At 37.7% G+C, this 72089-nt stretch overlaps 3 protein-coding genes and 2 long non-coding RNA genes across 7 annotated transcripts; 4 read left to right on the top strand and 1 right to left on the bottom strand.

Annotated features, from left to right (window-relative positions):
- Positions 1-3720: 3720 nt before the first annotated feature.
- LOC104216483 (oleosin H2-like) lies at positions 3721-4409 on the top strand. The gene has a single exon (XM_009766531.2). The coding sequence runs from the start codon at positions 3772-3774 to the stop codon at positions 4222-4224; it is 453 nt and encodes a 150-aa protein (XP_009764833.1). The 5' UTR covers positions 3721-3771; the 3' UTR covers positions 4225-4409.
- A 26992-nt stretch (positions 4410-31401) lies between these two features.
- LOC104220278 (probable apyrase 7) lies at positions 31402-37316 on the bottom strand. 2 transcript variants are annotated; one of them, XR_709462.2, is made up of 3 exons: positions 35796-37316; positions 32499-33275; positions 31402-31682 (listed from the first exon to the last, which is right to left on the bottom strand). XR_709462.2 is itself a non-coding variant. In XM_009771110.2 (2 exons), exons 1-2 carry the CDS (start codon positions 36931-36933, stop codon positions 32749-32751), a joined length of 1665 nt encoding a protein of 554 aa, XP_009769412.1. In that variant the 5' UTR covers positions 36934-37316; the 3' UTR covers positions 32354-32748. The 2 variants fall into 2 exon arrangements, 1 of the variants encoding a protein (XP_009769412.1); XM_009771110.2 differs by lacking the exon at positions 31402-31682 and having other exon boundaries at positions 32354-33275.
- Positions 37317-39110: 1794 nt separating this feature from the next.
- Positions 39111-41985, top strand: LOC104220276 (uncharacterized). Of its 2 annotated transcripts, XR_709460.2 has the most exons (3): positions 39149-39276; positions 40560-40722; positions 41414-41985. It is a non-coding gene; the product is annotated as an uncharacterized lncRNA (long non-coding RNA). The 2 variants fall into 2 exon arrangements; XR_011403104.1 differs by lacking the exon at positions 41414-41985 and having other exon boundaries at positions 39111-39276; positions 40560-40876.
- Positions 41986-43795: 1810 nt separating this feature from the next.
- LOC138879757 (uncharacterized) lies at positions 43796-44506 on the top strand. Its single transcript, XM_070159388.1, has 2 exons — positions 43796-43848; positions 43978-44506. Exons 1-2 carry the CDS (start codon positions 43796-43798, stop codon positions 44504-44506), a joined length of 582 nt encoding a protein of 193 aa, XP_070015489.1.
- A 2138-nt stretch (positions 44507-46644) lies between these two features.
- LOC104220277 (uncharacterized) lies at positions 46645-52102 on the top strand. Its single transcript, XR_709461.2, has 3 exons — positions 46645-46870; positions 50138-50218; positions 51895-52102. It is a non-coding gene; the product is annotated as an uncharacterized lncRNA (long non-coding RNA).
- The last annotated feature ends 19987 nt before the right edge of the window (positions 52103-72089 follow it).

Here is a 72089-nt window from a genome sequence, read left to right as displayed (position 1 = left end):
CTTGGCTTTGTGAATACTTGTTTGACTGAGAGTCGGAATGGGAATGTTCTTTAGTGAGTCATGTGCCATGTGTGACGTGAGTTCTTTGCATAGTCCATGTTATTGCATTTAAGTCTAGAACTTGACCGGAATGTGAATTGAAGCAAAATCCTAGGTGTTGCTCTGTTTGATAAGTGAGGTTAGGATTTCTTTGATCTTTGTGAGTTTTGTTTCTATCACAAATAAAATCATCCCTAGTTACCCTTTTGAGCCTATAAGCCTTTCTTTTGGCACCCGCATTACAAGTCTATCCCCGTTTATTCTTAATTGAATCATTTTGATCCTTAGACCTTTTAAAGCACTTGAATTGTAAAGAGAGCGCTAGAAAGAAATAATGAGAAAACTTAGGGTAACTTTTGAGTGGAACCAATAAAGGAAGAAATGTGCACTTATGCTTTAAATAAAAATTCACTAGCAGCATGTCAAAAATACAAAAGAAAAAAAAAGAGGAAAAAAATAAATAAATAAATAAAGGTTTCTTATTTTTGCTAGTGGATGTGATCTGAAGCAGTGCGTAAAGAAGAGGAAAATATTCTGGGCTGAGTTATCTTGTGATGATTGAAGTGGATCGAAGAAATTTTGCGCTTAAAGTTGAATACGTGATATGTTAAAGTTCTTAGGAGGATTAGCCACTATATCCTAAATATATCATACCCGTCCCTTAGCCCCTATTACATCCATAATAAAGTCCTAGTTGATTTCGGACTGAGTGGGCCTACATTAGTAGAGGTTTACATAATGGGTAAGCCTCTGGTACCTCTTGCGTGTATGTGACTTCTTTGAGAGAGTGAGTGATTTTTCTTCATATGTGTGAATCCTTAAAATATATTCGATCATATGATTTGGATGTGTGGACTGCTTAATCTTTTGTTTTAATGTGAGGGTACATGGTTTTACAAGGATAAGTAACATTATTAGACTTTTCTGTTAGATTAATATTCAAGCCTCATGTACATTGTCATATTGAGTTAGTTTTCGAGGCTAGGAATGTTATAATCATGTCCCTGTGTGAATATTTTGAAATTAGGCATAAGTACGGGAAGTGTATTTTAATCACATATGCTAGAGCTTAATTGTTGCTATCAACTATGGTCATAGGTGTAATGTGTTATGAATGTGTGGCTTGTTGGGTCCTTGAAGAGGAAGTGTTTAGTTGGTTGACTCAAGGGTGAGCAACATTTAATCGTGGAGTGTAGATGGCGTGCTATAATTCCATATATTTTGACGTTATTTACCCTACTTGCTTGTTGTTTGGATGCTAGATCTTAATAGAGTTTATTTTACGTGTAGGAATGCTTGGACATGAAGCAGAGAAAAATTGCACGAAATGGTACCTCAAAGCTACAAAATGATGCAATAAAAGAATTGCTACTTTTATAGCGCGTCCTTAGACAATGCAAGGCTTTGTCAAGGGCATTGTCATTGGCGCCTGTGATAGCGCGTCGCAGGATAATGTTGACGCCTCTTATGGGTGCCTCGGGGAGTAATATTGGTGCCTCTGACAATGCCCTGCACCGACGATGCTTATCCGAGCTACTTTTATTTCCTCATTATGTTTGGACATGTAGACTTTGGCCTCACCATATAAATACCTCTTAAAGTTAGTGTTTGAAGGGTTGGACATTATTGGAAAGGAAAAAGGCTACAGAACACTCTCGATCACGAATCACAAGAGTTTTTCTCTCCGTTCTTCTTTAAACTGTAGTTTAATGCTTTTGAATATGACTATGATTGTTTAAACAATTATGAGTAGCTTAATTATGTAATCCAGGGGTTGATGGAACCTTTTGGAGGATGAATTCTTGTTACGTTTTAATATAATTTTGTCTTTGAATATCCCTACTTGTTCAACTACGTGTTTATTGTTGTTGATTAAATGTCCATCAATTGATTGTGCCTATTTATTGTGTATTGCTTGAGAAAGAAAGCATATTTAGGTTGTTGTCGAACAATGTCGCTCTTAATATATATGAGAGATCAATACGGCAGGTTTAAAAGAGGGGTTAGAGATGACGAAGCTTTAACGTGATCATAGTAGGCGGTGAAAAAGTGTGAGCTAGCGTAATTCAAGAGAATATTTTTAGTAAATTATCGTAATTGATTGAGAGATAATTGCGATAAACAAGAACTCATCAATACATTATTAGATATTTAATCTCAATATATGAGGCATAAATCTAAATAAAACCACAAGAGAAGTTTGCATTTTTGCAAACTTATCCATATGCCAATAAGAGTATTTTCTATTTGTACATTTCTCTTTGCACTTTAACGCTAAAAATAAGATGAAACCAATAGTATCATAATGATAAATATGATGTTTCAAAAAACATTTAATATTAAGCTAATAAATCTAACCGCTAGAATCTAATTAGCTTGAAAATTATCTATAGAAGCAATAAAAGAATTGAAAAAAAAATTATACAAAGATAGCATTATAAAGAAGATTGATTTAAATTGAAATAAATTAGACAAAATAAGCCGGAAGTAATTGGCTGTAACTTTCAAATGTAAATACTTTATCAACAATCAAAATTGCTACAACTTTCAACTGCATGCATTTCCATCGCAAATTGGCAGCAAATAATTAAAAAAAAATTACCTTTTCACTAATAATAATATAATTATTTAAATTGCTATATAATATGGGTAATTTTTTAGGCCTTAATATTGTGGGGGCTTACTATTACTTTACTCACCTTAGGGTAAAGTCGATCATGTGTTTTGAGACAGATGTTTTTGGGACTTTTCGTATATATACAAAATTTTAAATTTATTTATCCGGTTTATCTAAAAAAATTATTTACAAAAAGTAACTATAGTTTTTTATAAAATATATACAAATTTGATCAAAATCTATAATTCAATTTAAATATAACTTTTGTACAGAATTCAGTCGAAAACTACAATGTATATATAACTTGTATATAATTATGTCAGTTGTATATATATTGTATGTACAAAATACAATATACAAAATATATATAATTTGTATATTATATTTTTGTACAAAATATATATAATTTGTTGTATTCTTCTTCGAGTTTCAATTTAAAATTCTAACCAAAACCACCTCGAATCTTTATCAAATTCTTTCAAAATTGAGATATAAATCTCTCAAGAATATCCTCAACATTTGTAACAACATCTAACAAAAGTAAGAAAATGAGAAAAATTGAGGTCTAATACGTTACTTTGTATGTATCAACTGGTAATTAAGTTAAACTTCAATATTAAGTATAAATAAGTATCAAAAGTAATATAGTTATTTTTATCATGAGTTATTACTTCTTATTATTTTGGAGTAATGGTGTTACCGCATATTATCGATCCACAGCAATTTTTACGTTGATATTTTCCACCGCGAAGCTCCATATTTTGAAGAAAAAGAAAGTAGAATTTTGTCCCAAAGATGAAAAATAAAAATAAAATCACCTCATAAACAGAACTAGAAAAGATGGAATTGAAAAAAGAGCCAGTAAATGCCAACCGTAGAATAGAACAAAATAAAGGAAAAGGGCAAACAGATTGATAGTCATCTCTTTATAAGAAGGCACCATCTAATTGTCATGCAAACCTCTACGCTCCGTCTCTGCAACATGTGTCACTTCCACTCCCCACGCGTCCATTCAACTCCTCTTTAAATTCATCAACTCCTCCATTAATCTTTCGTATCACTTCAATTCCTCTCTAGCTAAAAAATCTAACTCTCCACATATATCCATCCAATCCATGGCTGACCCACGCCAGCAGCAGCAGCAACAAATACAACCCACTGAAGCCATGAAAAGCCTCGTCCCTCAAAAGGGTCCATCAAAATCACAAGTTTTAGCAGTAGTTACTCTCTTCCCAGTTGGAGGTGCTCTCCTTTGTCTTGCAGGGTTGACGCTTACAGGAACTCTTATCGGTCTTGTCGTTGCAACTCCTCTGTTCTTGCTGTTCAGCCCCGTTTTGGTGCCTGCAGTTCTAACCATAGCATTGGCTGTCACTGGATTCTTGACATCAGGAGCTTTCGGTATTACGGCGCTGTCTTCGCTGTCTTGGATCATAAACTACTTGAGAGGGCCGGCGAGAGAGCAGTTGGAACATGGAAAAAGGAGAGTGCAGGATACAGCTGGAACCATGGGACAGAGGACAAGGGAAACTGGTCAGAAGGCTCAAGAAGCTGCAGGTGGGAGAACTTGAGCTTGTGTAGACAGACAGTGATGGATCTTAGACTATATAAGCAAATCAATTTGGATTCGCCAGTGTTTGTAGACATGATCTTGGTTGTAGGCGTCATCTTCTTGGAAAATAGCTCAAATGAAATGAATCAAGAGTGTAGTGTGTTTTTACACATTGTGTAGTGTGAAAGTTTTCTTTTCCTAGAGTGCGGCAACATTTGGTTTCTTTGTGTAATAAATCGGATGTTTTTTTATCTTTTACTATAGAGTTTCATCACCTTAAGAAAATAGTGCCATTATCCTTTTTCCTTGTCCTTTTTACTTTTAGTTTTCAATTAATCAGTAATTGACTTCCTATCATAAAGTCTCTCCCTTATAAACAAAAAAAGAAATCTCTTACAAAACGATAAAACAAGAGCATTGCGGACAAAGAGCAAGAGAGGGACCTATTGTCACACCTCCTTTTTCCGCACCTGAGGGTGCAAGGGAGTTTTTTTCAATTAAAGGACAATCGAGACGGGATTGGTTTATTTATTTCAGAGTCGCCACTTGGGAGATTTAGGGTGTCCCAAGTCACCAATTTTAATCCCGAATCGAGGAAAAGAATGACTTCATATTACAGTCTGCGTATCAGAAATCCGGATAAGGAATTCTGTTAACCCGGAGAAGGTGTTAGGCATTCCCGAGTTCCGTGGTTCTAGCACGGTCGCTCAACTGTTATATTCGGCTTGATTATCTGATTTTATACAAATATGAACTTATGTGCAAATTTTATCTTTTAACCGCTTTATTATTATTGTTTTTAAAAGAAATGTGAACATCGCTTAAAACACGTCTTTGGACTGCGTCACATGAAATGCACCCACAATCCGGAACACGTTTTATTTGATGTTTTGGGATTTGGATTCGGGTCGCATGAAATGCACACCCAGGCTTAAGAAAGTAAAATATTAAACACGCGCCTAAAGAGACTATCGCGTTATTATTTTGGGGAAGACCGTGAAATTCGCTAAACGGTCCTTCCGAATTCTAATTAAACCATACATTTTGTGAGGGCCCCGCAATCTATACGTTTTATTTGGCGAGGCTCGTCTCATTTTTATTTTTAAAGGATAAACCTACAATGACTATATTTTCTATTAAGTTCGTCTCTAAAATAAAAGAAAATCTCTTAATTATTTACATGCTGAAAAACGTAACTTATTAGTTATTAGTTTACGGCTAATGCGAATGGAAAATTGCGATCGAGTTTGTACAAAGAAAAACTGCTTTCATTTTATATTCTGTTATTCAATAATACTAGAACATGAGATTGACCATAATATCAAAACAGATTAATTATTCTCCGATTAATTTAAACTAACATTATTAGATGAAGAAAGTATACATATGCAACCTCATTATTCATTAATCATTCAACTACATCTTTATACGAAGAAAGAAAAATTATATTCAACCACAAATCTAAACAGGAGGAATTCAACAGGAACAAAGCCTGATTAATATTTCATTTTTTGCTTCAAGCCGAGATTGTACAAATGTGTACCTGGAAACAGCAGTACAAGAACAAAAGAAGGAGAAGTCAGCAGCAGTAATAACACAGCAACAGCAGATTCAGCAACACCGCAAACCAGTACAGTAGGAATAGCAGAAAACCCAGGAGACTATAAACGACTCCAAGTATAGAGAAGAAGTAAAAGGCAGGAAGGTTCTGACTATTTCAGATCTTAAGCGAGGCAATGAAGCAGTAACTATTCTTTTTCAACTTCAAAACTCTCCAAAATGAATTCTGCCCCTGTATATTCAGTGTATCCAGAATGTATATCGGGTGTATACTTCTCACTCCGCCCCCTCTTTTTTTCTTCTCTCTATCTAGTTTTTCCTCTTTTTTTTCCACCCCTTCTTCCTAAATTTTCTCTTCTATTTATAGCAAAATTTTCGAAATTTTCAGATTTGTTTTTTTATTATTTTATTATTTTTTTAATTAAAAGAAATCCCACTTACAAATTGCTTTTATTTTTTTAGAAAAAGAAATCTCACCTTTATTTACTTTTATTTTTAAAATTCCAACTTTAATTACTTTATCTTATTTAAAATCCCACTTTTTATTTTTTTAAAAGAGAATCTCACTTTATTTAACTTTTCTTTAAAAAACAAACCACTATCTTTTCTTTTTCTTTTAAAAATGCTACTTTCAATTACTTTAAATTTTTTTAAATTTTCAGATACCTTTATATTTATTTTTTAATTCCAACATTATTTTACTTTTAAATTTTTTAAAACTTTTTACTTTTTTTAAATTTTCTACATTCTTTTACTTTTTTTATTTTTTTATTTTTTTATTTTTTAAAAATCATTTCCGAAATTACTATATATATATATTTTTTTAAAATAAAAATAATAAATAAAATAAAATATTTTCGGATTTTTTTTTATATATTTAAAAAAACAAAAAATAAAACTATTAATAGTGATAATTCACTTTTTATTTTTTATTTTTTTGGTTTTGTTTTTGTGTTGGACCAAAATGAAGAAGGGGTGTTGGGTTAATGGAGCGGACCGGATCGACCCGGTTTGAAACGGACCGGGTCATGGGGAAAGTTGGGCAATTATTTGGGCCTGTGGTTTGAAATTGAAGAAGTGGCCCAATCCGATTTTTCTTTGTATTTTTGTTCTCTTTTCTTCTTTTATTTTTCTAAAACTAAATTATAAAAGTACTTAAATTATTATTAAGAACTAAATTAAGTTATAAAAGCGCAAATTAACTTCCAATAACAATTAACGCACAATTAAGTAATAATTAAGCATAAAATTGTTCATTTGGACATTAAATGCTAAAAATGCAAAAGATGCCTATTTTTGTATTTTTTATTAATTTAACAAATAAACATGCATAGACAAACATACAAATAGTTACACAAAATATCACAAAAATTGCACACCAAGAAAAATTATTTTATTTTTTTGAATTTTTTGGGAGTAATTCTCATATAGGGCAAAAATCACGTGCTTACAGCTGCCCCTCTTTGCCCGAAGACACGAAGGGTTTTCGTGCAAAGATAAAACGAGCGATTTTTGCCCATCCGAGTACTCCGTGTGAAGCATTTTTTTGAAAAAGATTTAACCGAACCTTTACTTCAAAGGTTTTCTACATATCCCTGGCTAAACGGGAATCAGGTTAATGTAGTTCGGGAAGTTTTGGTAGTTGGGACTACCGTGGGACTGCGATGTTACTGTTGTTGCATGATGTTATCACTGCTTACCAATCTCCTTGTTACACCGTGTTTAAAAGAAAACAAGAAGCTAGGCTAAACTGAAATTTGTTCTTGTTGCCTTGCTTTCTTGTTGGCTTGTGCTTCCTCCGATGCTTTTCTTCCTTGAACTTGGGAATGATACTGGCCCTTTTCTTTTCTGAATACCAGTTTTCATCATTTTGCTTGGTCCGCTAGGGACATGGCTTTCTTCATCAAGCTTTTCGGCGGTTCCTCTGGTGGGTACGGCTCTCTTCATCAGACTTGTAATGCTGGGCATGATTTAATGTTCACCAGCTGCTTCTTTCAAGACGCGTCCTTTCTTCCTTTTGACTCATGCGCCTGAATTTGTGCTGGGACCTCCTGTTGCAACCTTCTGTTTCCCGGTGCTGGGGATTTTATTGTTTACTGCTGGGGATTCCTGTTGTAACCTTCCGCCTTCTGGTGGGGTTACTGATTCCAAAATCTGTAGTACAAGACTAAAAAGTTGCTTAAATGCAAAATTATGAAATGTATGCCCGCATTATACTGGTGGGCGACCTAGAGCTTGAAAGTATTCCCGCATTTTACTGGTGGGCGACCTAGAACATGAATGTATTCCCGCATTTTACTGGTGGGCGACCTAGAACTGAAAGTATTCCCGCATTTTACTGGTGGGCGACCTAGAACTGAAATGTATTCCCGCATTTTACTGGTGGGCGACCTAGAACAGAAAGTATTCCCGCATTTTACTGGTGGGCGACCTAGAACAGAAAGTATTCCCGCATTTTACTGGTGGGCGACCTAGAACTGAAGGGCGACCTAGAACATAATGTATTCCCGCATTTTACTGGTGGGCGACCTAGAACAGAATGTATTCCCGCATTTTACTGGTGGGCGACCTAGAACTGAAAGTATTCCCGCATTTTACTGGTGGGCGACCTAGAACATAATGTGAAAGGACAGAAATGTATGCCTCTGTTATATGGGCGGGCTCCCAACTTCAATACTAACCTAGGAGGAAATGCCTCTCCTATGGGAAAAACTAAACTTAGGAGGAAATGCATCTCCTATGGGTAAAACAAACTTAGGAGGAAATGCATCTCCTATGGGTGAAACTAAAACAAACTTAGGAGGAAATGCATCTCCTATGGGTAAAATAAACTTTAGGAAAGTATTCCACTCGTTATTCAGGTGGGCGCCTGGTTTCAAAAACAACTTTTAAAATAAACGTCATTCCTCTCTTCAGGCGGGCTCCTGATTTCAACAACTTTGAAAATAAAATGTCATTCCTTTCTTTAGGTTGGCGAGGTTTAAACAACTTTAAAAATAAACGCCACTCCTCTCTTCAGGCGGGCTCCTGATTTCAACAACTTTTAACAGTAAACGTCATTCCTCTCTTCAGGCGGGCTCCTGATTTTAACAACAACTTTTTAAAGTAAACGACATTCCTTTCTTCAGGCGGGCTCCTGATTTTAACAACAACTTTAAAAATAAACGTCATTCCTCTCTTCAGGCGGGCTCCTGATTTTAACTACAACTTTAAAAATAAACGTCATTCCTCTCTTCAGGCGGGCTCCTGATTTTAACAACAACTTAGGATGAAATGCCTCTCCTATGGGTAAAACTAAAACAAACTTAGGAGGAAATGCATCTCCTATGGGTAGAACTCTAAAATTAACTTAGGAGGAAATGCATCTCCTATGGGTAAAAACTAACTTAGGAGGAAATGCGTCTCCTATGGATAAAACTAAACTTAGGAGGAAATGCGTCTCCTATGGGTGAAACTAAACTTTTAGGAGGAAATGCATCTCCTATGGGTAAAACTTAGGAAGTGCGTCTCCTATTGGTAAAACTTGACCTAGGAAGTGCGTCTCCTATTGGTAAAGGCATGGAATGTATCCCCTTGTTATACAGGTGGGCACCTAAAATATGCAATGGACAGACAAGAAAAGTATTCCTCTCGTTATTTAGGTGGGCGCCTGGTTTCAACAACAACTTTGAAAATAAAATCCTATTCGAGGGCGGATGAACCCAAAATATCCTATTCGAGGGCGGATGAACCCAAAATATCCTATTCGAGGGAGGACGAACCCAATTCGAGGGCGGACGAACCCAAAAGATCCTATTCGAGGGCGGACGAACCCAAAAGATCCTATTCGAGGGAGGACGAACCCAAAAGATCCTATTCGATGGCGGACGAACCCAAAAGATCCTATTCGAGGGCGGATGAACCCAAAAGATCCTATTCGAGGGCGGATGAACCCAAAAGATCCTATTCGAGGGCGGATGAACCCAAAAGATCCTATTCGAGGGAGGACGAACCCAAAAGATCCTATTCGAGGGCGGATGAACCCAAAATATCCTATTCGAGGGCGGATGAACCCAAAATATCCTATTCGAGGGCGGACGAACCCAAAAGATCCTATTCGAGGGCGGACGAACCCAAAAGATCCTATTCGAGGGCGGACGAACCCAAAAGATCCTATTCGAGGGCGGACGAACCCAAAAGATCCTATTCGAGGGCGGACGAACCCAAAATATCCTATTCGAGGGCAGATGAACCCAAAATATCCTATTCGAGGGTGGATGAACCCAAAAGATCCTATTTGAGGGCGGATGAACCCAAAATATCCTTAAGACTTGAAAATATCTTATCTCGAATACTTGCTGGGGATTATTTTGCTTGGGATGAATTTTCCCTTTCTACCTTCCCCAAAAAAAAATTTAATTTTTTTTTATTATTATTAGCTTCTTTCTTTGAAGACTAACTCCGTTGAGACTCGTTTGGCCTTTCCCCGAAAGGAACCGCTGAGGATACCGATTTTCACCAAACTCGTGTTGGACTCCTCGAAACTGCTAGGGATAACACTGTTGGGGAATTATTTACTTACCTGTTGGGGGTAAAATGTTATCAGCTGGGGATAACGCTGTCGTGGATAACACTGCTGGGGGATTTTGATTCCTTTGATGGGGAACAACTTCCTCCATTGAAACTTATTATGTTGGGGCAACACTGGTTCTAAGACCACTTCCCTTGAGACTGGTGTTATATTTATTTTTTCCCGCATGGGTACCTGACTTACAGAAAATTTTCTAAATGGAAGGAAAATTTTCTGCCCCAGTTTGGTAATATCCCTTGTGGCATGCATTTCTGGCGTCAATGCCCATTCCTTTACCTGTTTCAAATCAAACAAAATTTGTTAGTTTAAAACATGGTGGTTGGTTGTGATACTCCTACTGGGATGGTTTTCCCTTTCTCCTTCCTTGCTTTGCGCTCCACAACTTGTTGGGGATGATATTATTTGCTGGGGATAATTCCTTTCTGGGGATATCCCTCTTCTTTTGTGGCATAGCTCGGAAACTGGCATTTCCCCGACCTTTTAGTCTAGTATGAATTTCCCAAATCATGCTCATTGCTCTCCTTGATTTGCCCACGGGCTTTGGCCTTGAGGTTTATAACCTTTGATAAAGGCAATGGTATCCCTCTTGACACTTGTCAGTCCTTCTGTCAATTCCCTTCTGTTGGGGATATCTTTTGACACTGGCCTCGCGTTTGTTCCCTGCTGACTATACCACTTGGATGTACTAGTCAGATCTCATTTTGGAAAGCTGATGGCCTATTTTGAAGTCAGTTCACACTTGTTCTGACCAAACAGACTCTATTGGGGATTTTTCTATGAAAGGAAAAAGATAAAAGGGAACAGAATAAAGACAAAAGAAAAGATGACTCTTTAACAAAAGAAACTATAAATGAAAATCTATCAAATGGAGATACCAGCTCTAATGGTCATGACATGCACATGTGGCCTATCCTCTACCGTCAATCATCTTTCAAGATCTTCAATTGGCGATTCCCCATCTGATTCTCAATCTTATTCGACTTGTAGTGCCCGAAGGGTTTTCACTATCAAGTCTCTCTCATTTTTGGTTTTCTCTCAGCTTTCATCGCCTTATGGTGCCTGTGAAGGTTTTCACCGATAAGACTCTCTCATTTGTATCACTTTCCAGCTGGGGATTTGGAGTGTCGCCGGTATGACTCTTTCTGCTGGGGATTAGAGTCCTTTCTGCTGTGGAACAGAATGTTATGCTCACCGGGGAGACTCTCATTTGTCTGACTTGGCATCTTTTGAAGACTGATCAGAAGGTCTTTCTTTGGACCGTAATGTGGGTTTTGGATAGGGCTAGAAAAAAAGGTATTAAAGGCTCAAAAAATGCATTAATTTTGGGTTATTAGTTACAACCTTCGGAATTAGATTTATTTACAACAAACGCAACTTTTGCCCCAGTTTCTTGCTTGGGGATATTTTAATTGATTTTTCTTTATATTTTTTTTTTCAAAACTATGACCGAGCCGTAAAGCGCCTACGTATCCTCTTTGAGGAATCAGGTCAAACGTAGTTCCCAATTCCTCTTTTTCATTTGACTTTCTTTTGTTTTTTTTTGTTTTTTTTGTTATCATTTTTCTTTTTTCTTTTTTTTTTCTTTTCTCCCTTTTTTTTTGTTGTGTTGTTTTCTTTTCTTTCTCCTTTTTTTTCTTTTGTTTACCTGCCGCGCTTGCGTTTTCTATTCATTGCTACTAATTCCGAACGAGGGGTATGAAGGAAAATAAATAAGGCTCAAAAGGGGTAACGAAGGGTAAAGTGTTTAGGTAGCAGAACAAAATGCCTTCGTCATTCCAGTCTTCAAAACATGCCAAGTGCAAACAACACAATAAAGATTTATAGTCTCTTCCGATGATGCTGGACTTGACAATTATATTCACACGTTTGCTTTTTCATTTGCCATTTCTAAAGCACCGTTGGGCGACACTCTCACTTCTCATTATCATGAAGACCCTTATGTCAATTTGGCGAATCTTGCCTTTAACGGTTTTCTTTATGTTTTACTTGCCCCAGTTCCACATGACTCGAGCTCCGAATAATCTCAAACCGTTCTTATTTCCTTTAAATGTTCTGATCATCTTTTCGGGGTTTTATGATTAACTTTAAAGATTAGGCCCAAACTGTGTGCGCATGTCATGTCACTAGAATCGGCGCTGAACAAAATGATAAAAAAACTAAACAAAAAGATGAATGGAAATAATAAAAGACTGGATTTTGTGCTAGACTACCGGTGAAATGGTTTGAATAACAAAACAAACGAAATAAAATCCTAAACAACCTGGACAAAACTTAAACAAACCGCTATGACAAAACGGAAAGATAAGCGGAAAGATATTGACACAAAACAAAATCCGAATTACAATCCTAATAATCCGAACAAACAGAAATGACAACAAAATAAGCCACCAACTGCTTCTTTCTTGTTAACCAAGGAACGGAGCGTCCTCCCACTTAGCGAAACTGGCATCTTAGCCATTTTGCTTTGCAATCAGTATTGCCAGACCGTTGCCAACTTCAATATCATCACCCGTCAACAAGTTCCCAATAGGATTCTTCGCGATGTTCTGGGTGTCATTGTCCGGCTTACCACAAACCAACCACCTTAACTTTGTGATTCAAAACAAAACAGGTTAGAATGGACTCAGTCGGTCCTCATTATTGACAACATCTTTTTTTTTCTTTTCTTTTTTTTTTCTTCAAATTTTTTCATTTTTCTTTTTTTTCTATTTTTCATTTTTCATTTTTTCATTTTTTTTTTCGTTTTTTTTTCATTCTCTTTTTTCTGTCTTTTTTTTCATTTTTTTTTGTTTTGGTCGAATCTTATGGAGATTGCCTACGTATCATGACCCCGCATGAATCAGACCTTGCGTAGTTCGGACAAAATGAAAGGTAAAAGCAATGAAACATTTTTTCTTTATCAATTTTCATAATAAAACAAATTGGGTTTCGAAGGTTTAAAGATGACCTACAAACTTGAAAATCAAACAACCCGCATATTCTAATCAAAAGATTTACAAAAACAACGGCCAGCTTCCTTTCCCAGTTTGTCAAATGCAACCAAACGGTTATTTTTGCAAATGTGGCCCCTGTCAAACTTCACATGAATTTTGAGGCTGGGGAGGATTATTTTGACACTTTACCAACTTGTCCATTCTTTTACGAAAACAACCTTTCGACAACTGAAAGATACTCTAAGGCTATTTCGGCAAGAACGGTTTAAGACGCGGCCGAAGCTGGCTCGGCTTATTATGACAAAATTCAAACGGTATTCACCTGACCGCCGACTCTTTGTTTTTTTTTTCAAATTATAATAAAAGCCTGATGTTGCAAACACGGCCCTTCAGCACCTCGGGGACGAAGATTTTTAAGGCTGTGTGGGTCCATATCTCAAAATGACCCAAAGGTGGCTGTTTATGCCAGGTCAGCCTTCCGGCGTCCCTTTCGGGAACATTCGGCTATTTATGACAAAACAGCATCACCTGACTTATTTATAACTCTTTTTATCGTTTTTCAAATTAGAAAAGTCAATATTGCAAACACGGCCTTTCAACGTCTCGGGGACGAAGATTTTTAGGCTGTGGGGGTCAACTGGACCAAGTCTTAAAAAATGACCCAAAGGTGGTTGTTTATGCAAAGTCAGCCTTCCGGCGTCCCATTCGGGAACATTCAGCTATTTATGACAAAACAACATCACCAAAATTAAAATTTGACATATATTTTTTGTTATTTATTTATTTTTGGCTTTTTTAGCAAAAGGTGGGGTTGGACCCGATGAGGGTTGCCTACGTATCTCACATCCGGTGAGAATCAAACCCGCGTAGTTCGGGCAATCAAGAATAAGTAGATGAACTAACTTCCTTTTTTGAATTTGTGAAAGAACTACTTTAAAAGGAGAAAGGAAATATTTTTGATTGATTTTCTTTTTAAAAGAAAGACTTCTAAGATATATATATTTTTTTTAATTTCCATTTGTTTTTTTTTTCTTATTCTAAAGGAAGAAGAAAATATTTTTCGGAATTTTACCTTTAATAAAAGAAATGCTTCTAAAAAATATTTTTTTTTTGAATTTTGAATTTTCTTTTCAATTTTGAAAGAAGAAAAATATTTTCGGATTTTTTTCTATCTTATTATACATTTTTTTTTTAAAAAAAATAGTTAAAAGACTTTCTAAAGAAGTTAATAATGGAAAATATTTTTGGATTTTTTTTTGTTTTTGAAAATTGGGGGTCTAAAAACCTTTCTAGACTTTTTGGCAAAACAAATATTTTTGCAACAAATAAAGACATATATATATATTTTGGAAATAAAAACTGTTGGATATATATATATATATATATACATGTATATATTTGTGACAAATAATGAAAGACTCTTTTTTATTATTATTATTATTATTATTTTTTGAATTTTCATAAAAACCCCATTTTAAAAAAGTAAGACTCTTTTTAATTTTTATTTTTATGACAAGACAAACTATATATTTTTTTGAAAAACAAAACAGAACAACGATTTTTTTTTCTATTTTTCCTTTGCTTTTAATAAAACAAACTAATAAGACGTTTTTTTTTCTTTCCAAAATTTCGGCAGAGTTTTGACAGTATTTGGGTATTGGGTTTTTTCAAAAATAAACAATCAATTCCCTAACCGCTATTTCCTTTTTTTCAATTTCACAATATTCATAATATTCAAACACCGGTCAGCATGCGGGCACGAGACAAATAAATGCACGGAAAACAAATAGGATGCATCAGGATGGCCTTTTCATATCAGGTTGCTAGTCCTAGACGGACCCAACCCCTGTGTTGAGTCCCCTAAGTCAAATGCAACGTGATGCAAATAAGCGTTCCTACTAGGGATCCGGCATGAAGTCACGTTATTCTATGTTCAAAACCTGGGTCGGTGTTCTAGACAGTGTACCCGAGCGGACCACTCGAGTTGAGGAAGGAGCTCCTGTCCGGGAACCAAAAGGCCAGCCGGCTTAGAAACTTTCCGAGCCTCTTTTATTTAGGGTATGACACTAATAGAATAGGGAGTCTTAACCAGTAAGCACATCCCTGGAGGTAAGAAGAGTAGGTTTCGGCACAGTTTATATACAGTTCAAATAATATCAAAGCGGTAAAGGCAACATTTAGCACATTAGGCTCAAAACATGTAAAAATCAGATAAAGCCAAACATAACAATTTATCTAAGCTCGAATTTCTAACCCAGAACCAGTGGTTCTGGGTCAAAGTATTCCCCAGCAGAGTCGCTAGAGCTGTCACACCTCCTTTTTCCGCACCCGCGATGGTGCAAGGGAGTTTTTTCCAATTAAAGGACAATCGAGATGGGATTGGTTTATTTATTTCAGAGTCGCCACTTGGGAGATTTAGGGTGTCCCAAGTCACCAATTTTAATCCCGAATCGAGGAAAAGAATGACTCCATATTACAGTCTGCGTACCAGAAATCCGGATAAGGAATTCTGTTAACCCGGAAGAAGGTGTTAGGCATTCCCGAGTTCCGTGGTTCTAGCACGGTCGCTCAACTATTATATTCGGCTTGATTATCTGATTTTATACAAATATGAACTTATGTGCAAATTTTATCTTTTAACCGCTTTATTATTATTGTTTTTAAAAGAAATGTGAACATCGCTTAAAACACGTCTTTGGACTGCGTCACATGAAATGCACCCACAATCCGGAACACGTTTTATTTGATGTTTTGGGATTTGGATTCGGGTCGCATGAAATGCACACCCAGGCTTAAGAAAGTAAAATATTAAACACGCGCCTAAAGAGACTATCGCGTTATTATTTTGGGGAAGACCGTGAAATTCGCTAAACGGTCCTTCCGAATTCTAATTAAACCATACATTTTGTGAGGGCCCCGCAATCTATACGTTTTATTTGGCGAGGCTCGTCTCATTTTTATTTTTAAAGGATAAACCTACAATGACTATATTTTCTATTAAGTTCGTCTCTAAAATAAAAGAAAATCTCTTAATTATTTACATGCTGAAAAACGTAACTTATTAGTTATTAGTTTACGGCTAATGCGAATGGAAAATTGCGATCGAGTTTGTACAAAGAAAAACTGCTTTCATTTTATATTCTGTTATTCAATAATACTAGAACATGAGATTGACCATAATATCAAAACAGATTAATTATTCTCCGATTAATTTAAACTAACATTATTAGATGAAGAAAGTATACATATGCAACCTCATTATTCATTAATCATTCAACTACATCTTTATACGAAGAAAGAAAAATTATATTCAACCACAAATCTAAACAGGAGGAATTCAACAGGAACAAAGCCTGATTAATATTTCATTTTTTGCTTCAAGCCGAGATTGTACAAATGTGTACCTGGAAACAGCAGTACAAGAACAAAAGAAGGAGAAGTCAGCAGCAGTAATAACACAGCAACAGCAGATTCAGCAACACCGCAAACCAGTACAGTAGGAATAGCAGAAAACCCAGGAGACTATAAACGACTCCAAGTATAGAGAAGAAGTAAAAGGCAGGAAGGTTCTGACTATTTCAGATCTTAAGCGAGGCAATGAAGCAGTAACTATTCTTTTTCAACTTCAAAACTCTCCAAAATGAATTCTGCCCCTGTATATTCAGTGTATCCAGAATGTATATCGGGTGTATACTTCTCACTCCGCCCCCTCTTTTTTTCTTCTCTCTATCTAGTTTTTCCTCTTTTTTTTCCACCCCTTCTTCCTAAATTTTCTCTTCTATTTATAGCAAAATTTTCGAAATTTTCAGATTTGTTTTTTTATTATTTTATTATTTTTTTAATTAAAAGAAATCCCACTTACAAATTGCTTTTATTTTTTTAGAAAAAGAAATCCCACCTTTATTTACTTTTATTTTTAAAATTCCAACTTTAATTACTTTATCTTATTTAAAATCCCACTTTTTATTTTTTTAAAAGAGAATCTCACTTTATTTAACTTTTCTTTAAAAAACAAACCACTATCTTTTCTTTTTCTTTTAAAAATGCTACTTTCAATTACTTTAAATTTTTTTAAATTTTCAGATACCTTTATATTTATTTTTTAATTCCAACCTTATTTTACTTTTAAATTTTTTAAAACTTTTTACTTTTTTTAAATTTTCTACATTCTTTTACTTTTTTTTATTTTTTTATTTTTTATTTTTTTAAAATCATTTCCGAAATTACTATATATATATATTTTTTAAAATAAAAATAATAAATAAAATAAAATATTTTCGGATTTTTTTTATATATATAAAAAACAAAAAATAAAACTATTAATAGTGATAATTCACTTTTTATTTTTTATTTTTTTGGTTTTGTTTTTGTGTTGGACAAAAATGAAGAAGGGGTGTTGGGTTAATGGAGTGGACCGGATCGACCCGGTTTGAAACGGACCGGGTCATGGGGAAAGTTGGGCAATTATTTGGGCCTGTGGTTTGAAATTGAAGAAGTGGCCCAATCCGATTTTTCTTTGTATTTTTGTTCTCTTTTCTTCTTTTATTTTTCTAAAACTAAATTATAAAAGTACTTAAATTATTATTAAGAACTAAATTAAGTTATAAAAGCGCAAATTAACTTCCAATAACAATTAACGCACAATTAAGTAATAATTAAGCATAAAATTATTCATTTGGACATTAAATGCTAAAAATGCAAAAGATGCCTATTTTTGTATTTTTTATTAATTTAACAAATAAACATGCATAGACAAACATACAAATAGTTACACAAAATATCACAAAAATTGCACACCAAGAAAAATTATTTTATTTTTCTGAATTTTTTGGGAGTAATTCTCATATAGGGCAAAAATCACGTGCTTACACCTATTACAATAGAATAGAATATTTAGCTATAAAGTAACATTTTATTTATAATACTCCTTACATATCTATTTAATAGATAGTAATATGTTTAGTTAAAATTTTAACTAAAATAAAATTTAATGAGAAAAAATTTTAGTGAAGACAAAAGAATACACATATTTAAAAATACACTTTAAAACTATATAAAGAAAAAAGAGTACAATGTGTATTAATTTTTCTCATGCATCATCTTCAAAATATCATTAGTAGAGATTTAATACACAAATTAATCATATTAACTTGAATGAAGATGTTGCACCTTTATATGATCTTCACATTATCACATTAGGGTAAAACTCTTGCTATCATATTATCATGCTTATAGCTATAACAATATATATATATATATATATATATATATATATACAAATTACAAATAGAATGTGATATTTCAAACCAAAAATTTTATATGCTTTAAGCGATTTAAATCCTTCATGAATTGTCATATAAGTCATATAAATAAAATTTAGATGCATATCAAGTTTTCATGTCATGCTAGACATATAAGATAGATAATTACACACTCTGTTAACTTTATACTTTCAAGCATTTGAACTGCAGATCCAAAACTACATGTATTTTATATAAAACCAATTCTATTTAAATTATTTTTCCATACTTCATATCCTCATATATATTTAGTGTATCATAGATGTAGTCGACGAACATTTTATATCAGCTCCAACCTCCATTTTTCATAAACACATAACATAGAGATCTTTTCATTCATATTTTCAGGTACCTGAACTTCTCTGAGATTTTATGATGTGTTATGTCATGTGATCTTCTAGATCACTTACCTCATTATTATGATCATTTTGATCATTTGCTCATCTTATTTATCAAGAATTTTATTTAAAATCGATTTGTCTATACGCGTTAAGTGTACCATAGACGTTGTCCTTCTAGGACTTATTCTAATAGGAGTATTTGCAGTGAGAATATAGTTACTTTCTTTAGGGCATCAAATGCGTCTAGCATGCTTTGCAATATATTGTAGATGAATTATATTTTTATGAACTTCAAGTTCATATTATCTTATTCAAAGATCTAGATGTACAAATGACAATTCATTCTATGTAACTTTTTCTCAATTGTTTATCTTGCCCCCCCCCCCTCATGTTAGAAAAACTAACTTGCTTCCTCAACTTTGGAAACTCATCTTTGTGCATTATGATGTTAATCAATATAAAATGCACATCAATAATAATAAGATGGAATTATTTGGTTCCCGACTCTGAACCACTTGTGAGGGGAGAATGTAATATATTTTCGTATATAACGTGTATCAAACTGATATAGATAATTTTGTTCTCATAAGCAATAGTTTAACTATTAAGTGGAGGTACTCAATAAATCATGTTGCTAAACCAACTGTGATGTAAACCAACTATCAAGATGAAATGTCTTGAATAGAAAATCATAAAATTATGCTCTAAATTAAATTATTGAGTAAGTTACCTCGCAAACACTAGGTTGCAGGTTAAGAATAAACGCACATGTAATCATTTTATAAATGCATCTTATGTGATATACATGACAGGTTAATGAGCTCATATTCACCTTTGATATTTTCAGCAGTCATGGGTTCAATCCCAGTTTTAGTGGTCTATTAATTAATGAGAACAAGCAACATAAGAGAACTCGTAACGAACTTTCTAATTCTTTAATATTTACCCATGTGAATTCTCTTTTATTTTTGCATATCATACTTAAATTAACACGGCTAAACTAATTATGTCAACTGGATAAATTATCAATATTGATAAACTTTCGGTTTATGCCATGGCATGTGCAATTATCAATAAACTCAAAGTTTATTATGAATATGATTGGGGTTTTTATATCAATAAACTTATACTTTATTGTAGAATTTTATTATTTATGTAGTACAAACTGGAGAATAAAGCGATAGTTTTTTACATACATATTATCCCGCTAAATGATATAGTAATAGAAGGTATTAAATATTTCTTTTATTTATAGTCTCAATATAACCAGCCGCTTTCGAAAATACTTTAGAAACTCAATAAGTTTCTTTGAGATTCACTACGACACAATAACTTATTGATATAATTTTATTTCTCCAAAAATAGTATAATTGGCTCCTCCAGAGCTCTCGGTTAATTGTGTACTACCACATATTCATCAGCATCCATATGGTGAACATCTCGTTGAAGGAGAAAGTTATACCATTATGGTCATGGTCAAAATCATTATAGGCAAGATATGTTGCTTCCATTACTTTAGCCCTGTAATAATCACATTACCATAATATTTTGGCATAATCACAATAGGTACATGATCAATGACCATTCATGCCATAAATAAAATTATTTTCTTATTTCATCTCAAACCTCCTTCTAGAGGTGAGTGTGACATATTCATTACCATTAGCGCGATTATATTCATAAATAATTTCCTTGACTTCTAAGAATGAATATGTATTCATAATGATTATCCCATTGTTTCCGTATTCACTTCAAGAATGAAATATAATAATCTATAAGTTCTTTATAATTGACTGCTTTCCCGTATTTGTTTCTGCTATTGTGAGTTGCTGGGAGGATTTTTTTGTGTTTCGGAGCGTTTTGGGACACTTAGTCCATAAATGAGAGATTACGCTTTAGAACTTAGACCGTAGTTGGAGCAGTGTGAAGATGGCCGCGGAATGGAATTTCGTCGATTTCTTAGCTCCGTTGGGTGATTTTGGGCTTAGGGGCGTATTCAGATTGTGTTTTGGAGGTTCGTAGCTTATTTATGCTTGAAATGCCGAAAGTTAAATTTTTAAAGTTTCCGAATCGAAAGTGAAATTTTTATATTGGGGTCGGAATCCGATTCTGAAATTTGGAATAGCTCTACAGTGTTGACTGTGACTTGTATGCAAAATTTGGGATCAATCGAACTTTGTTTGGTTGGTTTCGGCATCGGTTGTAGGATGCTTGAAATTTCAAGTTCTTTAGGCTTGGATTGGAGGGTGATTCGTGGTTTTAGTGTTGTTTGATGTGATTTGAGGGTTGGACTAAGTTCGTATGATATTTCAGGATTGGTTGGCATGTTTAGTTGAGGTCCCGGGGGCCTTGGGTGAGTTTCAGATGCTTAACGGATTGGAATTTGGGCTAAGGCAAAAGTTGAGGCTGCTAAACCTGTCATAACCGCACATGCATGTGTGGGACCGCAGGTGCGCACCGCAGAAATGGTTTGGGAACCGCAGGTGCGGTCTAAGGCTTGAGTAGAGTTGGTCGTAGATGCGGCCCAAGGACCGCAAAAGCGGACCGCATCTGCGAGTAAGTGGGCGCAGGTGCGGGTTTTGGACGTTTAATGAAATATCATAGGTGTGGGTTATTTGCCGCATAAACGGGATAGCAAGCGCGGTCCCATGATCGCAGAAGCGGAAATCGCTGGGCAGAAAAAGAGAAAAATCGAGGGTTTGAGTTTATAAGTTGGAAAATCGATTTGGAGCTCGGTAGAGGGCGATTTCTGGAGGGATTTTGAAGGAGGAAGATCGGGTAATGAATCCTAACTCTAATTTGGTTCTAATACATTAATCTATTGTTAGTTTTATCGTTTAATTTCGGATTTGGATGAAAAATTAGGAAAAATTGAGAAAAGTTCTTAGGCCTAATTTTGGAATTTTGATTGAGGCTTTGGTATTGGATTCGAGTGATTTTGGTATGGTTAGACTTGCGAGTGAGTGGGTGTTCATAATTTGTGATTTTTACCCGATTCCGAGGCGTGGGCACGGGGAGGATTTTTTGGCGTTTTTTCTATTTTCTTATCCTAGCTTAGATTCTCTTAGCTAAATTCGTTGTTTGTAGTTATATTTACATTATGTGATCGATTTGATTAGATTTAGGCCACTTGAAGTTGAATACTCGTGGCAAGAGCGTGATTTCAGATTGAGTTTGAGCTGGTTCGAGGTAAGTGGTTTGCCTAACCTTGTGTGGGGGAACTCCCCTTAGAATTTTGGTACTGATATTATATGAGTGTCGTGTACGTGAGGTGATGAGTGCGTACACATGCTAATTGTTGAAAAACTCCATTTTCATTTAATAAATATATGTGTTTTTCTTGTAATTGAGCAATAATTGTACTTGAAGCCTCTTGTTTAGTTTAAGAAAAGTATGCTTATATGATTTAATTGTCTCACCTACTTAAATGCTTACTTGTACTCTGCGCAGCGTGTTAGGGTAGAATTTCCTGTTTAATTCTAGAATAAAACTATAAGTTCTTTCTGAGATTGTTGTGTGTTTACTTTGGGACTACGAGACGATATCCCGGGAGATCCCCATGCGTGTTTAATTTGGGACTACGGATCGGTATTCCGGGAGATCCCCCTGCATTTTTACATTTGGGACTACGGGACGACACCCGGGAGATTCCCCGGTACTGGATATTTACTTTGTTACTACGGATTGGTATTCCGGGAGCTTCCCCTGCATATTTATGATTTGGACTATGTGACGATATCTCGGGAGATCTCTGTACATTTACGTTTGGGACTACGGGACGATATCCTGGGAGATCCCCTGTTGCTATCTCTGTGTACTGAGTTACATTCTTTCTATGATTTTGTTCTCTTTTAACTGTTAGTGCTGTAATTATAATGTCACATTTCGTACTGTTTTACCTTGTTTTATGCATATAACCAGTAAGGCTCTGACCTTTCTCGTCACTACTCGACCGAGGTTAGGCTTGACACTTACTGAGTACCGCTGTGGTGTACTCATGCCCTTTCCTGCACATGTTTTTCATGCGCAGATTCAGGTTCTTCGACTCAGTCATACTATCAATGAGGCGAGGCGATTCTCAGAGACTTCGATGTATATCTGCCGCGTCCGCAAACCGAGAAGTCCCTCTCTATTCTCTCTCTATGCTATAGACCTTCTGTAATTACTTTGTTTAGACTTCCGGAGTTAGACATTATGTATTTCCTCTAGTTTTTGATTCATGAGATTCCGGGTTTTGAGTGTTAGTATTGATCGAGAGTGATGTTATTGTATATGCCAAGCAACATCTTAAACTTTTCTATTATATTACCCGTAAATTTCTAGTTTCGTATCTTTGTTTCCTTTTTCCGCAAATTGTTAGGCTTACCTAGTTTTAGAGACTAGGTGCCGTCACGACAGTTCACGGAGGGAGAACTTGGGTCATGACAAGTTGGTATAAGAGCTCTAGGTTCATAGGATTCATGAATCACAAGCCAGTTTATTAGAGTCTTGCGGATCGGTATGAAGACGTGTGTACTTATCTACGAGAGGCTATGTAACTGTTAGGAAAATTCCACTTCATTTGATTTCCTTGTCGTGCGAGATTTTTGCTATCGAAACTCTTAAACTTTTGTCTTCTATTCTCTCACAAATAATGAGGACACGTGCTACCGTAGATGACAAGGCACATGCGCCCCCTACTAGAGCTGTCAGAGGTTGGGGCCGGGGTAGAGGCCGAGGACGCGCACGTGGTGCAAACAGAGCACCCGCTCAAGCTGCTACCGAGGAGCCACCAGTAGCTCCAACCGAAGCCCAGGCACCTGATACGCCTACTGCTACTACAATTCCAGCTCTTTAGGAAACCCTTGCACAGTTCGTGAGCATGTACATCACTCTAGCTCAGGCAGGGTTTATTCCCCTTACTACAGCCACATCCCAGTCCAGGGGAGGAGCACAGACTCCCTCCGCCCACACTCCTGAGCAGCGGGTCCAGGTTGATCATATCCCAGAGGTTATACCAGTACCGCCTGTGGTCCCAATTCAGCCCGAGAATAGGGCAGCAGCTTCCGAGTATGAGCAGTGGAGGCTTGAGAGGTTCAAGAAGTACAAGCCTCCTGTATTCAGTGGTCTAGCATCAGATGATGCTCTGAGGTTTTTGGAGGAGTGCTACCATATCCACCACACTATGGGTATATCAGGATCGAGTGAGGTTTCTTTCACTGCATTCCAGCTTCGAGGAGCAGCCTATCAGTGGTAGCGCACTTTTGAGTTGGACAGTCCAGCTGAGGCAGCATCCCTTACTTGGACCCAGTTTTCAGATATGTTTTTGAGTAAGTATGTTCCTCAGAGCCTCAGGGACGCATGGCGCGTGGAGTTTGAGCATTTGCGCCAGGGTACTATGACTGTTTCGGAGTATGATGTCCGTTTAACTGACTTGGCTAGGCATGCACCAGCCTTGGTTTCTACAGTTCGTGAGAGAGTTCGTCGGTTTATTGAGGAGCTCATTCCCAGCATTAGGTCTAGCATTGCTCGGGAGTTGAAGATGGATATTTCTATCAGCAGGTGGTGAGCATTGCTAGGAGTTAAGGGTATGCATGCTCGGGATAGAGATGAGATAGAGGCCAAGAGGTCTCGAGAATTGGGCCATTATTCTGGTGCCCGTGCTCCAGCTAGCCATGGTAGGGGTTATATGAGTCACCCCGTTCATTCAGCTCTTCCAGCAACCAGTGGTATTCTAGCTCCTCCTAGACCTTAGGAACCTTATTATGCACCTCCAGTATCTAGTGCGCCTCCTGCATGGGGTCCTTTCAATGGTCAGTCCAGCAGACCTAGCCCGAGCCAGCCACAGCCGCCACATCCTCCCAGAGCTTGTTTTGAGTATGGTGACACACGCCATATGGTGAGGGATTGCCCCAAACTTAGGAGGGGTGCACCTCCTCAGACTTCTCAGCCACAACGTGCCCCGCAGAGTTCTCAGGCTATGGTTACGGCATCAATGGCTACCCCACCTGCTCAGCCAGCTAGAGGTTGAGTTCGGGGAGGTAGAGGCCGCCCTAGAGGGGGAGGCCAGGCCAGATATTATGCCCTTCCTGCTCGTACTGAGGCTGTCATCTCTGATTCTGCCATCACAGGTATTGTCCTAGTTTGTCATAGAGATGCATCGGTTTTATTCGATCCAAGCTCCACTTATTCTTATGTGTCTTTTTATTTTGCCCCGTATTTGGGTGTATCTCGGGATTCTTTGAGTTTCCCTATTTATGTTTCTACTCCTGTGGGAGATTCTCTTGTCGTGGACTGCATTTACCAGTCGTGTTTGGTTGCTCTTAGTGGTTTTGAGACCAGAGTCGATTTATTATTGCTCAGCATGGTAGATTTCGATGTTATCATGGGCATAGACTGGTTGTTTCCCCATTATGCTATTCTTGATTGTCACTCCAAAACCGTGACGCTGGCTATGCCAGGTGCACCGCGAGTAGAGTGGAGGGGTACTTTAGATCACACTCCCAGTAGAGTTATTTCTTTCCTTAAGGCTCAGCGAATGGTTGAGAAGGGGTGTGACGCGTATCTAGCCTATGTGAGAGATGTCAGTATTGATACCCCTACAGTTGATTCAGTCCCAGTAGCACGGTATTTCCCTGATGTGTTTCCAGCTGATCTTCTGGGTATGCCACCCGATAGAGATTGATTTCGGCATTGACTTGTTGTCGGGCACTCAGCCCATTTATGTTCCTCCGTATCGTATGGCCCCTCTTGATTTGAAGGATTTGAAGGATCAGTTATAGGAATTGCTTGATAAGGGTTTTATTCGGCCCAGTGTATCACCTTGGGGTGCTCCTATCTCATTTGTGAAGAAAAAAGATGGTTCTATGTGTATGTGCATTGATTATTGCCAGTTGAACAAAGTTACGGTGAAGAACTGGTATCCTTTGCCTCGTATTGATGATCTGTTTGACCAGTTACAGGGTGCACGAGTGTTTTCTAGATTGACATGCGTTCAGGTTACCATCAGTTAAATATTCGGGAGCTAGATATCCCGAAGACTGATTTCAGGACTCGGTATGGTCATTACAAGTTCCTTGTTATGTCATTTGGGCTGACCAATGCCCCAATAGCCTTCATACATTTGATGCACAGTATGTTCCGGCCATATCTTGACTCATTCGTCATTGTCTTTATTGATGACATTCTGGTATACTCCCGGAGTCGGGAAGATCATGAGCAACACCTGAGGATAGTGCTACAGACTTTGAGAGAAAAGAAATTATATGCAAAGTTCTCAAAATGTGAGTTTTGGTTGGATTTTGTGGCATTCTTGGGTCACGTGGTATCGAGTGAGGGGATAAAGGTGGATCCGAAGAAAGTGAAAGCAGTGCAGAGTTGGCCCAGACCCTCCTCAGCAACAGAGATCCGTAGTTTTTTTGGCTTGGCAGGTTATTACCGTCGATTTGTTGAGGGATTTTCATCTATTACAGCACCTATGACCAGGCTGACCTAGAAGGGTGCTCCGTTCCAGTAGACGGAAGAGTGTGAGAAGAGCTTCCAGAAGCTCAAGATAGTTTTGACTACAACCTCAGTTTTGATATTGCCTTCAGGTTCAGGGTCTTATATTATCTATTGTAATGCCTCGAGGATTAGCCTTGGAGTGGTATTGATGCAGGACAGTAGGGTGAATGCCTACGCATCCAGACAGTTGAAGGTACATGAGAAGAATTATCTTGTCCATGATCTCAAGTTAGTTACTATTGTTCATGCCTTGAAGATCTGGCGTCATTATTTGTATGGTGTTCCTTGTGAGATCTATACAGATCACCGGAGTTTGCAGCATCTGTTCAAGCAGAAGGACCTTAATTTGCACCAGAGGAGGTGGTTAGAGCTGCTGAAGGACTATGATATCACTATCTTGTATCACTCGGGCAAGGCCAATGTGGTGGCTGATGCTTTGAGTCATCGGGGGAGAGTTTGGGGAGTTTGGCTTATTTACCAGCAGCGGAGAGGCCCATGGCGATGGATGTTCAGGCCTTAGCCAGCCAGTTTGTGAGATTGAATCTTTCATAGCCCAGTCGGGTTCTAGCTTGCGTGATTTCTCGGTCTTCCTTGTTTGATCATATCAGAGAGCATCAATATGATAACCCTCATTTGCTCGTCCTCAAGGACAAGGTTCTGCATGGTGATTCCAGAGATGTGACTATTGGTGATGACGGGGTATTGAAGATGCAAGGTTGAGTATGTGTGCCCAATGTTGGTATTCCATTCATCCGGGTGCCCTGAAGATGTACCAGGATTTGAACAGCACTATTCGTGAAGGCGTATGAAGAAAGATATAGTTGGGTTTGTAGTTCAGTGCCTCAATTGTCAGTAGGTAAAGTATGAGCACCAGAGGCCGGGTGGTCTGCTTCGGCAGATAGAGATGTCGAAGTGAAAGTGGGATCGGATCACCATGGACTTCGTAGTTGGACTCCCACGAACTTTGAGGAAGTTCGACGCCATTTGGGCGATTGTGGATCGGCTGACCAAGTCTGCGCATTTCATTCATGTGTGTACTACCTATTCTTCGGAGCGGTTGGCAAAGATTTATATCTGGGAGATTGTTCGTCTGCATGGTATTCCAGTTTACATCATTTCAGATAGAGGTACACAGTTCATATCACGGTTTCGGAGGGCCGTACAGCATGAGTTGGGTACTCGGGTGGAGTTGAGCACAACATTTCACCCCCAGACGGACGGACAGTCCGAGCACAATATTCAGATTCTTGAGGATATGCTCCGTGCGTGTCTGATGCAGTTTGGAGGTTCTTGGGATCAGTTCTTGCCATTGGCAGAGTTTGCCTACAAAAATAGTTATTAGTCCAGCATTCAAATGGCACCGTATAAGGACTTGTATGGTAGGCGGTGTAGATCCCCAATGGGTTGGTTTGAGCCGGGTGAGGCTAGATTATTGGGCACAGACTTGGTTCAGGACGCCTTGGAGAAGGTTAAGGTGATTCAGGATAGACTTCACACAGCCCAGTCCAGACAGAAGAGTTATGCGGACCGGAAGGTTCGTGATGTTTCCTATATGGTTGGAGAGTAGGTCTTGCTTCGGGTTTCGCCTATGAAGGGAATTATGAGATTTAGGAAGAAGGGGGAAATTGAGTCCGAGGTTTAATGGTCCTTTTAAGGTATTGAGGCGCGTTGGGGAGGTTGCCTATGAGCTTGCCTTACCTCCCAGCTTGGTAGGAGTTCATCCGGTATTTCATGTTTTGATGCTCCGGAAGTATCACGGTGACCCGTCGCATGTGTTGGATTTCAATTCAGTCCAGTTGGACAAAGATCTATCTTATGTTGAGGAGCCAGTGGCGATATTGGACAGGAAGGTTCGAAAGCTAAGGTTAAAGAACATTGCATCAGTGAAAGTTTAATGGCGGGGTCATCCGGTTGAGGAGGCGACCCGGGAGACCGAGCAGGATATGCGCAGTCGTTACCCTTATCTTTTCACTACTTCAAGTATGTCTCTATGCTCGTTCGAGGACGAACGAATATGTTAAGAGGGGGAGGAGTAACGACCCGGCCGATCATTTTAAGAATTTACACCTCGATCCCCTATTAACTGCTTTCCCTGTGTTTGTTTCTACTATTGTGAGTTGCTGGGAGGATTTTTTTTGAGTTTCGGAGCGTTTTAGGACACTTAGTCCCTAAATGGGAGCTTAAGCTTTAGAATTTGGACCGTAGTCGGAGCAGTGTGAAGACAGCCTCGAAATGGAATTCTGTCGATTCCGTTAGCTCCGTTTGATGATTTCGGGCTTAGGGGCGTGTTCGGATTATGTTTTGGAGGTTTGTAGCTTATTTAGGCTTGAAATGCCGAAAGTTGAATTTTTGAAGTTTCCGGATCGATAGTGAAATTTTGATATCGGGGTCGGAATCCGATTCTGAAAGTTGGAATATCTCCGCAGTATTGAATGTGACATGTGTGCAAAATTTGGGGTCAATCGAACTTGGTTTGGTTGGTTTTGGCATCGGTTGTAGTATTCTTGAAATTTCAAGTTCTTTAGGCTTGGATTAGAGGGTGATTCGTGGTTTTAGAGTTGTTTGATGTGATTTGAAGATTGGACTAAGTTCGTATGATGTTTTAGGATTGGTTGGCATGTTTAGTTGAGGTCCCGGGGGCCTCGGGTGAGTTTTGGATGCTTAACGGATTGGAATTTGGACTAAGGCAAAAGCTGAGGTTGTTGAACCTGTCATAACCGCACCTACGTGTGTGGGACCACAGGTGCGGCACCGCGGAATCGATTTGGGAACTGCAGGCGCGGCCTAAGGCTTGGGTAGAGTTGGTCGCAGATGCAGCCCAAGGACTGCAGAAGCGGACCGCATCTGCGAGTAAGTGGGCGCAGGTGCGGGGTTTTGGGCATTTAATAAAATATCGCAGGTGCGGGTTATTTGCCGCAGAAGCGGGACTGCAGGTGCGGTCCCATGATTGCATAAGCGGAAATCGCTGAGCAGAAAAAGAGAAAAATCGAGGGTTTGAGTTCATAAGTTGGAAAATCAATTTGAAGCTCGATAGAGGGCGATTTCCGGAGGGATTTTGAAGGAGGAAGATCGGGTAATGAATCTGAACTCTAATTTGGTTTTAATACATTAATCTATTGTTAGTTTTATCGTTTAATTTCGGAATTTGAATGAAAAATTTGAGAAAAAGTTGAGAAACGTTCTTAGGACTAATTTTGGGATTTTGATCGAGGTTTTGGTATTGGATTCGAGTGATTTTGGTATGGTTAGACTCGTGAGTGAGTGGGTGTTCATAATTTATAATTTTTACCCGATTCCAAGGCATGGGTCCGGGGAGGATTTTTGGGCGTTTTTCTATTTTCTTACCTTAGCTTCGACTCCCTTAGCTAAATTCGTTGTTTATAGTTATATTACATTATGAAATTGATTTGATTAGATTTGGGCCACTCGGAGTTGGATACTCGTGGCAAGAGCGTGATTTCAGATTGAGTTTGAGCTGGTTCGAGGTAAGTGGTTTGCCTAACCTTGTGTGGGGGAACTCCCCTTAAGATTTTGGTATTGATGTTATATGAGTGTCGTGTACGTGAGGTGACGAGTGTGTACACGTCACCCCATTTTCATTTAATAAATATATGTGTTTTTCTTGTAATTGAGCAATAATTGTACTTGAAGCCTCTTGTTTAGTTTAGGAAAAGCATGCTTATGTGATTTAATTATCTCACCTACTTAAATTACTTACTTGTACTCTGTGCAACGTGTTAGGGTAGAATTTCCTATTTAATTCTCGAATAGAACTGTAAATTCTTTCTGAGATTGTTGTGTGTTTACTTTGGGACTACGGGACGATATCCCGGGAGATCCCCCTGCATGTTTAATTTTGGACTACAGATCGGTATTTCGGGAGATCCCCCTGCACTTTTACGTTTGGGACTACGGGACGACACCCGGGAGATTCCCATGTACTGGATATTTACTTGGGACTACGGATTGGTATTCCGGAAGCTTTCCCTGCATATTTATGATTCGGACTGCGGGACGATATCCCGGGAGATCCTCTGTACATTTACGTTTGGGAGTATGGGACGATATCCTGAGAGATCCCTTGTTGCTATCTCTGTATACTGAGTTACTTTCTTTCTATGATTTTGTTCTCTATTAACTGTTAGTGTTTTAATTATACTGTCACCTTTCGTACTGTTTTACTTTGTTTTATGTATATAACTAGTAGGGTCGTGACCTTCCTCGTCACTACTCGACCGAGGTTAGGCTTGGCACGTATTGGGTACCGTTGTGGTGTACTCATACCCTTTCCTGCACATGTTTTTCTTGTGCAGATCCAGGTTCTTCAACTCAATCATACTATTAGTGAGGCGAGGCGATTCTCAGAGATTTCGAGGTATATCTGCCGCGTATGCAGACCGAGGAGTCCCTCTCTATTCTCTCGTTTAGTTATAGACCTTTTGTAATTACTTTGTTTAGACTTCCGGAGTTAGACATTATGTATTTCCTCTAGTTTGTGATTCATGAGATTCCGGATTTTGGGAGTGTTAGTATTGATCGAGAGTGCTGTTATTGTATATGTCAAGCGGCATCTTAAACTTTTCTATTATATTACCCGTAAATTTCTAGTTTCGTATCTTTGTTTCTTTTTTCCGCAAATTGTTAGGCCTGCCTAGCTGTAAAGACTAGGTGCCGTCACGACAGTTCACGGAGGGAGAACTTGGATCGTGACGTTCTCATTACCACAATAATGACGATTATAATTTTGTCAATTTCCATGTCAACATCCATTTATACCTCAACGGTAATTATATTATGTTTTATTTCAGACTTATCACATACTGCTACCACATTTCTTTAAAGGAATTGAGCAAATTCAATGGGACGGATTTTTATTATTGGTGTTCACAATCATATATGAGTTTGCTCATGACAAGACATCAAAATTTTATCACTTCAGGTGGTGATAATTTCTTTCAAAATCTATTAGAGTACAAGCATATCTTTTAATACAAGAAATTTAGTTTATAAAATTATTGTAAAGTAAAATCAATAATCCAATTCGTAGCGACACTACAAAATAGCAACAGGATTTTCTGCATCAAAATCTTTCACATACCTTAAAAAACACCACACTGCTTGAGCTGGGTAATAAGGCAACAAGCAAGAAAATGCAAGTGGACCATTCCCAGCATCACTCTGAAGACATCAAGAAATATTCTCCTTGCGTGCCTACTGAACTTGTTCAGAGTTTAATGATTTTGAGGTTTGTATCAATCGACCATTGTTGTCTTGACAAAATTATCCCCGGCCTGTATCAATTTCATATTCATACTTCTTAATTTTGAAAGAACAAGACCTCAACTACACTTTGATCTTGAGTATTGCAAAGAAAAGTCGAGAGAGAGAATTCCTATTGTTTTTAGGATGAATTACAGTAGAATAGAACTTCTCTATTTATAGAGAAAAAGTGATATATTTACTGTATCCTTGTGTGAAAGAAAGTAAACTTCGACCCTGACTTCAATTCCCAGTTCCACAGTCAGTCGTAGGAATGAATTTTTTTTTTCTTTTTTACCTTTTTTTGGGGGGGAGGCACGAGTGGAAAAAGAGTGAGTTGCACCAGTAATATTTAAGATTACTGCAATGTATGGCCTTACAGGCAAATGCAGTTGAAGCTGTACGGTCAATTCAAGGGAGAAATGTCCAACAAAAAGAAAAAGGAAATGACTGACTAGCACGTTAGAATGCTGAAAATTAAATATTTGCGAGGATTATCAGTCTTTTTGTTGCTAAAAATTGAATAAAGTTATGATTCAATAACTCATTTGGAAGGTAAGTGACAAAGCAATTTTACTGAATTGTGACATGGTCTTCATGAGCACATAAGGTTGGATGTGATTTTGCTTTATCTATTTTTTGTCAACTTGAGGTACTTTATAGAATTAGTGAAAATTATGCAAGAACTAAGATTCCAATCGACTGTAAGCGACATGCTGCCGAGTTAATATTTATTTAAGGAACGGACTGCACAAGATCATTCAACTTAATCACATGAAGAAAGACGAATGAAGCAATTAATATTTTACAGAAAAATGTGGAACAGTATATAGATGCATATTTTATACCTTGAATATGGAGATGTGACACATTTTTTTATGAGCGAGAAATCTGTTTGGAGCCGACCCTTTGGGCCAACCGCAGCCTTTTAAACTCAGAGATGATGGGTCCGCTCCGCTGCTCTACTCTTCTTCACTTAAAAACCAGAGTTATTTCGCTTGGCGCAGGGCTCAAACCTGTGAGCTAAGACATGTATCCCTCAACCTTTGCCAATTGAGCTAACCCTTGGGAGCGAGGATGTGACATAGTCATGCGCGATTAGTTAGGCTGGCGTTTGGAATATATGTAAGAGGGCAAGGATGCCCTTGAAGGAGTTGGCTTCCTTCCTGGCATAGGCAGCTTAATTTGACTCCTATAAACAATCAATAGAAGGCATAAAAGTAGAAGAAATAGAGCAACTGAAGAAGAGAGCATCTTGCTATGTTTTAGGTAGAAAATGCCATATTGGTATTTTGTAGTATCAGACCATAGGTATTGCCCTTCAATTAGAGCAGCTCCTAATGTCCAAGAAACATCTCCAGGACCAAATACGATCTCGTGCTTACCCAGACACAGAGCATCTTGAATCAGTGATATCATGTACAGAACCCGGAAACAATATGCTCCTCCAATACCTTGGTGATCTTCCCATGATTGGGAACATAACTGTTGACCCGCCTCCCACATTCTCGTCAAGTTTGCTCTTGGACTCAAATTTAACGTCTGGTAGACAGCGAAAAATCCAGACAATGCATGATAACGAGTAACTGAGCTTGCATTTAACATCAAATTGAGCAATTCATTGCCTGCAGAAACCAAAAGGCAAAAGGAAGATATATAAAACCTGCATAAGCTCAAACACACTTTTAGTTTGAAGGGTAAAATGCATGGTTACGAAAAAGTTATAGAAGAAAGCTAAATTCTGCATGTAATATCTTGCTTATGAATCTTTCGACTAGATTTTACATGCCAAACAGCCTAAATACACTATTTTAAAGACAAATTACGCGTTGTAGACATCCCCTCTTTTTTAAGGAAACCGGAAATTGCCATGTACTTGTATTGGAAAACAAAGGAAAACACTGCTAGCTTATAAAGAATGTGTGAGGAAAAGCAAGTTATGAAGCTATAAAGGTCTTTATACCAAGATACAAAGGGTCCTGTGCGGAAAAGACAAGGGTCATCCACACTTTTGACCACATGGAAGTATGACCCGAGGGGGGCAAAGCAACCAAAGGGCAATCACAGCTCTTCTCAAAATATAGATCCTAGCTAAGGAGTGTTAATTGAAATTCAAAACATTTTAATCCAGAAAAAGAGAGAAAGATAAGCAATATGCCAAAGTGATAGTCAATTACTATATCTCATCGTAGTTTAATGTACTGACATGGAAGAAGCCAAAAAAGACCAAGATTAAGGTTACAACTGTCGCTATGTGAAAATAGCAATAAAGAAGAGGATGTGGAGGGGAGGGAGGGTGAGAGAGAGAGAGAGAGAGTATCATCTACAAAAATCCAACAGAGGGTCATATTCAAGTTGCGCTTGCAATTAATCAAATATCTGGGAATCACAAAGAGAGGCCAATCTAGTCCAATTCCAGCTGGGAAGAATCAGACAGCCCACTTGCTTCCTTGGGAAATATGCTCAATATATTTGATTCAATAGTTGATGCAGTCCTTGTTGTTTGAAGAAACCCTCCACTGCAATTGGTATTTTTTTCAAAATGCAGGCATAAGATAAGAATTCAGTGTTCTAGAACTTCGAATAGGTCTCAAATTCAAGTTCATCCTATTTCAACTCTTCCTTGAAAAAAGGTACAAACAATTCCGAATCATAGTCCTTGTAGTTCATCCCTATAATATACAAAAAAGAGGCGATACTCCAAGAATCCACTGTAACTCTAGCCAGAGGCTTCTGATATGCTTCCATAAAGCAATACCATTTGGAGAACTAGGAGCAGTAAACTTCCATTAGGAGCCTTAAACTTCTATCAAGAGCCTTCAGACTTTTCAACCCCAAGCGGCCTCTTTTTTTGTCTTTCGATATGATGCACAAATTTACTAATGACTTTTCTTCCTTCCAGAGTTGCCACCCAACAGAAAGTCATTCCTCAACTTGTTTAGCTATTTTTCCATCAATGGTGGCAGAGGAAGCAAGGACATCCAGTATTTAGGGATTCCATCCAAGACACGTTAATCAGTGTCAGTCTCCCATCAAATGACAGGTACTACTTTCCAAAGGGCCAACTTGACACCTTGCCATACTCCAACATCCTTTAGTTCCCCAAAGGCAATCCTAAATAAACTGTTGGGAATTTATCTACCTTGCACCCAAGATCACAGCCGAACCAGAACTACATGATTTACATTCACTAAATATATGCTGTTCTTAGCTAAGTTGATGGGAAAACCTGATATAGCCTCAAAAGTTAAGAGTATTACTTTTAGATGCAGCAGCCGCTCCTTACTGCCACCAAATCTATTATTTGTGTGTAGTAAATATTATTAAAAAGAATATGCACAAAAAATTTGCCACAATTTAGTAAGTTAATATTACTGATGAAAATCCACTGTTTATATAGGTGTCTATCAGGATGATATATCATGGTTAGTACAACAACCATTACCTTACCCACTTAGACTTGCTTTGCTTTCTTACCTTGCCATATTCCATATCATGCACAAAGATTGTATGCTAACTTTGGCACCTTTAACAACTTTCTAATCTAAAGTTCGAATGTTGATTATACACTTTGGATAATTCGGAGATATAATAAGAACCCACTTGTGCATAGTTAACAAAGTTAATTATTTATGACATGATGATAAAAACTTGAGGATTAGAACAATTACCAATTCCGGAAAGCAGACTAGTCCACGGTCTTAATTGGTAAGAGGCCTTCATCTCTACTCTACTTCAGGTAACAACCATATCTTAATCCCAAACTAGTCGGTGTCACCTACATATATCCTCAATCCATTAGGGCCTTTCCATTCCAACACTCATACTTGATAACAGCAAATATCTTTTGGACGGGACACTGGTGCAATTGCAGAATACAAAACCTTTTACAAGAGAAACTAAACACATTATTTTAACTTCTTTGATTCCATTCCTTTCTTTTTTAGTTAATCACTTGTCAAATTTAGTGTACATTATGATTTTTATATGATAAGGAGCAGAAGTACATCCAACACAACAACAACGGCAAAAAAGAGGGAAAGAAAAAAGTGGGAATTTCGACATCCATGTGCCACACTTTCAATGATAAATAACATTTCACAAGTTCAAGCAGACTGTAAAATACATCATAGAAGTTGACTCACCGCCATATGAACGCAAGCCAGTGCAACTTGCGTGATCATGGACTAAAGACCAATCACCTCTACTCGAATTTGTGGCAACTGCCCTTGTAAGTGATTTGCACATCTCCCAGTTAGGTTCTCCAAGTAGAAGTATAGCATTTGCATTGATGTGACTTCCTAAATCTGAACTTATAGGCTCTCTCTGAAAGCAACTAAGGCATGTATAGTTTTGCACAGAACCAGAATTAAGACACGGATGTCTCACTTTAAAGGCGCCGCCAGGACTTTCTTTAAGTGCTTGTGTATGACTAAGCATAACAATCGTCCTGTCAAATGCTTCATTCAAACCGAATGCTGGTAACGAGTATCGTACTATCTGATGCTCAGGTGAACCGATCTTTGAATTAAAGACATGATTATCAATTTTCAATTCATCAACTTCAACCACTAGCTGCAATGAAGAACCCCCTAAATCAAGAAGACCCAATGTGTGTGATCCTAACAAATTACCCAACACCCCCATCTTGTAATTTAGAGCAATCCAACCATAATACGCCTCTTCCTTCCCGCTCAACACCCTAATCCAATCTTTCTTATATAAAAAACCAAAATCCTTTAGAACATCAGCGACGTCTTCCAAAACCACTCTAGCATCCTCAACTGGTAATTTCCTCATTCCAGCAGTAGCCAGAACAAAAATGGGAGTGAATTCCCGTCTTTCCCGTGGCACCAACCGCTCCGCCCAACGAAGCAAAGGATCCAATGATGATCTAACGCCCAAAGCATTTCCAACAAATTTGTCCAAACCCGGCTCAGTTTGCATACAATGGTATTGACAACCATCACTCTTTGTCAAGTTCCCTGGATAAGTATTCAGCAAAATTGGCAAATCTCCATTATTATTCAATCTACCTTGTAATTTCCACTCATAAATATTAACTCTTGTACCAGAGCTTCCACAATCCACTACAACTGTAAAGTATGAACTACTACTTTTCTCAACATTATAAACCAAACTAGGACTAAACACAAAACACCCACCAATCAATACAAAGATAAAAACAATAGACACTGCTATTATGCCAATTTTTTGCATTTTTCGATTGTGATCAGCTCCAGATACATAAGGCTTTGATTTTGATGGCCATCTGGGGTCCATTTAAAAACGAATACATGAAGAAAGTATGGGTTTTAACGTATTACACTTTACCAAGATGAGATTGAAGCATAACAGTTATAGTTCAGTTAAATGCCATAAGGTTGTACTTTTTATATAATCCACAGTAAGATTCGTCTCCTTCCAAAAAGATAGATTGATAAATATAATCCCACATCGAAGAGAGACAAAATTGGGGTGGGATACCCTTGTGGGGTGGGTGGGGTGGGTGGGGGTGCTGGAGAAGCGATGAATCAAGATTCAAGAGCTACAGTGAGGAGCTGAGGATGTGGAAAGAGAGAAGCGGTGAAGACGATGTACTTAAGTTAATTGCATTTTGTGTCTAATGTTTTGCATAAAGTATGATTAGTACCCAAAAGTTCCAATTGTGTTAGTAGCATCTCAAATCTGTTATCACTTGCTTTGAAATAGTCCCTGGCCTTATGGCCTTAACCACGCGATTAATTTTTGGCCCCATAGTCTTTCTTTGGTGGGGAATTTTTTTTTTTTTGGCAGTGAGAGATACATTAAACTAAGGGGTCGTTTGGTGGCGTGTATAAGAATAGTGCGGAATAAGGTGTATTAGTATTGCAGGGATTCGTAATGCATGGGTTAGTAATACAAACATTAATTATGCAAATATTATTTCTTATCTACTGTTTGGTGTGGTGTATTAAAAATTATAATGCATTGCATATTTTTAAGAAAAATAGTTGTTTACAAAAATACCCTCTAAATTCTCTAGCTTTAATGGACTTTAAGGACAATTTTATCTTTAACCATACTAATGCATGCATTAATATCCTTGGTATTACTAATGTCATGGTTTTCTATGCATTACTTATACACAGGATAATACCAAGTATAATGTATAACTAATACAAATATTAAGTACATCAATGAGTTAAAAAGGAAAACAACTTTTTCTCTCCGTACAATTACTAACATTGGCCCTTAACGGTAACATATTTGACGTGTCAACCCTACGCTCTGCCTCATGGCACCGTCGGACGGTGTCCTAAGGGCGCGTACTGACAGCCAAAATGAACCTCCAGTTACGACGACTCCAACTACTGAAGCAATTGCTGGAAAATTAACTTATGCCACCACTGTAACTAACGCAACAGTTACTCCAACGACCACCGTCCAACACCCTCGAGAATCAGTGATTGCTCGACAAACTACTCACAATGGGATATCGGCGGTGATTTTTAAAGCTAAAGACTATTACAAAATCATGGCTGAAGAATGCAAATTAACTATTGTTAGTAGGTTTCTGAAGCCTCGCCCTCAAATCGAAAGGATCAGGTCCAGTTTCAGTGAGTTTTTTTCAATTAAAGGTGATGCCAAGATTGGAGTCTATAATAACTATAATGTTTTAATAGATTTCTCCTATGAAAGATGACTTCAAACTGTATGGTACAGGAGGGTGATCGAAATTGAAAGATTACAAATGTGGCTACAAAAATGGTCACCGAATTTTAAGACGGATGAAGACATTTCAGTTGTCCTGGTATGGGTACTTCTTCCATGTATACCATTAAATATACATACATGGCATTATGTTAAACAAATTGGCAGTACTCTGTTGGCCTTAGATGTTGCTACTTATGGTAGAATAAGGCCTAGTATGGCTAAGATAAGGGTAGAAATAGACTTAATGAAACCCATACCTAGTAGTGGGTGGGCTCCGAAGATGAGAAGACACCTCTGAAAGGGTATACGTAAAAAATTGAATACGAAAATATTCCTAAGTATTGCAAGCATTATAGGAAAATTGGGCATAATATGATGAATTGTAAAGTTCTTGAGAAAATAAGAATCGTAGAAGTCAATGAAGGGGAAACAAATGCTGAAAATATGATTCTACTGCAAACGGAAGAAGAAAGTAGTAAAAAACAGAAGGAGAATAGTGTAGGCAATGGAGGCCAAAAGAAGGATATGACAAAGCAGAATGTTACAAAAGTTGATAAGGGTGTGGCAAAACAGAATGCTAATATTACTATATGTTAGAAATGGGAGTTTGTATGGACGAACACATGATTGTCATGGGCATTTTTGTATTTTTACGCCAATTTCAGCCTTTTCATTCTCTTCAATATCCTGACATGTGTGTGCTCTTTGTAAATTGTTACTATATATAATTGGTACACGGTAGTGTATACTGTACAGTAAAATTGGGCTTATTTCTCACCTGTGAATAAACACGCGGTTTGCAACTGTCATTAACCAAACCACGTGTACCACTACTTAGATAGACAGACTATACAACATCTATCTTTGTAATTTTCTTTCTCCTTCGCTGCTCCTCCTATGCTCTCTGCAATTCTGCAATCTATCTTTTCAGTAAGTTTTTCAACTTTTTCTTGCACTGCTCTTTCTTCTTCGGTTTTTCAGTGCCGGTTCTATATGTTTCAGTGAGTTGCTTCTCTATATTCCACACTCTTTTAAAGTGTGAGTTGTTTCTGTTGATGATCTTTGATTGGGTGAAAATGGTAGTTATCAGATTCTTCACTTCCAATTTTTGCAACGAAAGCTATGCATGTGTTCGTTTTGGTTGGATTTCTTATACTGAGTTTTGCTCACTCTGGGTTTTATGCTAATTTGAGATCTCTTTGTTGAACTTCGTATTCACTTCTTTTACTTATTTAGGAAAGTACGTATACTGGTAGATACGCAAATTGCATAACACTTTACCATTATTTTAATTTTTTTTGGCTGTTTACTTGGGAATTGCATCTGCATTTGAATGGAAGTTAGCTTCGAGGTTGTAGGGAAAAACCCCTTTTACATACAGTGAAGTCAGAACTTTTAGGAAGTCAGGACTTTTAGAAGGTCTGAGAGAGCCCAAACAGAGAACTGAGACTCTGTGTTCCTCTCCTGAACCATTGGGTCGCCTTGAAAAGTATCTAATGTTGTGTTGAAGATAAAGGGTACTACAAAAAGGGAATCTTTAATAGAGACCCAGTGTAGTAATCGTCAGCCAATTGGTTAATGAATTAGACATCGATTATTTTATCAACTTTAATTCTTACATGGTTTTCTATTACTGTTAGGAAAGTTTAATTTCAGAATAATGAAAATAACAAAAAAGTAGGTGATTCGAGGGCGGACTTAATGTTGCCCTTTTAGCTATATGTTTTTCATCTTACTCCTGCTCAACTATGGTTGCACTCATTGCCTGATAGGAGAATAAAAGTAATTGTAAATACCCAATATATGGTCATTCTCGATTTTGTTCATCAATCCTTCTTTCAAATTGTGGAACAATATTCAATCAAGAGCGAATTTTAGAGAGGGTATAGTTAGCATATTCTGTTAGTCATGGATAAACAATCACTAAAGTTTTTACAGAAAGCAGAAAAGAACCATCTTATCTTCTATCTCTGTGATAATGGATAAATTGTACTATCTAAAATCCTTAAGTCTTAAATTTTTCTAATTATGTCGTACACATTTGAATTTATGCAATTAATGAGCTGCAAATGCCCAAAAATGTGTTATCGTGTTTTTCTTTGTCTCTCTTTTTTTTGGGTTTGTGAGGGCGGAGCATAAGGTTCAGTTAAGGGAGATTTAATTTTTTTTTATATTTGATCCTTTTCTTATGGTTATCCCTTTCTTTTCTGCAGTTGAGATGCCATATAATACAGTTGCTTAATGAAGAGCTTGGAAGGAACTATATGGAAATGTTGTCAGTTTATCCAGGGGGCTTGAGATGAACACATGCGTATTCCAACAATATCCTCGAGATATAGCCAATCCCTTAAAAGAAAATAGTGAACTTGGGTGTAGGTACAACTTATTCAAAATACTTTTATTAGCTATTTTTTTTTTTTTTGCAGTCCATCATGTGTGTTTCTTTACAGCTTGTTTGGATGGTTGTTATCCATTGTATCGTATCGTATTGTTACTTTAAATACAATGTTTGTTTTGATTGTTACTTAAATTTTATTGTATCGTATCGTTAAATCCATCGTTACATAACGATGAAATGTGCCACTTCATGTAACGACCGATTTGGTGTGGTCGCGTCGTTACCTTGTCTTTTTCTCTCAATCTCACCCTTTATTTAGAAGACAATGTTTCCTTCATGATTTTTTTAATTTTATTTAATGTTAAAGGTAATATATTAATTTCAGCAGAAAGTGCTTTAAAATTATATACAATCGTAGGCTTACATTATGAATTGTATAATGAGCTCAAGAGTTCAACCATAGCCTTAATGTCATTTGCAATGGCCATGTTGCACCAAATATATATATATATATATATATATATATATATACACACACATCTTATTTAACACTAATTACAGATTGTAGTTTGCTCTAAAAAAAATCTTGCATTTCTTTCTTTCCAAATTATCCACCAAATCACTGAAGGGATTGTGTTCCAGGTTTCCCTTTTGCCTTTTCTAAACCTTAAGATGCCACCTCTGTAATAACTCCTTTGTTTTCATTGGCATTGTCCGGGTGATCCTCAGGTTTTCTTCATGATTGAAGCATACTGCTGCAAGTTCATCACAAAAGATTGACTATTTAGAGATTATGTTGGTATATCTTGTGCCTTTACCACCTTAATTTCTTTCTTCTTGGGCTGTCCATCTTTATCAAAGCTATTTGGACTTGAATTATAGTTTGATTGGTCCTTGTGATTGCTGGTAGTTTAATGTCTGGTGCATCTCTTGAATTCAATGTCTATCTCAACACTAAAATAGAAACTTTGGTGCACTATTTTTGCCCCTCTCCTCCTCCTCTTCCATAAAAAAAGGAGAAGAAAAAGGCTATGCTTATATAGAAAGTACGAGAGAGAGAATGGGAAACATGTGTCTAAAAGTTGAGAAACAAGTGAACAGATTCTTTTTGCCTTTAATGCTGTATAGATTGATCCATGACTCCATATGAGCACAATTTACATTTCACTATGATTATATGATTTGAAAGTGAAAGCCCTACTTTTTCTATCAATGAATGTTATTGTAGGATTTTTTACCTGTATTATATGAATAAAAATGTTTATCAACAATTTTCATAAGTTGAAACATCTCAGTGGTGACATGTTAAATTATCAACTTTTTCATTGAAGGTTGAATGTTGGAGACAGGAAAGAAATACTTCTTTAAGTGCAACAATCGTGTATGCTAATGTATATTTGTCAGGAGAAGAAATAGATTTTGGGAGATGAATCTTCAAAATTAATTGTTGCATCTTATTTGTTGGTAGTCTGGATTCTATACTTCGATTTAGATCTGGAGTTAAGCTTTTTTTTTTTTTTTTTTTTTGCGTTATATCTACTGCCATTGTTATTTCAACATGACCATAATTTCAAACTTATTCCAAAGTCATGTTATTTTTTCACAAGCTCAAACAAGTATCCTGCAGTGTTGGGTCCGTGCTCAGCACGGGCATCCCTGTCTAGTTAATGTTAAGAAACGAGAGGAGCCTACCAACAAAGAAGTTGTTCAATCGTCAAAAAAAAGTTACTGAGGAAAAAAGTGAGGCAACTAGTTCTATGGTAAATGGGAATAAAAATGGTAAAGTTAAAGCCAATAAGAAGCAGGGTCATGGGAACCAACAAAGAGCTGAGATAGCACAAGCTAACACTAACAATGTGACTATATTTTCAGCAAGACCTACAGTTACAGAGAGATTAAGCAAGAGGAAGCAAAAAAAAAAAAAGTGAAGAAAATGCCAAAAAAAAAATAAAAAAATAGCAAAGTAATATTCAAACCAGTTCAACTACATGAAAATAGTAAAAGAAGGTAGCAAAAGCCATCAAGTATATTCAAAGTGAACAGTCCCTATGAGAGATCAAAGAGAGTATCCAAAGTCAGAGTGATCAGGGAAAACAGAGTCACCAACAGCAGGTACAAACAATTATATAAATAATAAACCTACTGCAGATATTGTAGAAGCTCCAAACATTTCTAAAGAAGATACAAGGCATGATAAGGGTAAGTTCAGGGGATATTGACAAAACCACAAGGGTTGATCAAGAACATCAGCTAGAATTTAAGGGTGCTAATATGGTCATTGATAGCTCTAGTTCATCCATTTTACCATCGGATATTATTAATCAACACGGACTGAATTTGTTTGTTGAACTGAATATTCCCAAATTTATCTATCTGACTAAGAATGATGATGAGGTTACTAGTGATCTTCTTAGACAGACAACTTCTAAATACCGCAAAGAAATAAAATCAAATACTCAGGATACTAACAAAAGTCTTCTAAGACAAGATGAACAACAAATATCAAACAGGTACCACCGAGGAAGGAGAAAGAATGCAAACTAGGTAAATGAAAGAAGGCACATGAACAAAGTTGCTCCTTTACAGAAAAGGAAACAACAAGAGGATCTATCCCCAACTAATTCTAATGATTAGTACATTTTTTTTTAACATTAGAGGGATGAGATAAAAAAATCTATTCATAGGCTTAAACACTTGATCAACATAAACAAGACACAATTTGTGGCTATCTTTGAGCCTTTTGTGAATAATGAAAAGCTTGATGGTTACAGAAAGTTTCTTGTATTTCAACGTTGTATCTCCAACTGCAATGGTCAAATTTGGTGCTTCTGGAACATCAACTGTCACTCTGTATTGATAGTTGAGGATGAGCAACATATTACCATAAAGTTTGAAGATGGTATTAACAACCACATTTCTTATATTTCAGCAGTTTATGCAAAATGCACTTCAACTGAAAGAAAAGACCTTTGAGATAGTCTTGAACAAAACAATCTTAACGTTGATGGTCCTTGGTGTATTGGAGGAGACTTCAATGTCATTACCAATTCATATGAAAAGCTAGGAGGAAGGCCTCATAGGGTTCATAGAAGCTTGGATTTTATTAACTACATGGACAATTGTGGAGTGACTGATGTTGGTTTTTCTGGTTCTAAGTTTACATGGTACAATAATAGAAGGCCTAGCAAGAGAATTTGGAAAAGACTTGATAGGATTTTTATTAATGAGATGTAGGCTTAGAAGTTCCAGACCACTATTGTGAGACACTTGGTGAGAACTGGCTCTGATTATAGGTCGTTACTCATAAAGTGCTTTAACACTAACCAAAACAACGTCAGTTACTTCGAGTTTCTTAATTTATGGGTTAATCAAGAGGGATTCCTAGACAATTTTAAAGAAATCTGGGAGTCCAGTATAGTTGGCTATCACATATGGATCTTACAATCTAAATTGAAGCTTCTTAGCAGGAAATTGATCCAGTGGTCTAGAGAAGAGATTAGGGACATCAATGATCTGATTATAAAATGGGAGGGAAAAGTCCAAATATTTGAGGATATGGATGTTGTTACCATCTCTGATAACAATAGGGAAGAATCGAATAAAGCATATGCTGAATATATTAAATGGTTGAGTATGCAAGAGTCTCTCCTTAAACAGAAAACTCAAACTAGATGGTTTGACGAGGGAGATATCAATACCAGGCACTTCCATAGCCTTCTTAGGGAAAGGAGAAGGAAACAACAGTTGAACATGATTAAGAACCATAGAGGGAAATGGATTAAGAAAGAGAAGAAAGATATAACTTCTCTGAATTATGGATAGAGTTAGTCCAGAACTGTATCTCTTGGGTTTGGTACTCTATAATTATTAATGGCTCTAGAAATGGCTTCACTTCTTCTCAACGGTTAAAGCAAGGGGATCCTCTTTTTCCCTCTCTTTTTATTGTTGCGGCTGAATTTTTATCTAGATCCCTAAATAATCTCAATCGGAACAACAACTTCATTCCTTTCTCTATACCTTCTAGAGGTCCTACTATTAATCATCTAGCTTATGCTGATGATGATGTTATCTTTAGCAGTGGAAGTAGCATTTCTATTAAAATGATCATGAAGGTGATAATGGATTATGAGGAGAGCTATGGTCAGCTTGTTAATAGGGATAAGAGCTTCTTCCTAACTATAACGACCCAGCCGGTCGTTTCATGATTCACAACCCCGTTTTCCCCATTTCTAGTTCTTTATGTGTTGTACAACTATATTTTATCGTATCGTATTGGTTGGTTTAGGTTCGGAGTGGTCTTGGAGTGGAATGAGACACTTAGTCTCTAATTTAGGAGCTTAATTAGAAAAGTCAAGTGGATGTTGACTTATGCGTAGAAGGTCTTGGATGTGAATTCTAATGGTTCGGATAGCTCCGTTAGGCGATTTTGGACTTAGGAGCATGTTTGGAATGTAATTTGGAGATCTATGGTAGAATTAGACTTGAATGGGTGAAATTGGAAATTTGGATTTTTCGGTCGGCAGTGAAAATCTTGATATCGGGGTCAGAATGGAATACCAGAAATTGGAGTAGGTCCGTAGTGTCATTTATGATGTGTGTGCAAAATTTCAGGTCATTCAGAGATGATTTGATAGGTTTTGGCGTCGTTTGTGGAATTTGAAAGTTTCTAAATTCTTAGGCTTGAATCCTAAGATGATTTGGTGTTTTGATGTTGTTTGGAGTGATTTGAAGATTCGACTAAGTTTGAATGATATTATTTGGTTGAGGTCCTGCGGGCCTCGGGTGTATTTCGGATGCTCAACGGGTCATTTTTGGACTTGAAAGGTTAGCAGATTTTACTGGTATTTCTGTTGCAGAAGATCCTTCTTTGTGATCGCGTAGAGCATTTTTTGGGAACAGTCAAGTTGTCCATCACGTTCGCGGAGTAAGGGGTGTGATCGCGTAGGTTGGTCATGTGAAGCATCACGAACGCGTGGGTTGAGTCGCGTTCGTGTAGGGTTATGTGGATCAAAGTTGGGGCCACGCATTTGTTCATTGCGAACGCGATCAGTTGTCCGTGATCGCGTAGGAGAGAGAGAGGCAGAGCATCGCGTTCGCGTGGTGATTAACGTGTTCGCATAGAGCTAATTCAGGAGCCAGCAAAGTTGTTCTTCGCGATCACGAGGGTGTTTCCGCGATCGCGATTAAGGAAGCACCTGGGCAGAATGTTTAAGTTCGAAAATGAGGGTTTTGGCCCATAATTTCAAAATTCATTAGAGAGTTCGGAAGAAGGCGATTTTGGAGGGAATTTTCATAGCAGTGATTGGGGTAAGTTTTCTTCACTCAAATTTAGTTAAATTCCATGATTATGTCTTGATTTGTATCATTTAATTTGGGAATTTGGGTTGAAAATTGGGGAAAATAGAAGAAAATTTGGAGAGTTAATTTTGGGATTTGGATGGTGGCCATTTGTTGTCAGATTTTGGTGAATTTGATATGGGTAGACTCATGAGCGAATGGGTTTTCTAGTTTTGTGATTTTTATCGGATTCTGAGACGTGGGACCGGGGGCCAGGTTTGAGCCAAATTTGGGATTTTTGTTCTAAATTGATAATTTTCGTATGAGTTTCATTCCTTTAGCGTATATTGATGATAATATACTATTTTTGGTTAGATTCGGAGCATTTTGAGGCCAAATCGAGAGGCAAGGGCATCGCGGGCTAGAGTTTTGGCTTGGTTTGAGGTAAGTAACGTTTCCAAACTTGGTAGAACTTGTTTGTGTGTTTAGAAGGGGTCTCAGGGGCCTCAGGTGTGATTCGAACGAGTTTCAGATGTTTTGCATAGTTTTGAGCGTGTTTGATTTTTGGTATTTTCGCACCTGCGACCTTGGAGCGTAGGTGCGGCTCCGCTTCTGCGTGCGTCTGATCGCATCTGTGATCTTTGAGGCCCAGAAGCTAGCTCTCTTCTGCGAGTGCTGGAACGCAGGTGCGTAACCGCTTCTGCGGTTGATGCATCGCATCTGCGAAGGAGCCCCGCTTATGCTCTCCTATTATCACTTCTGCGGCGCCGCTGATGCGGCTAATTATCTGCAGATGCGGAAGACCTGGCAGAATCATATAAATCGATGGTTGGCCATTTTCTTCATATTTTGAGTTCTAAACTTCGGATTTGGGAGCTTCTTTTGGGGTTTTTCAAGCAAATCGATTGGGTAAGTATTCTTCACCTAGAATCTAACATATCCCATGAATCTATCTTCATTTTTATCTTTTAATTTGTGTTTTGGGTTAAGGGAAATGTGGGTTTTTGAAGAAATTTCCTAAAATGAAAAATCATGATTTGAGGGACCAAATGGTATCGAAATTTGATAATTTTGTTTGGTTGAACTCATATTGGGATGGATTTTCTGTCACGACCCTAAAATCGACCTGGTCGTGATGGCGCCTATTGTGAAACTAGGCCAGACAACACAACTCCTGAATTAACCATTAATCAATAAAAATCATATTTTTAAGCCTTTAATTAATCAAATATCTCATAATGTAAGTCTAAATAAACAGTGCGGAATAAATATACAAGCCCGACCTCGGGGTGTCACAAGTCACGAGCATCTCCTAAGGTCTGAAAATATACTAAAAACAATCTAAGGAATACAAGAGGGAGACGAGCAGGGCTGCGAACGTCGGGCAACTACCTTGCTAACTCCAATGACTCTGCCACTGAGCAATCAACACCCGCTACCGGGTTCAGAAATACCTGAATCTGCACACAAGGTACAGGGAGTAATGTGAGTACGCCAACTCGGTAAGTAATAAAAGTAAATGAAAGTTGAGCAGTAAGAAAACACGTAAGCCACGTCATAATGCTACAGCAAATGCAGTACATTTCCAAAACAATACAGAAATCATTTACTTCGTAAATCAAGCTCAGTTTCAGTAAAACCTTTTAAAACAACTTTCAATAGTTTTAAACGAGTGATGAAAATAGTGAGTAAAGAATAGAAATGTAAACAGCCCATCGGGCAAAACATGTAACATAAACCGCCCCTCGAGCATAATATCAACAAACCAGCCTATCGGGCTACCTCACAATCACTCGTAATTAGCCCATCGGGCATAACATGAATCAAGAATCGCCCCTCGGGCAAAACATGGATCAAGAACAGCCCCTCAGGCTATATCATATCACTCACACTAGGTACCCGCGCTCACTAGGGGTGTACAGACTCCTGGAGGGGCTTCTACAGCCCAAGCTCTATAACAAGCCATCTCGTGGCATAATCAAACTGGCCCTCGGCCTCAAAACAAGCCACCTCGTGGCGTAACAAATCAGGCCATCGGCCTCAAAATCATGAATCAGTACCACACTGCTGCGGCGCGCAGCCCGATCCCATAATATCCTCACAACACAGGCCCTCGGCCTCACTCAGTCAGAAAAAAAGTAGAATGCAACATGACTGAGTACAAATATGAAGTCAAAACAGTGAGGAATAGTAGTAAAAATCCTCGGAGGGTCCAAAATAGTTGGCACGAGGCCCAAATATGGCATTCAACCCAAAACATGGTAATAATTTCCAAAACACAATGATATCAAACAAGTTTTAATCAAATATGCGACTTAACAGTCATACGGGACGGACTAAGTCACAATTCCCAACGGTGCACGACCCCATGCTTGTCATCTAGCGTGTGCGTCATATCAAAGTAGCACAACGATGTGAAATCTGGGGTTTCATACCCTCAGGACAAACATTTACAATCATTACTTACATCAATCTGGTCCAAACTCTAGCTCGCGATGCCTTTGCCTTACGACTCGGCCTCCGAATGCTCCAAATCTAACCAAAACCAGATTCATACCGTCAAAATATTCTAAGGGAACAAAGCCCACTCGAAAATAATCAATTTACACCAAAAATTCCGAAATTGGCCAAACCCGACCCCCGAGCCTACGTCTCGAAATTTGATAAAAAACACAAAACTAGAATTCTTATTCTCTCACGAGTATACCCATATCAAATTCATCAAAATTCGACCTCAATTGCTCATTCAAATCCCTAAAAGAATTCTCAAACTTTTCTTCCATTTTCCCCTAATTTCCACTCTAATTTCTCAAATTAAAGGATGAAATTCAAGACTAAATCATAGAATTAAACCAAATATGAGTGAAGAATACTTAACCCAATTGTTCCACTGAAAATCTCCTCAAACTTCACCTTCTCCCGAGCTCTCTAATGGTTTTTGTGATATTGGACTTAAACCCTCGATTTCCAAATATATCTACCTGCCCAGATATTTTCTTCATCGCGAATGCGGCAGCACCCTCGCGTTCGCGAAGCACAAAGATTCATTGACCAAAATTCCTTCTACGCGAACACGAGGTCCCTCTCGCGAATGCGATGCATAACTGAATCACCTCTTAGCGAACACGACGCCTACTACGCGAACGCGTAGGACAAATGCCTTGGGGTCCCAGCTATTCCACTTCCTCTATGCTAACGCGATACCAATCACGCGTTCGCGATGCACCAATGTACAGACCTTCGTGATCGCGGATCCTACTTCACGAACGCGAAGCACTAATCCTTTCTTGCCTCCAGTTCCCCTTCGCAAACGCGAAACTCCCCTCGCGAACGCGAAGAAGGGAAACCAGCAACTGAACACCAGATTTTTTTGCAATTCCAACAAGTCCAAAACTAGTCCGTTAACCATCCGAAAATCACCTGAGGCCCTCGGGACCTCAACCAAATATGCCAACATATCTCATAACATCATTCAAACTTGTTCCAACCTCCGGAACACTCAAAACAACATCAAATCATTATAGGATTCAAGCCTATGAATTCCAAAAACTTCCAAATTCCGAATTCGATCAAAAAGTCTATCAAACCTCGTCTGAATGACCCGAAATTTTGCACACACATCAAAAATGACACAACGGATCTACTCCGATTTCCGTAATTTCATTCCGACCCCTATATCAAAATCTCACCTATCAACCGGAAAACGCCAAAATTCCAATTTCGCTAATTCAAGCCTAAATCTACCATGGACCTCCAAAATACATTTTGGATACACTCGCAAGTCCAAAATCACCTAACAGAGCTAATAAAATCATAAAAATCCAAATCCGAGATCAAATACTAAAAAGTCAAAACTTGGTCAAACCTTTCAAATTTTAAGCTTCAAACTGAGAATTATTCTTCCAAATCCATTCCGATTACCCTGAAAACCAAAATCGATGATTTATATAAGTCATAATACATCATACGGGGTTAGTCGTGCTTGAGAATTGGCGAGCAAAGTGCAAAATCTCAAAATGACCGGGCGGGTCGTTACATATTCGGATTTTGTAAAATTTGTCGGGTTATGAGATGCAGGTCCAGGGGTCGACTTTTGGACCGATTTTTGGATTTTGTTAAAATTTGAGATTTTATGATCCGGAATAGTTTCTTATGTACTTTGTTTGTGCTTTGAAGTTAATTTGGTTAGATTTGAGCCGTCCGGAGGTCTTTTCACCCGAGAAGTGCATTTTTGAGTATCGATGTGTCGTCTTTGAGGTAAGTATCTCGCCTAACCTTATGTGGGGGACTTTCCCTTAGGATTTGAGTCTTTTGTGTTGATTGTAGTTCGTGTACACGAGGTGACGAGTGCGTACTCGGACTTATTTGTGGGGAATTGGCCTTTTAGGGTTCTTAGGTTCTTATATTTACTATGTATGGAGTTATTGTTGATATGACAGAGTTCCTGCTTATTAGTTTCGTCTGTACATGCTTAATTAGAATTAATTGCTTCATGATTCACTCTTATTTCCTAATTGTCATTCTATTTGATTAATTGAAAAATTTAGTCTCTCTTATTGTCATGCTACCTTTTCATAACTGCTTGTGTTATTGAGATTTATTATCATCCCTCCTATAATCGCCTAGTCTTAAGTGAAGCTAAGATCACCTTTCCTTAATTGAATTGTCGAATATTCTCGTAACTTCCCAACCATAAAAGGAGTTTAGATAGCCTATATTTTTGTTGACTTGCCTTTATTTGGGACTACTAGACTCGTGTTGATTTTCTTGTTATTGACTTTTATATTGTGGGATCGTTACTACATGTTAGTTTTCCCTTTCGTTGAATTGTTCCTTTTATGCCTTTCATTTTCTTACTGTGGTTATTCTTGTGAACTGGTTATACCGTTTCCTTGTGATTTGAAGTTTTGGAGTGGATTCACTCGCTGTATTTTGTATTACTATCATGGTTGTTGTTGTGGGGTTGCATGAAGTTTCTGTCGTGCTATTGTTATTATTGATATATTGCACATGCGGCGTGACAAGGCGGGATATGTATATATGCTTATATGTGGGTTGCACATGTGGCGAGACAAGGTGGGAACATTATGATGCACGTATGGCAAAACAAGGCGGACACTTATTATGTTATTATTTGCACACGTGGCGAGACAAGGTGGGCCATGTCAGGGATTGATTGTGATGATTTGTGATGGCCTGTGGTCATTCTTGCTGTTTGATATTGTGTTGTGGTACACTTACTTGTATGAGTTTTATCTCGTGGAAGTTGTGAAAAAACTTCTCACGTGCTATCCGTTCTTTTCCTTATGCTTATTAGCTTGTAGGAACTATGTTAGAGAACTTACACAAGCATAAATGTAGTTGAACACTCCCTTTGGATATGAAGTTCCCCTGATATTGCTGAGTATAAATGTACACCCTTGTTTACTTGTCATATATGTGAGAGTAGTTCTAGTTAGCAAGTGGCGAGACCATAAGGTGTGATGGGGGCACAGGATGCCAAGTGTTAGGGTTCAGGTATTGGGACCCGTGAGCTGTAAGTTTGTTCGAGGATCGGTACTTCGTGGAGTTTGTTGGCTAAGACCTGATGTGAACGCTGTCGTAGGTCCTGAGTTATTGCTTACCTTTGCTGCATTTGTGATTTAGGATTTGGGTTTGTGATTTCGCTCGCTCTTCTATGTTATTATTATGGTATTTCTGTTGTTACTTGTTTTCTTCTTCCCTTATTGTGATTGTTGTATTGTTAGCTATATTGTGTAGTCTTTATATATACATCATGTTTCGTTGCTCCTATGCTTATATTTGTACAGTTTATTAGACCGGTAGGTGTCTTGACTATTCCTCGTCACTACTCCACCGAGGTTAGTCTTAATACTTACTAGGCACCGCCGTGGTGTGCTCATGCTACTCTTCTGCACATTTTTGTTGTGAAGATTCCAGGTATCAATCGTTAGTAGCTGTGTGGATCATTGCTGAGGAGACTCAAGGAAAACCTGTTGTTGCGTTCGCAGGCTTCGGAGTCACCTTCTTACTTGTATTCAACCGTTTTCACTCTTTTCCAAACAGTTTATATAGAAGTGGTAGTTAACTCTCTAGATCTTATGATTTGTACTACCGGATTTTGGAAATATGTTCACTGTATAAAGGATTCATTCTAGAAAAAAAATTGATATTATTTATTATTGTTGTTCTTCCGTAAATATTAGGTTTACCTAGTCCTGAAGACTAGGTGCCGTCACGAAACCCAACGGGGTGGTAATTGGGTCATGACACATCTGCTAGACTATTTGGAAAGAAAGATGCTCATATAAATATGGCAACCAAAAAAAGTTTAACTTATTCAAAATGGGCCAACAAGTTTGATGGATAGTTGGAGCAGCTATATTCAAAGCCTTTCCAAACTGCAAACTCTCTCTTCCCTGGAATAATCTCTATGACAATCTATTAAAGCTACATCTTATCCCAAGGATCACCATAGTTCTCTGGAACAAACCTGGAGTAGGCACTTTCAAGCTAAATACTGATGGCAGCTTCCTAAAGTCGAATAACATGGTTGGAATGGGAGGGATTCTAAGGAATGATGATGGTGACATAGTTATGGCTTTCTCATTCCCTACTCAGTGCAGTAGCAACAACTATGTAGAAGCTCAGGCAGCTTGGTTTGGAGTAAATTGGTGTATTGAACATGGTTACACAAATTTTACTCTAGAATTAGACTCCATGATTGTGACTAATATGCTGAAGGAGAAGAGAGCTTATAACTACAAGATGAACAATATTATAGAGTACACTTCTCAGATGTTGGAGCAGGCTAATGTTGATAGTATACATTGCTATAGGGAGGCTTATCAAGTTGCGGATTCCCTTGCTAAACTTGCTGCTACATCAACAGAGGAATTCTATTACTTCTCCTTCCAACAGCTTCCAAAAAATGTCAAAGGACCATATCAATTAAACAAATACCAAATGCCTAGTATCGGAACTAAGTATGATAAGGCAAATTTTTTGGTTAGTTAGGATCTTTATTTTGGACTGGGTAAGAGATGTACAAAATCCCCCTTCCCGGTTTTCTGAAGGATAACTTTTTATCCTTGTTAAACCAGTAAAAGAAGATTAGAAATTGAGGTTCGTTAACGGAGGTTGAAGGTTTTCTAGAAAGTTCTTCATCACAGAAACATATAGGAAAGAGATGATGAAAATAACCGGCCAACTTTTAACAGTTGTGGCCTCCTTGTATTTATAATCTGTCCATACAATGTAAAAATGGCTAATTACTAAATAAATAACCACTATGCTATGTTAATAGAATAAAGGCTAACTAGTACAAAAGGCTACAAAAGGCTAAGTATAAAATAAATATTTGGGCCAACTTAAGTATGCTACTTTGGGCCTGAAGTAGTGCAAGCTGGAGCCCAACACCCCCCTTCAAGTTGGAGAGGGAAACAACCTTCAACTTGCCAAGAAAGGAGTGATGGAGGACACCTGTTAGTGGCTTGGTGAATACATCTGCCAGCTGCTCAGAGGTAGGAACATGTGACAACTGGATGAACCCTTCAGTCAACTTACTCTGGATGAAGTGACAGTCCACTTCAATATGTTTAGTGCGCTCGTGGAAGATAGGATTTTTGGCAATGTGAATGGCTGCCATATTGTCACAAAAAATAGAAATGGGGAAGGAAACATCAATAGTAAGATCATGCAACAACCTGGACAGCCAAACCAATTCAGCAACAGCCTTACTAATAGTCCTATACTCAGCTTCAGCAGAAGAAAGAGAAATCACAGGCTGTTTCTTCGATTTCCAGCCAATAAGGCTATCACCCAAGAAAATACAAAAACCAGAAACAGATTTGCGAATGTCAGGGCAAGCAGCCCAATCACTGTCAGAATAAGCCTTGATAGAGAAATCATTAGAGTTAAAGTAAAAAAGACCAAGGTCAGGAGTACCCTTGAGGTACCTTAGCAAATGAAGAGCAGCAATCATGTGAGGAACCCAGGGAGTCTGCATAAACTGGCTCAGATGTTGGACACTAAAGCAAATATCAGGTCGGGTGCGAGTCAAGAACAATAGCTTCCCCACAAGGCTTCTGTACTTCTCAGGACTAGGAAGGAGATCTCCAACATCAGCCTTAAGCTTCTGGTTCAAATCCAATGGGCTAACAACAGAATAAACATCCATGCAATCATACTCTTTAAGTAAATCAGAAGTGAACTTCCTCTGATTTAATACAACTCCATCAGGTAAGGCATTGACCTCAATACCCAAAACATAATGAAGAGAGCCCAAGTCTTTTATCTTAAACTCAGAATCTAGAAAGTGTTTCAAAGCTGAAATCTCATGTAAATCATCACCAGTAAGGATGATATCATCAACATAACATCTAGGATGACAAGATGACCTGGGGACCCTTTGATAAAAAGAGAGTAATCATTGAGTGAATGATGAAAACCTTTAGAATATAAAGCTTGAGACAATTTGGCATACCATTGCCTCGAAGCTTGTCTAAGACCATAAAGGGACTTTTTCAATTTGCAAGCCAAAGGAGCAGAAGAAGAAGGAGATGAAACAGAAAGGCCAGGAGGTAATTTCATATAGACCTCCTCATCTAACTCACCATGAAGAAATGCATTGTTAACATCAAGCTGAAATAAAGACCAATTCTTCTTAATAGCAACAACAATCAAACACTTGACAATAGACATCTTCACTACAGGAGAGAATGTCTCATTGAAATCCACCCCCTCAACCTGAGTGTCCCCTCTAATAACAAGTCTAGCCTTGTATCTTTGTACTTCATCATTACCTTTGTATTTTAATTTTATAAATCCACTTGCAGCCAATAGGCTTCTTACCTAGGGGTAACTCAACTATATCCCAAGTGTTATTGGTTTCTAGGGATTCAAACTCTTTTCTCATAGCTTTCTGCCAAGCTGGAATAGGGGCTGCCTGAGAATAAATATATGGCTCAAACTCTACAGGATGGACAACAGAACAGGAAAGGGAATTAGGTAGTTTATAAAGATAGTCCTTTAGATAAGAGGGATGGGTATGTGTTCTAGCAGATTTTCTGAGTGGTGCAACAGATGTGGAAGGAGAAGAAGTAGATGGAATAGAGTCAAATAGAGCATCAGTAATGTGAGGAGAAGGTGAAACATCAGAAGATGAAGCATCACAAGGTGAATGGTGGTTGTCAGAAGCATTAGGGAAGGATGGATCATCAGAAGGGAAAGGAACTGAAAGAGGAGTAGAAGAAGTGGTAGCATCAAGAGGCATACCAGATTCAAACCAATAGGTTGGAACTGATAATGAGGTGGTTGACAATGGGGACTTTGACACAACTGGAAGGGAAAAATCTGAAGAGAAAGGGAAGAGTTGTTCATGAAAAATGACATCTCTAGAGACAAAATACTGTTTTGACTAAAGGTTATACAATTTATAACCTTTCTTTGCAAAAGGGTCGACAAGAAAGACACATGGAATGGCTCTAGGTTTCAGTTTGTCTCTTTGAGAAATGGGAACAGTAGCAAAATAGAGGCAACCAAAAGTTCTTAGGCGTGAATAGATGGGTGTCTTGCCCAACAACAATTCATAAGGTGATTTATTTTGTAGTAGTCTAGAGGGGAGTCTATTAATGATATATGTGGTTGTGAGAAGGCAATCTCCCCAAAACCTGATTGGTACTTTGGATTGGAAAAGCAAAGCCCTGGAAGCTTCTAGGAGGGTTCTATGTTTCCTCTCCACTACACCATTTTATTGAGGTTTGTGTGGACAACTAGTTTGATGAATGATTTCATTTTCAGAAAAGAAGGAAACTACAGCATTGCTATTTCCTAATTCTAGAGCATTATCTAATTGAGTTTGAACCATCAATACAAAAGCCTTCAAGAGGGGAAAGGCATTACTTTTTTACCCCATTAGATTAGCCCAAGTGCATCTAGAGAAATCATCAACAATGATAAGGAAATATTTGGAGCCTGAATATGTAGAAGTGTGATATGGTCCCCAAGTGTCAACATGAACAAGTTGAAAGGGCTTAGAACTATGAATAGAACTATCAGGAAATGGCAATCTAGTTTGTCTAGCCATAGGACAAATAGTACATGGAAAAGACTGTGTAGAAGAAATATGAGAAGAAATTTCAGAGATACTTTTCATCTTAATAAAGGGAATATGTGCTAGTCTATTATGCCAAACAATGTCCATCTTATCCATAGCATCTTTATTACAAGAGGCAGAAACAGTATTACAATACAAGGAAGATGGTCAGAAACAGATAAAGATGACAAGCTGCTGTAGGCATTTGACACAGTAACTTGAGGTTGAGAAGTCTTTTCCCACACAAATTTGTACAGTCCACTGTCCAGTTTACCAAGATCTAGAGACTTCTTCAGAGAAGGGCCTTGTATGAGACATGAAAGTCTAGTAAACTGAACTATACAATCAAATTGATCTGTGAGTTTATGTACAGAGATGAGATTGTGCTTAAGGAAGGTAGATGAAGGACATTTTGAAGAATTATAGACTCAGTCAAAACAAAGGAACCTGTGCAAGTAACTTTTACTTTATAACCATTCGGAAGGGACACTAGAAAAGGAATAGGTAAAGGTGTGATATTAATGATATATTCTTTATTAGTAGTTATATGGTCAGAAGCACTAGAGTCAACTATCCAAGTTAAGGAATCAGATTGATTTAGCAAAGTAGAGTTGAAACTACATACTACATTCTTAGGCAATAAAGTACCTGCAAAATTGGCAGAACTCATGATATTGAGTTGAGGACCAGGATCAGAAACATGAGATTGTTGCAATAGAGAGAGCAGTTGAGAGTATTGTTGCTTTGTCAGCCCAGGCACCACAGAAGCATTTTTAGCAACATGCACAATAGAAGTCTGATTGGAAGAGGTGCACTCAGAAGCAGAGAATTCAGAATATGTCACCATATTAGCAACTGCCTTTCTACCCTTAGTAAACTTGAAGTTAGTAGAAAAGCCATGAAGCTTGTAACACTTATTAATTAAGTGTCCAGGCTTCTTGCAATACTTGCAAAAGAGATTAGAGGTCATGGACTGATTATCAAAGTCACTCTTTGAGTAAACTGTCTCTGCTGCCCCTGGAATTGCATATTCAGTTGAGGTTGAGCAGTTTTATTAAGGGAATTCACATTAAAGGAGGTCGCTTCAGTGGTGAATTGAGAAGGCGGGTTGACTTATCTTTGCTTTTCATCTTGAAGAAGAATGTTATAGACATTATCGAGGTATGACAGAGGTTGTATTATCAATAGATTGCTTCTCACACCAACATAAACCTCATTTAATCCCATAAGGAACTGATGGATCTTGTCCTCCCTTTTCTCCTTTTGGAGACCCTCTTTAGCAGCACAATTGCAAGAATTTGCATGACTACTGCACATTATTCCCAATTCATCCCAGATTCTCTTAAGTTTTGTAAAATATGAAGCAATATCAAGGGATCCTTGATAGGTAGAGGCAAGTTCCCTTTTTAGTTCAAAAACTTTAGTCCCATTTACACTACCATACCTATTATTTAATTGTTTCCATATACTTTTGGTTGTCTCAGAGTATTGAACACTTTCAGCTATATCCGATGATAATGAACTTGTTAACCAAGACATCACCATATTATTATAACGGTCCCATTGTTTATAATCAGGGGAAGTTGCAACAGGTTTAGGGCACGAACCATCTATAAATGCTATTTTGTTCCTAACAGACAATGACATTATCATACTACGTTTCTAACCTCCAAATCCACTCCCCGAAAATGGTACAGGAACCAGGGACACACCAGGCACATCAGACGACAGAAGAAATAGAGAGGATGTAGGGTCAGGAGTATACGTAGAAGAGGAAGTAGAACCAGTCATGGTTAGAACAACTAAATCACCAACAAACACTGTAGACTGAAATCAAAATCCAACACATGCAAAAGAGAGATACAAATACCAGCCTTCTTCGCAACTTGAAGAAGTAAGGCCTTGATATAGTAGAACAACTTCAACGAACCAATGAAAATGGAGGAAACCCTAGCTCCGAAAAATCGAGGAAAACCTTAGCTTGAACAAAACTCAGATTCCAGCGGCCACACCATAGAGATTCAGTACGATCTACCGTAAAATGAACTCAAACGCAAAGGAAACAAAGTGTTTTTGCCGGAAAATCAAAAAAATCACGAAGTGCCGACGAAGGCAAATCTCGATGAAAATTGGATAAAAACAGATAGGGATAACACCATTCTACGTAGATAAGAAAGATCCAACGAATTCCTGCTTTGATACCATGTCAAACCAGTAAAAGAAGATCAGAAATTGAGGTTCGTTAATGGAGGTTGAAGGTTTTCTAGAAAGTTCTTCATCGCAGAAACATAGAGGAAAGAGATGATGAAAATAATTGGCCAACCTTTAACAGTTGTGGCCTCCTTGTATTTATAATCTGTCCATACAATGTAAAGAATAGCTAACTACTAAATAAATAACCACTATGCTATGTTAACAAAGAATAAAGGCTAACTAGTACAAAAGGCTACAAAAGGCTAAGTATAAAATAAATATCTTGGCCAACTTAAGTATGCTACTTTGGGCCTGAAGTAGTGCAAGCTGGAGGCCCAACAATCCTTGTGTTGTATTTTGGAGGTCAAGGATATATCCCCCTTTTGTATTCCTTGCTTTATTGAAATACAACTCCCCGGCCGACCTGGAAAATTTTATAAATAAATAAATAAATAATTATATACAGGTTGAAAAAATATACCAAACAAAGTATTAGCAATGCACAGAGCTAATACTTGCATTGTTTTTTCTAATACTTCCTACCAAATAACCTCTAATAAGAGTCATTAGATAGAGAGACTAGCGTGGCGACATAGTGCCTATTTTATCTTGTTCAAAAGTAGAGACAACAAAACTAGGTGGTACATAAAATAACATCAAGCTTCCAAAAATGTTTGAGCTGCTTCCTTGACAGGGCAGACCCACATGCACGGTGTCAAGAGGATTGTTGATTGAAAAATATTGTCCATGTTGATAAATTACATTTAAGCAGATAATATTTATATAGAAAAAAATAAATTGAACCCACTTTGAACAAAGATACTCATTGTCGAGGTGGTCGAGTGGGTTCAAAATGTTTGGGGGATGCCAAGTTCGAATTCCATTTCTTCCATCTTTTGAATTAATTCTTTTAATCTGTATCCTGGGAGGGAGCGTATGCAACCAACAACCAAGATTGTGTTTAAGATTAACTAGAGTCCTTTTAATATTACTCTTATATCCACTCATATATCATTTTACTATGTTACTTTATCTTTCGTTTCTACCAGAACACAATAAAAATTATTCTAGCTTGGTATATAGCTCCAAAAGTTATTACTTGTATTAATTTAGTATTTATAGATTTATTCTCTCTGCTCCTCAGATAACAATCTCTTATTAGTAACAAAGAAAACTCTAGATTTATTTAAATATTTTAAGGTTAACAATTTTTTGTTAAATTGAATTTCTGGAAGTAAAATTTGTTAAATTACTAAATATATTTCTACAAGTAGAGATAATAAATTTGTTTGTACCTATTGAAAAATATTTTCAATTTTGTTAAAACTATAGAGTTCCAACTTTAGAATAACTATGAGATTGTGTTAAGAACAATAAGTAAATAAATAAATAAATAAATGATCAAATCTTGGTTGTCATACCAGACATCTTTTAGACTATTACTTGTGCTCATCTTTGACTGAACCCGCTTATGCAAAATACTAGATCCGCCACTATTCCTTGCTATTTCAGCTTGTCTGCGGCTTCATTTTCCTCCCAAAAGACTGCTTCAGTGGCGGATCCCCCAGATCCTGTGATAACCCGATGCAATCATCAACAAGGTTTTAATAATAATAATCACTGTTAGTCAGCATTTTAACTAAATCTTTGCAGTCGATTTCGATAACCAGTGGGTATAAACCTTTATTCTTTGCAAGTTTTTAATCCATGGAGTAAGGCTAGAGCTTCTATATAAATGTTAGTAGCGTGTGGAAGAGCCATATTAAATCCTAATACCCAGTTACTATTAGTATCCCTGAAGACTCTTCCAATACCACCCCTTCCTGGGTTACCCATGCAGGATCCATCTATGTTGAGTCCTAAGTTATTAGAATCTGGAGGTTCTCATTTAATGTACATAATGGATTTAGCAAGCTTTGGGTGGTGGGTTTCAGTCACGAACTTAAACTCCACTACTTTGTTAATGATGTGGCTAGCTTGAACAGTAGTGTTATTGTTTCTAAAAAGAAAATTATTTCTGGTTAACCAGAGGTGCCAGAGAATAAAGGAAAGGGTTTCCTTCCAGCTGATAAGCTCATTAAACATACTTTTGGAGTTAAGTTATTTTTTCAACCACATAAATGTATCATTATCTTCGTTATGCCTTTGGTGACCGTTGTGGTTGAAATTAATCCCCTCCCAGATTTGTTTTGAGTAAGTGCATCTAAAGAACATATGATTGATATCCTCCCTCTCCTTCCAACAAATGTTACACATATCTGTTTCACTAATATTTCTTCTTGAGAGCATATGGGCAGTGGGTAGTCTATTATGAACTACTAACCATAAGAAGGCTTTAATCTTATTAAGAGTGGAAACTTTCCAAATCCAACTATAGTTTTTTTATATCTACAGGGTTTTGTGGAGAGATGAAATAAGCTCGTAAGCCGGCTTTCGTTAAGAAGGAATTATTATTGATGGTATTTCAATTACATTTATCCTTCGATGATAAACCTTACTTAATACAGGTTCTATGGATTTTGTGCTCTATGCTATTGTTAGATCGAAGAATAAGGAATTCAAGTTAATGGTACCATTACACAAGATTGTGGAAAGGGCTTGGTTTGATTCTTAAGGGTTCTGAGTGATTAATTCATTTATCCTCCCAAATGTTGATGGAATTTCCATCCCCTATTATCCTATGGAGGCTTTTGTCACAGATATTCTTTCCTTCTATAATGTTCTTCCAAATATGCGAGCTTGTTACTCTATTTTGGAGCCTGTTAGAAACTGTTTTCCTAATTCCTTATTTATTATGGAGAATTTGAGCCCATAGAGATTCCCCATCCTTCGAATATCTTCATGCTAAGGCTGCCTTGAAAGAAGAATTTATTCATTGGGATTTTGACAATCCTATCCCTCCCTCTCTTTTTGAGCTGTTGTCTTTATCCCAATTGATAAGGTGGCATTTTTTCCGATCATTAGTGCTTCCCCACAAGAAATTTCTTTGGATGGCATCAATCTTATTAGTAGTGGCTTTTGGTATTCCGTAGATTTGCATCAAATGGCTAGGGATAGCTGCAAGTATGGATTTGATTAAGGTAGACCTTCCAGCTATATTCAAGAAACTAGTTTTCCAACCTTGTAATCTAGTATTAAGCCTATAAAATTAATTGAAAATCTTTCTTGAATCTTCTTCCCACTATAGTGAAAGATCTTTTACTTCACCATAGCAGGAACCTCGCTAACCTTCTCGGCCAGTTAGTCTAACCACAGGGATCCCCTCCTGCTTACCCACCCACCGTAAACTCTTACTAACGGACTTGGAATACGAATGAGATCAATTCTATGGTTGATCATTGGGAAGCCAAGATATTTCCCAATGTTAGTTATTTGTTTCATGGACAGACTTTGGATAATATGTCTTTTGACATCTTGAGGGGTGTCTTCGGAGAACACGATCCAAGATTTGTTAAAATAAATAGTCTGACCAGATATGTTGTAAAACTTGTTCAAGGTGTCTTGTTACGACCCAAAATTTTCTCCACAAGAGTCCTGATTGCACTTAATTTCTAAAACTAGGTAAGTCTAACACTCAATATTTATTTAAAACAGTAAAAACATGATATAACGAAACAGTTTTATATAAATACGAAAATAAGAGTAATACAGGACAAAGCGACAATACCCAACATAACTTCCCAGAACTAGTTACTATGTAGTCACGAGCCCTAACTGAATATACGAGAATATCCCTACATAAAGTACTATCTAAAATATATAAATAGTAGAAATGAAACAATTAGGGTGACTCCAAGGCCTCCGGGCTGATCATACAAGGATACCTTGAAGTTTCCAATATATGATATACTTCACTACCGATCAGTCCAGTCCGAAGTACCTGGATCTGCACAAAAATATGTAGAAGCATAATATGAGTACACCACAATAGGTACCCAATAAGTATCAAAACTAATCTCGGTAAAGTAATGACGAGGTCAAATCATGGGATACTCACCAGTCAAAATAACATATGAAAAGTCAAGACAGACAACAAAAATATAACCGAGAATAATAGCAGCAACCTCATCAGAATAAATGATAATAGCTCAAAACAAGAAGAAGCCCAGTTTCAACAACAAATCATCACAAAACTCACACAAATGGCATCTCGTGCCCACACTATCATCACAACAACAATAGCCACCGTATCACTCCGCCCTGACAATAATACAATAGTCACGTGTATCACTTTGCCCAGACAATATCACAATAGTCACCCGTATCACTCCGCCACGACAATATCACAATAGCCACCTGTATCACTCTGCCCAGACAATATCACAATAGCCACTCGTATCACTCCACTCAGACAATATTGCAATGGCCACCCGTATCACTCCGCCTAGAAAACATGATAGCCACTCATATCACTCCGCACAATCAACAACGAACCACATAATATGCCTACATGTGCCACAACATCCAAAGACAACAATACCAAAGTTTTATCACAGATATGAGATCATAATTTATTAACAAGGGTCACACAGACATGGAAATAGTAAAATACGGATGAGTTTTTAACAAATAAAGTATAACAACGGCTAAAACATGTGTAATGATCTCTTTCACATATCCACAAAGTGATGGAGCATGATCCACATATAATTCATCCCCACGATAAGGCATATTAATAGCCTAAGATCTATTCTGGTCAGCAACGATACATAGCACCCATGTACACGCTCTTAACCTCGAGTACACATTATTTATCACACAACACAAATAAACAATTAAGGTCAAATCCTAATGAGTTTTCCCCACACAAGGTTAGGCAATATACTTACCTAAAAACAATTCAAATCAATACTCTAAAAATTTATTCTTCAGTGAATCAACCTTCGGACGACTCGAATCTAGCCAAAACAACACAATAATATCAATAAAAGTCATAGAAAATAAGCTCAAATAATAAAGCTAAGATCTTGGCTCAATAATGCAAAGATAACCCGAAAAGTTAATCCTGAGTCCGTACCTCGAAACCCTACAAAACTCACAAATTCTGAATACTCATACCAATGTGAGTCCAAATATATGTGTTTTTAATCAAATTTCCACCTCGAATTGACCTTCAAATCATCAAATCTCACTCTCCAAAATTATAGTAAAAATTTTCCAAATCTCACCTTAAATTCATATAAATTAGTTGTAATCAAAACCTATGGGTAATCAATATCTAGTACCAAAATCAAGTAAGGATCACTTACCTCTTCAGTTGTGATGAAAAGCCCTTTAAAAATCGCCTCCAACCGAGCTCCACAACTCCAAATAATAAAATAAATGACAAAATCCTTTGAAATATAATGTCTGCCATTGATTTCGCATTTGCGTTCACTTATCGCATCTGCGATGCACCTTTTGCTGTAAAAACATACCATCTACAATTCCACTCTCAGCATCAACCTTGCGCTTCTACGGCTCAATATGCTCACCTGAGCTTCTGCTTCTGCGGACAATTCATCGAACCTGCGGTCCTTGCTCATCCAGCCCAAATTCGCTTCAGCAGAGGATACTTTGCTTTTGCACTTGCGCATATGCGCTTCATCATCCGCACCTGCCGACCCAACCTTCTCTAGCCAATCACCGCATTTATGGCCAACCACCTACTTCTGCGGCTTCACACCTGTGGCCCAACCATCGTAGGTGCGATATCACCAGAACTCAGCAAACTTCAGCAATGCACCAAGTCTCAAAATAGTCCGAAAACAATCCGAAATACATCTTGTGCCCCCAGTACCCCTTCCAATCACACCGATCAATCCAAAATAAAATACGAACTTACTTGAGGCCTCAAATCACACCAAACAATATCAAAACTATGAATCACACCTCAATTCAAGCCTAATGAACTTGCAACTTACAAAACTCATGTCAAACCATACCAAATCAACTCGGAATGACATCAAATTTTGCATACAAGTTTCAAATGATACAACGGACCTATACCAACTTCTGGAACCGCAATCCAAGCATGATATCCATAAAGTCAACTCCCGGTCAAACCTATCAACCTTCCAAACCTTCAACTATCCAACTTTCGCCAATTCAAGCCAAAACAACCTAGGAACCTCCAAATCAAAATCCGAACATATGCCTAAGTCTAGCGAAACCATCAAAACTACGATCTGAGATCAAATATGAAAAATTCAAATTTGGTCTACTCTTCTAACTTAAAGCCTCCAAATTGAGAATCATCCCTCAAAATTAAGCTCGAGCCACTCGAGAACCAAAATCGACCATCCACACAAGTTATGATACATCATGTTTAGCTACTCAAGACCTCAAACCACTAACTAAATGCAATGCTCAAAATGACCGGTCGAGTCGCTATATATCTTTTAAGGTATTACAGTTTTTTTGGTTGGCTTTCGTAAGTAGGATTAAGTCATTGGCAAAGAATATGTGAGAAATCAAAGGCCCATTCTTAGAAATTTTAATAAGGTCCCACCTACAATAGTCTATTTCATGGTTAATGAGTCTAGAGAGTATTTCCATGAATATTATGAATAGGTATGGGGATAAAGGGTCCCCTTGTCTAATGCCTCTAGATGGCAGGAAGAAATTAGTACATGAGCCGTTGATTAGGATAGAGGTTGAAGTAGTTTGGTAGGGGATACGTAGAATTAGTACTTAATGATCTTTTACAGTGATTTAACGCTAATTTTGATGAGAATTTTAAATTCTTAAAAGAGACCTAAAGAAACAAAACTTACACGATGGCCCCAAATATAAAATATAGCCAAATTGTTATTACCCAACATCCAAATCCTGCTTCTTTCTTCACACCTGCCCCCCCCCCCAAATCTCTATACATCTCATCTCGTATTTGCTTGAATTATTACAAACATTGTATTTTGAGGTAGATATATAATTACATTTGTCATTGGTGTGTTTGACTTCCAGAGGGAAAAGAAGGCAAAGAAGAGGAAGATAGAACTTTTGGCGTGAGTAAATATTTGGCCAAATAGGTGTACGGCCCATTAAACTTGGCTCCAATTTTTATTTTAACATTTTAACTTAGCGTTTTTCCTATTGAACACTTTAACTATATTTTGGGATATACTATTTAAACACAACGCATGACCGGGCTGTTACGCTTTAAGACCTAATTTGAATCATTTAGTTGGTAATTTGCTAGATTCTATTAGTTCGGAGGCTTGTTTGAAAGGCAAAGCCATGGTTGAGCTTTGAATTGGTCCTTTGGAGCGAGTCACACCTCCTTTTTCACCCGCGCCCGCAGGGGCGTAGGGGGAGTTTTTTCAATTAAAGGACAATCGAAACGGGATTTATTTATTTATTTCAGAGTCTCCACTTAGGAGATTTAGGGTGTCCCAAGTCACCGATTTTAATCCCGAATCGAGGAAAAGAATGACTCTATATTACAGTCTGCGTACCAGAAATCCGGATAAGGAATTCTGTTAACCCGGGAGAAGGTGTTAGGCATTCCCGAGTTCCGCGGTTCTAGCACGGTCGCTCAACTGTCATATTCGGCTTATTTATCTGATTTTTATACATGTTGAACCTATGTGCAAATTTTAACTTTTTACCACTTTTATTATTATTATTATTATTTTAAAAAGAGAATTGCAACATTATTAAAACACGTTTTGAACCACGTCACATCAATGCACCCATGATTTTGGACACGTTTTAACATCGTTGAGATTTGGATTTGGGTCGCATAAATGCGCACCCGAGTTTAGGGAAGTAATGTTATTAAAAGCGCGCCTGTAGTGACTAACGCGTTATTATTTTGAGGAAGGCTGTGAAATTTGCTAAACGGCCCATCCCGAATTCTATGTGTTCATTATAACCAGTTATTGAGGGCCCCGCAGCTTGTGCGTTTTATTTGGCGAGTCTAGTCTCATTTTTATTTAAAAGGGTAAGCCTAAAGCAACTATAATTTAGCTATTTTTATTGTCTCTAAAGTAAAAGAAGAAGTCCTAATTAATTTGTTTTAAGAGCTACTTCCTCATTTAAGAAAAGAACTTATAATTAATCCGCATCGGGCGTCCAAGGCTTACCCGTGGGACAACCGGCTTTCATCTCCAAATCCAAGCACAAGTTTCCTGATCAATTAACTAATTAACAATGATTACAATTATTAGCTTAATAACACATTACCATTAATTTTCAATCTCGTTTTAACTATTGACAATAGTCTATTACAATCAGATTGAAAATATATACCACAACATTATTATTACAACTAAAATATATTACTTGTCTAAACTACAACACTCACTAATGACAACATTGTCTAAAACTTACATAGATATACGCATTATAAAATATATAAAAGAGAATTTTATAAGAATACATAGATACAAGTTTGATTCTTAACAAAATATGAATAACAAATGCACTCTTAATAAATTACCACATTTAAACCCATACTTACTGATTTCAGCTCAATTTTATTAGTACAAGTGAAATTCATGAATTCCAAAAAAAAAACACTTTCCTGTTTCAGCTTGCAGCTTGCTTCTAATTTCGAAAATCATACTACAAAAACAAAACTAAACCCATCCGACTATTACATAATCACATTCCAAAGTCCAAACTGTCCCAGAATCAAACAGCCCAAACAACTTATAAATAGTCCTAATTATACAGTCGTCTATTATTCATGTAACAGGAAACACATAACTAATATCAAATAGAGTACAAGCATTATATAGTTTGAACAATAAATCCTCTGGCCATTTTATTTCAGCTTCAATGAGCATACACCAAGATGATTCAGAGTAGTGTACCTGAAATCGAGAATAACAGAAGAAGAAGAAGAAGAAGAAAGGCAGGTCAGCAGCAGCAGTAGTATACAATACAGCAACACCACAGCAAAGAACAGAGCAACAACCAGCAGAAATAACACCCAGCACAAGCAGTCCAAAACCCAGGAGTGAAACCAGAAAATACCAAGCAATTCACGGACAGGAACCGAATGTATTCAGAAATGAGACAGGAGAGTAGATTTTCTGACTTCTGTTCTTCAGATTCTCACATAAAGACACTCAGAACCTCAATTAAACAATAATAAACAGATTCTGATTTTCAATAGTAAATAAGACCTCACTTTTTCAGTATTTAACTCTTAACCTATTGAACTTTTTAGGGTAAAAACTTAGCTTGTATCTCCCTCTTAAACTCTGAATTTTTCATGTCAAAATCCAGCCTAACCTTCTGAAAAAACTGAAAGAGAAACTGATTTTTTTTCTCCCAAAAAACCCAGCCCCTTTTCTGTTTTGAATGACCCTATTTATAACCCAAACCTCAGCCCCTTTCCAGCTCTAAGGAGCACTTAGCTCATTAGGAAAGTATTTCTGCCCACTACTACATGTTTTGTTCTCCTTTTATTTCACTTGTTCCCCACTAGAGTATGTCTTTTCCCATTATCCCTTGTCTTTTCCTTATTTAATTGTTCAAACAGGTATGAGCAACATATTTTAATCAATCTCTTTTAAGCTTTTCATACCATTATGTTTTGTTCCTCATTACCAAATGTCTTGTCCCCCACTATGTATTAAACAAAGCCTTATTTTAATATTATTAGTGCTTAGTGGACAGAGCATTCAAATTAATCATTTTTTAAAACTTTAAATCCCAAAATACCTCTGAAACTACTGAAATTACCATTCTACCCCATCAGTTATATCCAATCCTCCTAATCAATTAACCAAACTATAGCAGCTATAACCAATCTTAAGTGAGAAATCCTAACAATTGACTAATTAAACACATGAAACTAACTCCCAATCAACAATATTAGGACAATTCAACAAGGCCAGATTCATATCAGAACAAACTTAATAGAACAAACAAGTATATCCAAATCACTAAACACAATCATCAATTGAACTCAAAACAGTAGGAAAGTCGTCAAAACGTATACACATATAATTTCAACGAATATGCAGTAGGATACTTCACGCGCAAACTTATCAAAATGAACCCATTTTAAAACGAAACCACAAATAGGTCCGAGAATAACATAGATTCAAGGTAAGAGATATGACCTTTACTACTGCACTTTCTTGCTCCGTTACGCATAGTGGAAATGAAACTCCAAAGAAAAAGCAAAAAATCCGTGAACGAGCTATGGCTGACCTTTATGCTAACGATCCGATGTCGAACAATGCTGAACTTCCGATGAAACACAGCTTCATCCACAATACTGTTTCGACGCTTGACTAACAAACACGGACTCAAACGGAACCTCAACGCACTGCCTCGACGTACGACTGAGCACGACCTCGGATGGCTGGTCTCGTTTTGGACTGGAGGGTGGTTATGGAGAAGGTGAGTCGATGGGTTGGGGGTCGTTTTGTTCGTTGGTCATTCGTCTGTAGTCTAAGAATTGATGGAGTCGACGGTGGTCGTTGGTAGTAGGGCTGGCATGAAGGGAGGTGGTCGTTTAGACGAAGCTGGTGGCGGCTGCTGGACGTGGTCGTGGTGGACGTGAGGAGGGCTATTTCTGTTGGTGGCTTTGGATGTCGATGGAGAAGGCTGGAGCTCGCGACTGGAGGGTCGTTGGGCTGTAGGTTGTCGACGGAAACTTGGAGATGGCAGTGGGGTGGTGGCTACGGGGTCAGCTAGTGTGAAGGGAGGTGGTCGTTTGGACGAAGCTGGTGGTCGTTGGTTCGAAGAAGAAGAAGGAGGGCAGCCATGGATGTCGAGGGAGAAGGAGAGGTCGTTTGGAGAAGATGAAGAGAAGGAGGGGTCGTTTAGAAAAGATGAAGAGAAGAGAGGGCGGGTGGTTTAGGGTTTTTTTTGTTGGAAATGAAAATGAAAATGGAAAAAATGGGGGGTGGTCATTTAGGCTATGGGGCAGACCGGGTCGGGGATGGGGTATGGGCTGGGTATCTGGGCAGTCTTGGACGGGTTTCAATTTCAAGGGGAAGAAAATTGTTTGGGATGATGGATTTTAAATTGATTTGGCCCAAATATGACTTAACACTCTTTTATTTTGCTTTTCTTTTTCTGAAACTAATAAAACTAAAAAATTCCAAAAATCCTAAATTAATCTAGTCCTAAATTAACCTAGTCCTAATCTAGTCCAAAAATCCTAAATTAACTTATAGGACTAGATTAATTTATAAAAGTACTAATTAAATTTTTAATAACAATTAACACACACAATTAAATAAAATCACATAACTTGGACATGAAATGCTAAAAATGCAAAAATACATTATTTTGTGATTTTCTTTCTCTTAAAATAAAACATGGTTCAATTAATTCCTAAGTGCACAATTAAATCTTAAATGTGCATGCAACATATATTTTTGTATTTTTAATTAATTAAAACAAGATAAACATTCACAGACAAAAATACAAACAATTATCCACAGATGCCACGCAAATTCTTAAAATTGTACAGCACGGAAATTTGTTTTATTTTTGATTTCTTTTGGAGTAGTTTTCGTGAAGAAAAAATCACGTGCTCACAGCTGCCCCTCTTTGTCCGAAAACACGAAGGGTTTTCGCGCAAAGATAAAGTGAGCGGATACGAGCAATTTTTGCCCGTTGGAATACTCCGTGTGAAGCATTTTTGAAAAGATTTAACCGAACCTTTGCTTCACATGTTTCCTACATATCCCTGGCTAAAAGGGAATCAGGTTAATGTAGTTCGGGAAGTTTTGGTAGTTGGGACTACCATGGGACTGCATTTTTGCTGTTACTGCTGCTGCATGCTGTTGCTACTGCTTTTCGATCTCCTCATTACGCCGTGCCAAAAGAAAACAAGAAGCTAGACTTAAACTAGGAATTACAAAATCTTATCTATCGCCGACTTGTTCTTGTAGTCTTCTTTCTGATTTCTGCGATGGGATTCATGCTGGGGGTATTTGTTGTAACCCTCCGCATTACTGACCTCTGATTTGATCTTGAAATGTATTCCTCTGTTCTGCAGGCGGGCTCCTGACTTTAACAGCAACTTTAAAATAAACACCTCCATTCTCCAGGCGGGTTCCTGACTTCAACTTTAACTTGAAATGACAACAACCTCCATTCTCCAGGCAGGCTCCTGACTTCAACTATTTTTTTAAAAATATAATACCTCCATTCTCCAAGTGGGCTCCTGACTTCAACTACAACTCAAAATGTAATACCTCCATTCTCCAGGCGGGTTCCTGGCTTCAACTTCAACTAGAAATGACAACAACCTCCATTCTCCAGGCGGGCTCCTGACTTCAACTATTTCGTAAAATATAATACCTCCATTCTCCAGGCGGGCTCCTGACTTCATCAACTTCTTGAAAATACAACACCTCCATTCTCCAGGCGGGCTCCTGACTTCAACAACTTCCTAAAAATATAACACCTCTATTCTACAGGCGGGTTCCTGACCTCAACAATTTCTTAAAATATAACAACCTCCGTTCTAACAGACGGGCTCCTAACTTCGACTACTTCTTAAAAATATAACACATCCATTCTCCAGGCGGGCTCCTAACTTCAACTATTTCGTAAAATATAATACCTTCATTCTCCAGGCGGGATCCTGACTTCAATAAACAATTTAAAGATAATACCTCCATTCTCCAGGCGGGCTCCTGACTTCAATAAACAATTTAAAGATAATACCTCCATTCTCCAGGTGGGCTCTTGACTTCCAACACGACTTAAAAATATAACACCTCCATTTTCCAGGCGGGCTCCTGACTTCAGCAACTTCTTGAATTATAACACCTCTATTCTCCAGGCGGGCTCCTGACTTCGACTACAACTTGAAAATATAACACCTCCATTTTTCAGGCGGGCTCCTGACTTCACTAATTCCCAAAACATAATACCTCCATTCTCCAGGCGGGCTCCTGACTTCAACTACTTCTTAAAAATGCGTTTTATTTGCTGTTGTTCCTTCTTGCCTCCTGAACCATTTTCCTTCTAACTTGAAATTATCTTCTTTCAGAACTACTTCCCTCAAAACTGGTGTTTCATCCCTCTAAAAACTACTGGGGATAATACCGGTGTTTTATTCAAAAATATGTTATTTTCCTCCTTCAAAGACTATTTCCCTTAAAGTTGGTGTTTTCCTTCCACTGGAACTACTTCCCTTAAGACTTGTGTTATCCTTCTTCCGAAATTGTTTCCTTTAAAACTTGTTTGGCCTTCTTCCGAAAACTGCTGGGGATACTATCTTTCCCCAAACTTGTGTTATCTTGCTTCTTCCCCAAGTGGGTACCGGACTTCCAGAAAATTTTTAAAATGAAAGAAAACTTTCTGCCCCAGTTTAACAATCTTTCTTGTTATCATGATGTTTTTTCATCATCTATAACATTTCCTGTCCCTGCTTCAAATCAAAGGAAAATTTTGTTAGTTTAAAACGTGGCGAATGGTCGTGCCACTCCTGCTGGGGATGGTTTTCTCTTTCTCCTTTCCCAGCTTTGTGTTCCATTACATTACCAAAACTTGCTGGGGATGAGGTTATTTGTTGGGGATGATATTTCTTCCGGCGATCATATTCCTGCTGGGGATGGTTTTCCCCCTCTTCTTTCCCTGCTCTGTGTTGTCCGATTCTCTTGGAACTTGGTCGATAATCTGCCAGGGATGCTCTTGTTTCTTAACGATTCTTTATTCACCAATTGTTGCTTCCCACTTTTCTCCATACTCTCCCCGAAATCCTAGACCAATCCGTCGTTTGGTCTTGCAACGAACGTCTTTCTCGTTCCATTGCATTATCTTTGGCATGTCCTATCCATATTGTGTTTTTGCACCATCTTGGAAACTGGTAATAAGCTCTGAAAATCCTTTTTTTTTTAAAACAAACTGCTGGGGGGATAAAGTCTTTAAACC

Source organism: Nicotiana sylvestris, chromosome 10 (assembly GCF_000393655.2).
Source record: "Nicotiana sylvestris chromosome 10, ASM39365v2, whole genome shotgun sequence".
NCBI lineage: Eukaryota > Viridiplantae > Streptophyta > Magnoliopsida > Solanales > Solanaceae > Nicotiana > Nicotiana sylvestris.
This window is presented reverse-complemented; position numbering and strand designations above follow the sequence as displayed.

Excerpts from the sequence above, each read along its gene's own strand:
- LOC104216483 (XM_009766531.2), top strand. The coding sequence starts at position 3,772 with ATGGCTGACCCACGCCAGCAGCAGCAGCAACAAATACAACCCACTGAA.
- LOC104220278 (XM_009771110.2), bottom strand. The coding sequence starts at position 36,933 with ATGGACCCCAGATGGCCATCAAAATCAAAGCCTTATGTATCTGGAGCT. Across the intron at positions 33,276-35,795 it reads TGGCTTGCGTTCATATGGCG|GCAATGAATTGCTCAATTTG; the intron begins GTGAGTCAACTT and ends TGGTTTCTGCAG.
- LOC138879757 (XM_070159388.1), top strand. The coding sequence starts at position 43,796 with ATGGACAATTGTGGAGTGACTGATGTTGGTTTTTCTGGTTCTAAGTTT. Across the intron at positions 43,849-43,977 it reads TCTGGTTCTAAGTTTACATG|GTCGTTACTCATAAAGTGCT; the intron begins GTACAATAATAG and ends CTCTGATTATAG.